Source organism: Hoplias malabaricus, chromosome 11 (genome assembly GCF_029633855.1).
Source record: "Hoplias malabaricus isolate fHopMal1 chromosome 11, fHopMal1.hap1, whole genome shotgun sequence".
Lineage (NCBI taxonomy): Eukaryota > Metazoa > Chordata > Actinopteri > Characiformes > Erythrinidae > Hoplias > Hoplias malabaricus.
Genome location: NC_089810.1, coordinates 37,341,073 through 37,413,161, shown reverse-complemented (window position 1 = coordinate 37,413,161; position 72,089 = coordinate 37,341,073). Strand labels below are relative to the sequence as shown.

Below are 72,089 nucleotides of genomic sequence, written 5' to 3'. Positions count from 1 at the left end.
CACACACACACACACACACAGAGTAATTTTCTCTTTCCTGGAAAATACTGAGCATGCACACTTGTTTCCTCACGGCTCTTCCAGACTAAACAACAGAAGACGCTGACCACCGTACACACAGCTGCCCAATGCAGACGACACAGTCCCACTTAATAGAAACTATAAAATAACAGTGTACATTTACATTCACAACAGATTAAATACTGACGACGTACTCAGAGTTACAGACAGATTACACAACTATCTGTACGATTATGATACACTTGTGTAATTACATAAATATTTTATGATTTCATACAGGTGTAGAAGCTTGAACTCATCTGTCTTTAACAGTAAATATCTTACCTAAAGCAACCCTGAAATAGTTGTGCCTAGACAGATCATTTTGTTAGATTTCACATAAATACTGGCTAAGCATCAGAAAGGCTGGTGCAGGGCTCCATAAACAGAGCACATTAAAATCAGACAGTCACCCGGAGGAAACCCACACAGACACAGGGAGAACACACCACACTCCTCACAGACAGTCACCCGGAGCGGGAATCGAACCCACAACCTCCAGGCCCCTGGAGCTGTGTGACTGCGACACTACCTGCTGCGCCACCGTGCCGCCCTGAACAGACAGCAACAACTACTAATCAAGTTCAGCATCAGAGAAGAGAGGACACATGGAAATTCCAGATATGAACAGCTTTGGACAACTGGTATCATCCACATGTTAGAAATTCCACCTCTAAGCAGGATTTCTCTATGAATAAGCTTTCTGAAAAAAAAAAATGTGATAAATGTGTCCAACAGTGCTACAGCTACACACTTGCTATCAGACAAGTGTGGCAAAGTCCCTCTGGCCAATCAGCACTCTGCAAGTTTCCATGTCACCTTTTAGTCCCCACTTGGCTCATCGGGAGCCACGAGAGAGCAGGTACTGAAAAAGAACCCGGTACAAAATTTGCCTAATGGAAAAGCAAGAGTTGAGTGGAGTAGAGTAGGTACTGATACTTAAAAAAACCAAGAGGACCCCTTGTATTTGCTGTGTGTTCTTACGAACACTGTGTTTGATCATCAGTTGTCCATTTTTAAATAAGAAAAGCTCCTCATGGAACAGGTCTGGTCACTAGTTCAGAAGGCTGTGTATATCATGATTCTTCCATCTTCTGATGATGGATGATTAGTTCTGGATTCATCCCAAAGGGACTGGACTGGGCTCCATCGCTCCACTGCTCCACAGCCCAAATCTATATGAACCTCGAGCCTTCACATGTGCAGCTGCTTCAGAATATCCCACTCTACTGGTCAATGCTTTCCTATGGCGATAATACAAACTGAGTATGTACAAAATGGGTGCAAATTAGAATATACGTATCTTCTCCTCAGAAGGAGCATCGCGTTTACATCGTCCGGCCCTACACTTATTTTGGACTGTAATAATGTCTCGGCTGAGATGAGGTAAGAGGGATATAAGGCTAATGAAATGTTTTTTTGCAAAACTACCACTTTATTATCCACAATACAATACAAAAGATGATCCTACACCAGCTGGGGTGAATCTGCTGTTCGTAGAGCTCAGACTGGGCAGATCAGAAAAGAGACAGAAGAGAGGCTTCCTGAATTATTCAGATTCTTCTCTTGGGAATGAAATCAAATAATTTAATGTACACGACTGAAACTGAGAACCGCAAACCGCTTTGGAGCAAAATGGACACCGAAGCATGGCTGGTACTGAGAACCTTCCAAAGACTATTTTCCCATTCCCTTTATTGCGGTGTCAAATTATAATTTAATTTACAGTAACAAAGTTACATATAAACACATAATTAATAATTGTGAACACAAGTGATTATTTGTTTGCACACATCTTGTATAATTCCTGCATTTCAACTCAGCTGAGAAGCCCAGGAGAAACCCCAGCAGTACTTGAGATGTTAAAACACACTGGTGCACCCTGCTGTATCAGTCTGTGTCTGAGAAGGTTGCAGCGCTCTGTGGTGATTGGATGCTGGAGTTTGCACAATAGTGTTCTGAGTATTGGTGAGTAATAGTGTTTAATGCTGAGTGTGCTGGGCAGTTCCTGTAATAACATCAAAAGAATTCTGAACCGTGACAGAGTTACGGTTACTATCCACTGTTTACAGCAGGATCAGATGATAGCGATATATGAAACGTGTAAATGCTGACCTCTAAGACATTCAAGACATATGTTTTGCACTTAACACAGCCTCAGAAAACACACAAACGGGGCATGTTTCTGTTTTATTTCCTTGTATTTATTTATATAACATGCTGAAAATGGCTGAGTACAACTCCACTCTGCGGTAACATTCTATTTGAGGCTCTGTGCTCTTTCTGGAGCTTCTTTAGCTCGACACGCCCACAGATGCTAGTCATGGTTAGCGCTAAAGTACGTTCTCTTCTTTGATTCAAACCAATCTATGTTTGTGGAAACTGGTTCCTCATTGGTGGAATATGGCTGAGTGGTCTCTGGGCGTCAGCAATGACGTAGCGCTTGGAAAGTTATATTTGGTGTAGTGTTTATTGGATGGACCCTCTGAGTGCAGTGGTCTAATGGGCGTCTACAATGATGAGTGGTGTTTGCGGAAGTGTGGTGTGATGATGTGTACTGGATGGACCCTCTCAGTGCAGTGGTCTCATGGGGGTCTACAGTGATGAGTGGTGTTTAAATGGTGGTGTTTGGATGATATTGTTTAGCGTAATGGTCTATGAGGGTACGTTGATGGTATGTGATGGTACACTGGGCCAAACCTCTCAGTGCGGTGGTCTCGGGGGGTCTTCAGTGATGAGTCTGGGCAGGAGGATATTACCTGGAGACGGACTGTTAATTACAGAGGAAGCGCTCCACTTGGCAGCAGAGGATTCACTTTAATTGGTTCTGTAACCATTCCCTAAAGGTTAGAGCAGGAACAGGCAGAACACTGTTAAAGAGCAAAGCCCTCTCTACGACCCACCTCTGCAGAAGATCAGGGGAGCACATCAGAGAGGTCACTCAAAGCAGTGTAGATTTCAAACCTCAACTCACAGGCTACAATACCAAAATTAACCCTTTAATCCCAAGCCAAAAACAGCAGTTCTGCTCCTTTATCGGATCTTCTGATTACGTTATATATATCTTCTCACATGGGAACAACTTAATTTAAAAAAGCTTATCGATTTTTCGGTCTTTCATGTGTGTCATGTACCACAACTATTATATAATACACTATAATTACATAAAAATACACTGATCAGCCATAACATTAAGACCACCTCCTGGTTTCTACACTCTCTGTCAATTCTCTAAGTTCCACTGACCGTACAGGAGTGCTTTGTAGTTTAATAATTACAGACTAAAGTCCACTGTAGCTCTGTATACTTCATACCTTTCATCTAGTTCTACAAATGGTCAGAGCAGGTATGAAATGGGAGGTGGATCATCATCTGTGTTGTGCTGGTGCGTGTGGATCAGACACAGCAGTGCTGCTGGAGTTTTTAAACACTGTGTCCACATTTGTCTACCATTTAAATGTAAAGTCACAGACAGTAGCTCATCTGCCGCTGTACAGTGTGTGTTGTTCATCCTCTAGTCTTTCATCAGTGACACAGGATGCTGTCGGCTGGATGTTTTTGGTCGGTGGACAATCCTCGGGCCAGCAGTGACAGTGAGGTGTTTAAAAGCTCCAGCAGCACTGCTGTGTCTGATCCACTCTACACCAGCACAACACACACTAACACACCACCACCACGTCGGTATCACTGCAGCACCGAGAACGATCCACCACCCAAATCATACCTGCTCTGTGGGGGTCGTGTGGGGATCCTGAGCACTGAAGAACAGAGCAACAGATGGATTCCAGTCTGTAAGTGTAGAACTACAAAGTGCTCTTGTGGTCAGTGGAGCGGAGAGAATGGACTGTGAGAGTAGCAACAAGGAGGTAGTCATAATGTTGTGGTCGATGAAAGAATACCGTGTATAATAAAAAGCACTATAAGAATAACTCCACACTTCAGTGTACCTGATAAAACAGCTCAATTATAGTCATTTTATAGCAATGTGAATTGTGTTTTGAATGTTTTCATTCCAGATATTAGGACATCCTCTTTGATTACAAACACCAACCATGACTGCACTCAAAGCCAACGCACCAAACACATGCCACCGGAAACCATCGACAACTTATTAATCTACAATTTGTGCTGTAGACTACTACTTCACTGAAAAACAATTTTTCTGAGAACATTCCAGTGACCTGTGGTGTACCCCATGGTTCAATTCTTGGCCCACTCCTATTTAACCTATACATGAATCCTCTTGGCCAGCTACTACAAAACTATTGGGCTGTCCTACCACAGCTATGCTGATGATACTCAGATTTAATTGGCCCTGTCCCCAAATTACTCTGCTCCAATTGACTCACTGTGTGAATGCCTTGAGCACAACACTAACTGGATGGCACACAATGATCTGGAGTTGAATAAAGATAAAACAGAGATTATTCTCTCTGGGAACACCAATGATAGGCACTGATTGGCTGCGTACTAATCGACTCAGGTCTCGTTTTTAGTCATCATGTTAAAGAAGTTCATTCTTATTCTTTATCAGCTGCTTTTTACTGTTTCTTCTGATTCTGTAAAGCACTTTGAATTTCCATTGTGTATGAAAGGTGCTCTATAAATAAACTTGCCTTGCCTATGGATTTGCTAAACAATTACTGACAGGCCTCTCCACCAGTGACAACAGAAGTGCCACTTTCTCTGTCAATCAAAGAAATAACGCTACATCATCTGGAGAAGGTGTTGTTTGTTTTTAGGTTTATTTCCGTCCTGAAGCGTCAAAAAAAAAAAGAAAGAAAAAAATCACCATCACTGTGGACAAAGTTTCTTTAGAACAAAGGAGCTATTTTGCAATAAACCAGTCTTAATCACTGATGTTTGCAGCTTAACTGATTATTTTTGTAGATAATAAATAAGTAGTAAATAAATGTGCATGTGGCCTAAGCTAAAATTGCTAAACAATCAACACACAGAAAACATAAAGGTTATGATCCAATTTTACTTCTGTATCAAATACATATTGCATTGTAGTCCATATCTTAATTTATGTATTGTTACATTCACTCCAATCAATACCAAAGCCATTCTATAGCCTACAACTCGACTGCATCGTTCTGTAGGCGTATAGTCTCATGCAGTAACTGAGACAAAGTAGGTCTGACTTCCTCTCTTTATGCTAATGTCTCGCAGGTGTTATGAGCCAATGGTGGGTGACAGCTTCCAAAGACATGATTAAATCTCAGCAATGAGCTTACAAAGTAAACTAACCTCGTGTGTATCCTTTAAACAACACCCTTAACCATCTACAAACCTCGGTCAAATCTACAGCAAGCGGAGAACTGGCCTGGAAATGTCAATGTCAGTGACACGTTTGCCCTGTCAAAATATTTCACAAACTGAAATATTTTACTGTTTGAGCCAAATCCAAACCTCTCTCCATTTCAGCTTCTCTTCCATCTGATAAAGTGTTGACAAAAGGTCAGAAGACAATTTAGTTTAAACTGACACTCAGTAGCTGCACTACAAGTTCAATCTCAGTGTCCATTCCTCTTGGAAAAAGACAGATGTACAGCCTGCGTGCAATTATAGGGCATTATTTGGTATAGTTACTACTCTACAATACAAGACCTTTACTGCGCCGTTAGATTGTTCACCTCAGGCAGACTCCAAAACCAATCAACTGGCTTTTTATTAGGAAAAAATACACCTTTTCCTGCATATCTTCCACTTTGGTGAAAGACCATTATAAGACTGGCAGATTATATTATAAGACAAAAAGAAAATGGCTGAAAACATATTAATAAGCTTTTACTGTGCAGCAGAACCCATGCGTAATGAAAAAAGAAATAAGGAAAGACAATAACGTACGTGAAGACTGATGTACATTAAAGGCCACAGTTACGATTGTTTTCCAAAAAAAATAATTTTTATAAAATGTAAACAATGTTTCGTCACCATTTGCTAGCTTTCAGGTCTCTTTGCGAGTTTGAAACCATCCCCAAAGTCGGCAATGGCTTAAAAAAAAAAAAACATAGCGTCTCGGTCCAATGTGCTAGGCCTTCTCTCTCTCTGCTCACGGCAGTGAAAAGCCGTCTAAAGAACTCCAAACATTGGAAAGCATGAACCAAGATGGGTATAATTCTCTGTTCCTGCTCCATATGTGGTTAATATTGAATTATTTTTGGTTGTCGGATTACTTAAGGTGGAAATATCACCCAATTTATGAGATGGTTAACTGAATGAAAGTAAACAGTCCAAATTGCTACAAAACTAAACAACTCGAGTCACAAATGAGTTTCAGTGGTAGTTTCTATGGAAGTTTCCCTTTAAGTTCATAGCAAAAAACAAAGGTAAAAGTGCAGTAAAAGAAAGCCAAAAATAATCAATAGTACATTGAGCACAATTAACACTAACCCTTAATTGAATCCCAGTGGACAGGAAGCCAAACGAGCTGTGCACCCAGTAGAAACCGTTAAACAACAAAAGAAACCTCCAATTTACAGTAGAACCAATAGGCGACAAACCCAGTGAACGTACAGGGCAATTATGTCAAAATCACACTAAATCTACACAGACCTCGTTCCGATTTACAATGAAGGCAACTAATAGACAGACGTCCCTTAGACAGTAATGGCAAAAGCGCAGTAATGAAAAAAAGAGTAATGGACAGCTAGCCTTTAAAAACAATTACCCCAATGGGCCATGAGCCTAACAGACAGCTACCCCAGTAGTCAGCAAAAACCCTATGTATATTACAACCAATAGACACCCAGCTCAATGGGAAAATACGGAATAACAGTAACATACAGTGAAGACGTTAACATAAAATTAGCCCAATTTTTAGACATTGCCACAGACAAAGCCTAGTGAAATCAAACAGACTGGATAACAAGAGCATAAGCACAATAGAACCAATATGTTTTACAGTAATACATATGGACAACAAGCTAAATTTACAATAAACAATACAGTCAGAGCACTAAAACAGTAAAAGCCTGTACAGTAACACCATTGGACTGTCAACGGCACTGTAAAAGCACAAAAAACCCTATCCACACTAAAACCGTATGTACAGACAACCCAATAGGATACTAAGGCTTAAATATAGCAAGTCCATATGCACTGCAAACCCAAAGGACAGTGAAAATAAATGTAAAAAAACATACAACAGGCAGCAAGCTCAATAGATAATTAACCCAGAGGCACAACAAAAACCTATATACAACCAGCTAGACGTACAATGAAAATAAATAGAAAGTGAGCCCAGTGTACAAGACCAAAAACACAGTTAAACGATATGTACAGTACAAGGAAAGGACAACTGAGGCAAAAGCATAGCAAAAACCCATGAACAGTCAAATCAATGGACAGACAGTGAGCCCAATGGACAACACACCACAAACAAAACACCATGAAGCCATACGTACAGTAAAATCATTCAACAGTTGAAACAAGGGCTCAGCAAAGCTAATATGTACATTAAAAACCGCTAACAAGATAAAGCCTATTGAATATAACGGTTTCTGTATTGACAGGGAGAGCAAAACAAAAACAGCGCCAAAAAAATCTGAATACAAGCATGGCAATGTGACTACGTCTGTACTAGAGCCTAAAGTTAATGCTGAGTCCACAAAAGGCTGTACAGTGACAGCTGGAAAGCCGTTATTTCTTCTCTTCAGTCAGTCTAGATGCCTTCACACTCACAGTGAACAGCCATCAGAGTAACGAAGGACCATTATTATCACACTGTCTATAATTACAGCAGTTAGTGAAGCTACACTCATGAATTAGCCAACAAAACCCTTTTATAAGTCCACTGCTAAGAGGTTCTTCTAGAGGAGAAAAAGGAAAGTCGCAGTCCTTTTATTCGCCCGCTTCTTATTACAGTTTTCCGTTCCACCTTAAACAGCGCAAGCCGTTAATTTTGACGCCTCGGACGAAGAAGGAGCGGGCGCCAGAACCTGACCGCTGCAACCATTTAAGGTGGACCGGAAAAATTATCTTTTTTAGAGAACAGTTTTTAAGCAACACAGAAAAGAAACGGGTACACATACCTTTCTCGGCGGAGGCTGCATGTTTCAACATCGACATGAATGTAAAAAGAAGAAATAAATCCCAAAAAAACCCTCCAAAACACGAAGAGAGGAAGAGACGGATGAGAGGACCAGGATCACAGCAAAGCAAACACTGCGGCTGGGAAATAAAACACAGAGAGAGAGAGAGAGATGCGAGGTTTACCTCAAATACGAGGCACAATAGCGACACATGGAGGGAATTCAGACGTTATTATTCCTGTTTCAGATGTTATCACTGTTGAGAAACAGCACAGCTCTGTGGACAACTGCTCTAACTGAACCTGTGTTTCGCCACCTATATTACGATAACGCTCAGGATTCTATTAATATTAGAAAGCTTTCTTGAGTGAATATTTGTTTTATTATTACTGTTATCCCATAAAATATTTAGATACTGTTTGCGTCTGTTCTTATTCTTGAATTGGTGTATATTTTAAAGTGTACTAATATGTAGCTTCTGCTTGTAGATGCAGAGTTAGAAATATCTTGAGATGGTTAAGTAATATTAGAATGCTTTTGAATAGAAAAAACGTAAGCTACTAACAATGTATTTTAATCATATTTGAGTAATGTATGTTCAAATGTATTCATTTTTGTCTTTAGAAAATAATAATTAAAAAAACATTGTTTTCCACAGCTGTAACATAAATGGGGTCGGTCCTACAGTTACTATAGTAACAAGAATGACATCTCCATGGACCAATCGGTGGACAGCAAATAAGCCTAGACCAGAAGACTAGAGTGAAGTAGCCAATCACAATGCTGGAAAGGCGGGTCTTGACAGAAAACGGGCGGGAAAGAAAATGAATAATGATGCGGCCTTTCTGGAGCGGTATAGAAACAAGCAACCGTCGAGCGAGGCAAAACTCGACCCACACACAATTTTCTAGCACAATAATCGATAGTAGAAATATTAACGCCCCCTCTCAAAATACCAGAACAGTTCTAGAGACCCACTGTTCACTTTATTTCCATTTTATTTTTATGCCTTTGACCAAATGCTAGACAATGACCTTTCTGACCTTTTTGTTTTTATTCCTGTAGCACTTGCTGGAACAGTTTAGCCCATGAGCTCCACTCCTCTATACATTTGTTACGTAGTGTATTGGTGTGTGTGTGTGTGTGTATTTTACAAATTATTGGCATTATTAAAACAATAATTAAATAAGGACAAAAGTACTCTAAGGATTTATATATTAATTGGACATTTTGAAATGATCGCAACTAAAATCTCGTTAGTTGCGTAAGTTATAAAGCTGTCAATCATTTTTATAAAGATCTAGACACAACTAACATACCTTTTTTATAGTTTGCAGCTTTCAAAAGTAATTTTTATATTGATGTGAAATATATAATTCAATATTTTATATTGAAGTTTATACCGTTAAAAATACTGGTTTAAAACAATTGAACAGTGAGATATGAACCGCAAGACCATAAAGTGTGCTGCGATATGACACAACCTCACAACCTCAATCCAGAATGACACATACATGTTTTAAAATCAGTAGTGCTTTTGTGTGTTTTTTAAAATGGTATCAACATTATATTAAATAATAAGAGTTTATAAAACAGTAACCCCAGTAAACATTTAGCCGTTGATTCAACGTTGAAATAATGTAATGACTGCCGTCTAATCAACGTTCTCTTGAGGTTGAAAATGAAAGTTGAAAAGACGTCCAAACACAGACATTGAAAAGACGACTATTAGACGTATTTTGGACGTCCACTGACGTTATCGATTGGTCACCACTTAACTAACTTATTAAGATGGCTTTTGGACGTCCATTGCCCTTTAAAATATGTCCTTGACGGACAGACTACTTTTAGACCTATGTTGAACGTCCAGGGACCGTCCTTGTTTACTGGGACAACATTAATATTAATAACTCATAGGACATATATGCTTTTAAAAGGGTCATTCGTTCAGCCAACTATTTCAAGACAACTATTTCAGTGGAAGGCATAGATTGTGTATGTGCTGACTGCTCCTCTCTTTTGGTGCGACATGATTGGTGCGTCTTGTTGGAAGCCAAATAATCTCTGTATACATTACTAGAAGACAACACTTGTTTTCTTGGGAGTGCTGGAGAAATGCAAAAAAAATGGCAGGGGGGCAAATTACTGGTACTTACACATATGTACACACTGTAATGAAAAGATTCATTTTCATTTTGAAAAACGAATTAAACAAGTAATTTGACCAGGGTCTGCACAGACATTTGTGTGCAGTTGTGAAAGCTATGGACTATACTTTAATATTAATAATACGTTACCTACGGGGTATATTCATGAGCATATTTCATAAAAAGTCAATAAAACACACTTTAATTGTGATTTTGTGTGACGTTGGACAGGCTAAACCTGTTTCACACACACACACACACACACACCCCTACAGGTTGACAGTTAGTTGAGTGCTGCAGGCTGAGGTGGAGCTCTACAGGGATGCAGAGTAAGAAGAGTGAGACAGAGAAAAAGTGTGTGTGTGTAAAGAGAGAGAAAAGTGAAAGAGAAAAAAAAATGAAAGAGACGTAGAGAAAAAGTGTGTGTGTGTGTGTGTGAGAGAGAGTACCTGCATTACTTCAGTCATTCCCGTGAGTAGCCGTGTTATTGTGTTTTACTGTGAGTGACAAATATGAACTTTGTGATTTTCTGTTAGAAATATTGTTATTGAAAGCGACAAATGTTGACCGTAACCTTTTCTTCACAATTAGACCCTGTAAACTCACATTTAAAGATGTGTACCTAGTTCCAGACGTCAGCTCTTTACTCTCAAACTGAAATACAAATGCTATTGCAAACGGAATATATTCACTGACAGACCCTGAGCTAAATCTAAGCAGCTTTACAGTGGAATTAACAAACTCTTAAATTCCAGTGGAAGGTGCTCTAAAGAGTCATTCTGACGCATCTCTGTTTGTCCATTCACTGGGAAATGTTCACACGATGGAAAAGGCAAACAGCGATTTCAAATTCCATCAGAAAAAAGAAAAATGGAGATAGAATGGAGATAAATGGTTTGTTCCAAAAGCAAGTAAGAAATATCTGGATGTTTAACAGCGTGAGTTAGAACACACCGAGTAAATTAGAGAAATAAATGATGACTACTATGAATATTGTCTATTTGCTTTGTATTATATCTGTTTGTCTGTTGGCCTTGAACCAACATGTGCTCGCAAGTGTGTGTGTGTGTGTGTGAGTGAGAATCAATTTTGCCATTTACTTTAAGGATCAGATTAAACCACTTATTTCTAGTGACACAGACTTAATAACGAAATATTTTTGGGCATTGTACAGTGTAGTGGGTTATAATTTATTAATCACAATAAAGCAATGTGTCAGGGTGGTGTGCTGAGTAGATTTAGGGAGGCGGACACACTCGCTACAACACAGAATTTAATAAAGAAATAACAAAACAAACGAACTAGAGGAGAAACACGAAATAACAAGACTTAGAGACATAGGGAAAAAGCAGGAAACAATACTATAGGACTGGGGCATGAAACAGGCAGGAGACAGAACGAGAAACGAGCGAGAGAAACAAATACTACGATAACTATTGGGCAAGAGAAATGAGCAAGACAACAATACGTGAACAGCGCGAAACTACAAATGACAAACAACAACGAAACAAACAAAGAAACAAACCAAGCAACGCGAACAAACAAACTCAGACTCAAAACTCAAACCAACAAAATGACCGATACCAGGAAGTGAGGGAAGAGGGCTTAAATAAACGAACTTAACTAGACACACCTGACACAGATAACGAGGGAAAAGAAGGCGGAACATAGGCGGGACAAAGGCGGAGAATGAACATAAACAAAGCCATGTGCAGAGACAGGAAAACAGCGAAGAGAGAGCCACATAGAAAGGAGGAAAACAACCAGAAAGTGCCAGGATGTGACAGACGCCCCCCCCAAGACACGCAACTCCCGGAGCGTGAAAAACGAGACTCTCCAGGAGCTGGCGCAGGAGGGGGCCAGAAGAACCAAAAACAGGAAACCAAAAGATTCAAGACAAGATAGGAAATGGAGATGGGAACAAGGGACTAGACTTAAACGGACACTTGACAGAACTAGAGAGAAGAGACGGAGATAAGGCAGGAGAAAACACACGTGACTGGACCTTGGGCTGAACACTGAACGGGGACTGAGACAAAACAGGAGCAGATACACGTGACTGGACAGAGGATTGAAGAGGACTAACAGGGACTTTGACATGAGACGGGACAAAGGGTTTAACTGGGAACTGGACATGAGGCAAGGGAACAGGTACCATGACATTAACAGGAACTGAGACGAACACGGTGACAGGGACCGGAACAGAAACTAAAACAGACAAAGGCACAGGGACAAGGACAGAGACAGGAACCAGAACAGGAACAGAAACAAGAACAAAAACAACTGGGTGGTACCCAGGACTGGCATGTGTCTGTGGGACTGTCCAAGGTGCCAGCCTGGGTACAGTTCTGGGGATTGGCCTCGAAGTCCTTGGGGCCGGAGCCACAGTCACAGGTTCAGAAGTGGCCGGAGCCACAGTCACTGGCTTAGAAACGGCCGGAGCCACAGTCTCAGGGGCAGAAACGGCCGGAGCCACAGTCTCAGGGGCAGAAACGGCCGGAGCCACAGTCTCAGGGGCAGAAACGGCCGGAGCCACAGTCTCAGGGGCAGAAACGGCCGTAGCCACAGTCTCAGGAGCCGAAACGGCCGAAGCCAAAGTCACAGATATAGGAGCGGCTGGGGGAGCCGTACTCACGGAGACTGGAGACCCTGCGACGACGTCCAAGGAGACAGGGGAACCTGCAGTGCCGTCCACGGAGGCAGACGGAACTGCGACGACGTCCACGGAGGCAGGCGGAACTGCGACGACGTCCACGGAGGCAGGCGGAACTGCGACGACGTCCACGGAGGCAGGCGGAACTGCGACGACGTCATCCACGGAGGCAGACGGAACTGCGACGTCATCCAAGGAGTCAGGAGGATGTGCGACGACGTCCACGAAGGCAGAGGAATCTGCGACGTCGTCCACAAAGACTGGAGAACGTGCGACGACGTCCACGGAGGCAGAGGAATCTGCGACGTCGTCTACGGAAACAGAAGAGGCGGGCGTCGCTCCTTCGAAGACAGGAGAAGCGGACGCCACCTTCAAGGAGAGCTCCAGGCGTGCCATGAGGCCTGTAAGCTTCTCCTGGAGGTCAGGAGTGAGCGCAGAGCTGTGTTTAGGAACTGGGGTCCTAGCGACGACGTCCACAGAGGCAGAAGAATCTGCGACGTCGTCCATGGAGACAGGCGCGGCCGGAGGCGCCGCGCTGAGGAAGACAGGCGCGGCCGTAGGCACCGCGCTCAGGGAGACAGGCGCGGCCGTAGGTGCCGCGCTCACGAAGACAGTTGCGGCCGAAGGTGCCGCGGGCACGAAGAGAGGCGCGGCCGGAGGTGCCGCTCTTCCAGGAACCGGAGCGGCTGGAGGAGTCGCGCTTAGGGAAACTGGAGCAGCCGTTGGCGCCGTGCTCTCGGAAACTGGAGCTGAGGCGTCCAACGAGGCAGGTGCTCGTGCTGCTCGCCGAGCACGAGTTGAGTATTTAGCGGGTTTGGGCGCACTCTCGAGGGACTTCTCTGACCGTAGTTCCCCCGGAGATGCGCCTCTGTTAGCCTCATTTCCCATGTCCTGTGATCTGAGGCTAACAGCCCTTGTATATAACGCCCCCCCAAAAATCTCCCCGGACCTGAGGGGGTAATTATCTGGAGCTGGGTCTTCAGCCTGTTTTCTCCTCCGGCTCCGTCGATTCCCGCTGGAGGAATCACTCGATTCCTGAATCGAGTCTTCTGTTCGGGGAAAAGGAACCATACCGGACATGTGCTGAAGCCGTTGACTCCACTCTGAAGCCGCTCTCAACGCCTCCTCCACGGGATCTTTGCGGAAAGGAGTCCGGCGAATTACACCTCTCCTAAAGGGGTAGTCCGTGTTAGCTGTGTCCATTTTTTGATCGGTCATTCTGTCAGGGTGGTGTGCTGAGTAGATTTAGGGAGGCGGACACACTCGCTACAACACAGAATTTAATAAAGAGATAACAAAACAAACGAACTAGAGGAGAAACACGAAATAACAAGACTTAGAGACATAGGGAAAAAGCAGGAAACAATACTATAGGACTGGGGCATGAAACAGGCAGGAGACAGAACGAGAAACGAGCGAGAGAAACAAATACTACGATAACTATTGGGCAAGAGAAATGAGCAAGACAACAATACGTGAACAGCGCGAAACTACAAATGACAAACAACAACGAAACAAACAAAGAAACAAACCAAGCAACGCGAACAAACAAACTCAGACTCAAAACTCAAACCAACAAAATGACCGATACCAGGAAGTGAGGGAAGAGGGCTTAAATAAACGAACTTAACTAGACACACCTGACACAGATAACGAGGGAAAAGAAGGCGGAACATAGGCGGGACAAAGGCGGAGAATGAACATAAACAAAGCCATGTGCAGAGACAGGAAAACAGCGAAGAGAGAGCCACATAGAAAGGAGGAAAACAACCAGAAAGTGCCAGGATGTGACGCAATGAATTATAACTATCAGTTTGATTCTATATAAGACAAACATCTGTTTGTCTGCTGGCCTTCAGCCCATGTGATCAGGTGTGTTTGTATCTGTGTGTGTGTGTGTGTGTGTGTACATGCGTGCGTTTGTGTTTCTCTCCAGCTGAATCAGCAGTGTTAAACTAACACTTATGATATTACACAGGATTGTTGAGTACACATTGGAATGACGCCTGCCTCCAGCCATTTATTTAACACGAGCCGCTTCACTGAACGTGTGTTTTAGTGCTTTATTCACAGAGAAGGTCAGGATCCACAGTAAAAAGGCATCACATGTCCCGTCTCACCACAGTGACACTTAATCACATGGTTTGTAGAAGCCTATTTGATCTCCTTAAGTACACGTTTATTCAGAATATGAATTCCTTTGTTATATCATTGTTCTGGACTGGCACTCCTGTGAATGGAGGGCTACATTTCAAAGTTTAGTGTTTAAACTGCTCTTTCATCTCCACATCCAGTCCCATGTATTGAGAAACACCCAACACGTACTGGCTGACTGACAAACTGTGAAACAACTGTGAAAGATTTACGGTTAAATAAATGTGATACATCATAAGCTCAAAGAGTGAATGAACTATTAAGTCTGTCAGTGTATTATTAAAACAATTACCTCAAATTTTTGAGAGGCTTCTGAGTGCTGCAGTGGTCTAAGCATTGGCTCTATCCTCTGGAAATGACTGGTTTTACCTCACGGTGAGGCTTTAGTCATCTGAGACCAGGAGCCCCCGAAAAAATGTATTTGCCTCATTCCTTCAACATGGAACCGGTTCGGATTCTGTTCCCGCACATAGTTTGGAACAGAACCATGAAACTGAAACAAAATCCAAACAATAGTAGGTTCTTCAGCACAGGCTGTGATGGTGTCTTTACGCATGTCGAGCTAGTGCCAGGGGTCCTTTTATATATATATATATATAAATAAAAACAGGAAAGTTCTTCTTTTAGGGTGGCACGGTGGCGCAGCAGGTAGTGTCGCAGTCACACAGCTCCAGAGACCTGTAGATTGTGGGTTAGATTCCTGCTCCGGGTGACTGTCTGTGAGGAGTGTGGTGTGTTCTCTCTGTGTCTGCGTGGGTTCCCTCCGGGTGACTGTCTGTGAGGAGTGTGGTGTGTTCTCCCTGTGTCTATGTGGGTTTCCTCCGGGTGACTGTCTGTGAGGAGTGTGGTGTGTTCTCCCTGTGTCTGCGTGGGTTCCCTCCGGGTGACTGTCTGTGAGGAGTGTGGTGTGTTCTCCCTGTGTCTATGTGGGTTTCCTCCGGGTGACTGTCTGTGAGGAGTGTGGTGTGTTCTCCCTGTGTCTGCGTGGGTTCCCTCCGGGTGACTGTCTGTGAGGAGTGTGGTGTGTTCTCCCTGTGTCTATGTGGGTTTCCTCCTGGTGCTCCAGTTTCCTCCCACAGTCCAAAAACACAGGTTGGTAGGTGGATTGGCGACTCAGAAGTGTCCGTAGGTGTAAGTGTGTGAGTGAATGCATGAGTGTGTGTGTTGCCCTGTGAAGGACTGGCGCCCCCTCCAGGGTGTATTCCTGCCTTGCACCCAATGATTCCAGGTAGGCTCTGGACCCACCGCGACCCTGAACTGGATAAGGGTTACAGATAATGAATGATGAAAAGTTCTTCTTTGATTTGCATGAATTTAGCAAAACAGTGCTTACAGTGGATGGGAAAATAAATATTTATTCCAACAAAACCTAATATATTAATATTATAAATAACTGTGTTGCTCCTTTTCATTGTATACATACTAGTTTTTGGAGGTCTTGTTGTTGTGTTCAGCCGTTCTAAAGAAGGTTTCACATGTCTTGGAAGAAGCATGGGCTTGCCTTCACGCTATGTTGATGGCATTGTGCGTGACTGGGGGAGTATTAGCTATCAGGGTGGAAACAGAGATGAATAACGATAAGAGAGAAAACTGGGATAAATATTCAAAAAGCCAACACTTCATATTGTTTACAGTGTAAACTCAGCAATGTAATTTCCTTTAGAGTTGTCTCACAGATCTCACATCCTCTCCCCCAGATGTCCACAAACGAGGATGTACTCCCTGAACGTGTCCGGCTTCTCTAACAGTAGCGCCCAGTACCGCTGCAAGTTAAATGAGGACTTTAAGTATGTGCTGCTGCCCGTTGGCTATGGGCTTGTGTTTGTGGTGGGTTTGGTGTTGAACATCACTGCGATGTATGCCATTCTGTTCCGTATCAAAGACTGGAGCCCCAACACCATCTACATGATCAACCTGACTGTGTGTGACACACTGTATATTCTGACCCTGCCCTTCCTGGTCTACTACTACGCTGACCGGGACGTGTGGCCCTTCAGTGAAGCCTTCTGTAAAGTCATTCGCTTCCTCTTCTACACCAACCTCTACGGCAGCATCCTCTTTCTCTGCTGCATCAGCTTTCATCGCTTCCTGGGCGTGTGCCACCCAGTCCGGTCCATGTGCTGGGTCACTGTCCACCGTGCTCGGATCACCTCCATCGCCGTTTGGGTCATTGTACTCATCATCCAGGTAAAACAAAACAAAAGACCACCATTTCACTTCATTAGTGATTCTTTGTCTGGTTTAAAGCATTGTTTCCAGTTCATGCTCTATACAGAAACGTGAATGCTCAGTCAACCATTTTAACAAATAAATATCAAACTAAGGCGGCACGGTGGCGCAGCAGGTAGTGTCTCAGTCACACAGCTCCAGGGACCTGGAGGTTGTGGGTTCGATTCCCGCTTTGGGTGACTGTCTGTGAGGAGTTGGTGTGTTCTCCCTGTGTCTGCGTGGGTTTCCTCCGGGTGACTGTCTGTGAGGAGTTGGTGTGTTCTCTCTGTGTCTGTTTCCTCCGGGTGACTGTCTGTGAGGAGTGTGGTGTGTTCTCTCTGTGTCCGTGTGGGTTTCCTCCGGGTGACTGTCTGTGAGGAGTGTGGTGTGTTCTCTCTGTGTCTGCGTGGGTTTCCTCCGGGTGACTGTCTGTGAGGAGTTGGTGTGTTCTCTCTGTGTCTGTTTCCTCCGGGTGACTGTCTGTGAGGAGTGTGGTGTGTTCTCTCTGTGTCCGTGTGGGTTTCCTCCGGGTGACTGTCTGTGAGGAGTGTGGTGTGTTCTCCCTGTGTCTGTGTGGGTTTCCTCCGGGTGACTGTCTGTGAGGAGTGTGGTGTGTTCTCCTTGTGTCTGTGTGGGTTTCCTCCGGGTGACTGTCTGTGAGGAGTGTGGTGTGTTCTCCTTGTGCCTGTGTGGGTTTCCTCCGGCTGCTCCGGTTTCCTCCCACAGTCCAAAAACACACGTTGGTAGGTGGATTGGCGACTCAAAAAAGTGTCCATAGGTGTGAATGTGTGTGTGTTGCCCTGTGAAGGACTGGCGCCCCCTCCAGGGTGTATTCCCGCCTTGCGCCCAATGATTCCAGGTAGGCTCTGGACCCACCGCGACCCTGAACTGGATAAGGGCTTACAGATAATGGATGGATGGAATATATAACTAAATCTCTGCTTGTGTGAGTGGTTTTCTCCGTAAAAGTCATAATCTAAAGAGCTAAATATAAAAATTGGTATGCTATTAACACTTGGCAATAGTTGCTATACAATTATTGGACGACTAGGAAAATAAGTAAGGGATGCAGGTTAGTAGTTAGTCATTTCCATCATCGGAGTTCTCTATAGGAAGCTCATAACCATCTGATTCATTTGCATGTCAAATGGGCTGTAGCACAACCATCTTAACGTAACAATATTCCACAAATTGTAATTACCAATGAGGTAAAGAAGATGCCATTTTGTCTAATTCTCTTTCACCTAAACCTGTTTGAAACATGGCTGCTCCCATGTGAGTGACCCTCTCTGTGGAGCCTAAAGTAATGACTGCATTGAATGTACACATTGCAGGAAATGACTGATACCTCTGAAAGTATGGACAGTGTATATAGCCAAATATATCTGAGCCTCTGGACTGAGCGCTGTTGTGTTTATTTCCAGGCCCCGGTGCTGTACTTCTCCAGGACGAGGAATGCCGGGAACGAGCTGGTGTGCCATGACACCACGTCTGACGAGCTGTTCGTCTACTTCCTGGTGTACAGCTCTGTCGTGACCCTGCTGTTCTTTTTGCTGCCGTTTCTGCTGGTCCTGGTTTGTAACGGCTTGATGGTCCGCAAACTGCTGAAGCCCGGCACTGTGGGTGGAGCCAAGTCCCAGCGGTCCAAGAAAAAGTCTGTCAAGATGATTGTCATAGTGCTGCTCACATTTGTGCTGTGTTTCTTGCCCTTTCACCTGACCCGCAGCCTCTACTATTGCTGCCGTCATCTGGAAGTCCGCTGCTCCCTGCTGGAGGCCTCCAGCATCGCCTACAAGATCACAAGGCCACTGGCCAGTACCAACAGCTGCATTGACCCAATCCTCTACTTCATGGCAGGTCAGGGTTTCCGCAGGAGCATGGCCAAAGGGGTCAAGAAAGGCCAGAGGATGGAGGAAGCAAAATCTCTCTCGACTTCTTTATGAGAGAGGGATTAGCCAAATATTTGGATGGTGAAGAAAGGAAACCCACACGGACACGACACACAAACTCCTCACAGACAGTCACCCGGAGCAGGAATCGAACCCACAACCTCCAGGCCCCTGGAGCTGTGTGACTGCGACACTAACCTGCTGCACCACCGTGCCACCCCACTTTTTAATCATGTAATTTTTAATCATGTTACAGGTTAATGAGCTAATTTTTGTCCTCTTTTTTAAATTAATACATTAGGTCTCAAGGTTGATCAAGGCATGATAAGGAAACCACATGGATAGGACATTCTATTTCTGAACTTGTGCTTACATTAAACAGCCCTTCATCCACCATGTGTGCAGCCAGTGCAGCATTCTTTAGCTTCCATGGGATATGGGAGAAGGACACCCACCAGAGTGCCTGGGAGTCCGTGACTTAATGGGGGGTCTAATCCACATACGAACCCTACTATCAGCCCAAAAGAACTGGTACCATGACTCATCTTGCCTGTCCTCTAAGGTCCAGTGATAGCCCATGTCCACCAAAAGATCCCTGGTTCTTGAACCGGTTCTGTTCCTAATTATTGGAACCTTGGTGCCCTCCGTCGGTTTAGATGGGAACCAAGGATACGTCATCAATGGGGGATGTTGTGCAGTTGCTCAGTTCCATGGTCACTTTGCCAATGCACCTCAAAACACCGCTCCAGAAACACACACACAGCATGGAGCACAATCCTGTATTACGTCCTGATACAGGCATGTGCTCTGTGTCCGGTGCTTCTTAAGCATGACACGTGAGGTGGAGCCCTGTGTCCGGGTTTGTGGTTTTAACAGTGGCACTTTAATAGATCTTCTGCATCTGAGGCCTCCTACACTGCTCGTCATAGCTGTGTGTAAGTGACTAAGTAGTGGTTTTATCTCAGGGGGTGGCTTGTGTACACCCACACTTGTGTAAACCTCCTCCGCACTGGTCTGTGGAGCAATGGAACTGTGTTCTATGGAGTGACCAAGCTTCATTAATCATCCTACATCTGTACCCGCTAATATGCTAACTCGCTAATACGTATGTGGTTGAATGCCATCAGATCCGCAATGTGTAAACCTTCCTTGTAAGGAGATGCAGCAATGGGTAAACTACATACTGATAGCCATTATTTACAGCAACACTAAGTAAGATTTGTTAATTTTGCTCCTGAGCTCCCCCTACAGTTGCAGAATTGAATACACTGTTTTGAAATCAAGGAGGAAAGGGGCTTGTTTCCTAACATGTATAACAAGTTATTTAATTTTGTGGTTATTATTAAGCTACAACGGTCATGTTTTTGGAAATGTCCTGCAGTGCTCTGACGGACGTTTTCTGGGAGTATTCCCGGGAATTTCTGCAGTAATGAGAAGGAGTGCTGTTTTTTGGTTTCGGAGCTGTGTGTACTGTACCTGCAGCTAAGGTGTGTCTGAGCTGTCATTAACACTCCAAAGGAATACCAACTGTTTCATGAGCAGAAATAATTACCCAGCCCCAATGTTTACAAACAAGCGAAGGCTGAGACACGCTTTAGTACAACTCTACGAAGTTAGTTTGTGCAAGTTAATAACAATTTTATGTCAAGAAATGGAACATAAAGGAAGCTGTGGTTTTTGGTAATTTCCTAATTATGCTGCTAGTTCATCGGAAGAGTTAGGCCTTGGGTTCAGCTCCTGAAGGACTAACCAATGGGAGAACTCTATCCCCTGCATCTGCTTCACCCAGGAAAAAAACAATCTAACTGGATAATTGCAAGTCCTGAAGGACTGTCAGAGGTACATTAACCAGTAATTATTATTATATAATTATAATATTTTTGGGCGGCACGGTGGCGCAGCAGGTAGTGTCGCAGTCACACAGCTCCAGGGGCCTGGAGGATGTGGGTTCGATTCCCGCTCTGGATGAGTGTCTGTGAGGAGTGTGGTGTGTTCTCCCTGTGTCTGTGTGGGTTTCCTCTGGGTGACTGTCTGTGAGGAGTGTGGTGTGTTCTCCCTGTGTCTGCGTGGGTTTCCTCCGGGTGACTGTCTGTGAGGAGTTGGTGTGTTCTCCCTGTGTCTGCGTGGGTTTCCTCCAGGTACACAATTCTGCATGAGTACATTCAGAGTATTGATACATTGAGTTTATTTGCCAAAGCCTCTTCTCTGTTGGTGAGCTTTTATTTTCTAGTATCTCTCAAACTTTACTCTGTAAATCAAAATATGATTCACACAAATGCAATAAACTTACTCTTTATTTGAGGAGTACAAATAAGAAAAAAGCTAAACATAATAATAATAATAAATGCAACAATGCAGAGATGAATTGCTTCTCTTCTTTCCTTGTCACATCAATCTAGTATTAACATTTTAATAAATGTGGTACAACCCAGTGAGGATGAAACCTATAAATATAATGAAATACTGGCTGTTTGGGGGAAAAAAGGAATAAAAGAGTGGTTAAAAGTGGATTCTACTTTATAAAATGTGCATCTAGAAGCAGGCAATAGTGAGTGTTGTTTGTGATTTTGCCTGCCACTGTTTGTCGTTTCAATTCAGTTCAATCAAGGAATACATAAAAAAAATAAAAATAATAAAGGAAAAATACTACAAACACTGGAAGACTGAGATGATCTTGATTTGTTCAATATCTGAATGCTCCTGTAACTGTTTGATAACCACATTAAAAGAATACCTTTGAACTATTCGCCAACTGCAAACTGACCCACTACCAAAAAAAAAAACATGCTGGGACAGGAAGCAGTGATTTTAAATCCAATTTGACTAATGGTAAATATAGTTAAAGTGTTTGCAGGAATTTTAGTGAGAGTCTTTCCCCCTCTACAGTACATGACATCATCAGAAGATTCAGTTTTACCGGCTTTAAAACTAGTTTTATCAGAATTAGAATTAGCATCACTTTATTAGCCACTGTGCTCGCACACGGAGGAATTTGTGTTCCCCATTTAGACCAATCCGGGCAGTGAAACACACATTTACACACACAAACACCAGGGGGCAGTGAGCACACAGGCCCAGAGAGGTGGGCAGCCAAGAGCATCAAAAGACATCAAATTCCCACAGCAATGTTTCTTCATCTATTATGAAGCCTAGTATGGAGCTTATTCAGCAAAGTGAGACAAACAACCTCTTAGTACCCTTTCATTTCTGAAGAAACACTGGATGAGAAAGTGTCCAAAAACTTTTGGCCGTAGAGTGTTGAGTAACTTTGGAGTACCTGGAGTAGATAGATATCTCAGAGATGCCCCGGTATGTGGTGGCTTTTTTCAGAAGCCCCCACAAGCCCCACAACAAGTGCAGGTCCACCTTGTTTGGCTTCGGATTTCAGTGTAAACTCCTATATACCCCCCACACACACACACACAGAGCATCCAGAGATGATTTTATACTGACACCTAGTGGCCTGGATGTGTCAGATATTCTGTGCTAAACCCATTTTAAACAGGACCTGCTCTTTGGAGCATAAATTGACTCTTTATCTCATGTAAACTGTGCTTTAGAGACAAAGATGTAAGATTAATCATTTTTAAAGATATTCTTTGCTATTTCCGATGGTAAAAACGACTGATTGCACCTTTAACGTGGGAGGTAGCTTTGATGACGCACGGTGGATAATCGCAGTGTTTCGTCAAGCTGCTAATGAATGCCCTCAACAACAAAAAAAAACAGCTGACAGGGGATGAATGAACAGCTCAGTCTTAATCTCCAGACTCCAGGCCTCGTAGTGTTAAGTCTCAAAGACGTTATGTGACGTTTGCTATAATGAAGGCTCCAAGGCTGTGAATGCAGCCGAAACACTAATGAGAGCCAGAGATCAGGAAAATCACTGATTAGAAATGTTCAGCTCTAGAGAAAGGGTCTGATTTTTTCACAGTGGTAGTGAAGGTAACCAGACGTCTGTAAGCTTTTGTTTTGTTTACCACAATTTTCTAATCCATCGTTCCATGTACAGCTCCGTAGACTGAGTTCACTGCTGGTTGTGGTTGTATTCAGCACCACTGACTCCCTACAATCGAGCATTTCACATCAGAATCTGCTCATTCCTCCCCAGTCAAACGCTGCATATTCCTCTGCAAAAGATTATCAATGGGCATTAAAAAAGATCAGGGCTCAATATACAACGAATAACAATATATGGATATGTGGGGAGTTCAGGTTTGAGAAGTCCCCAATCAGACGGATATTCCCCACAGCAGCATCTCCAGAGTTTAAAGGCCTACTGAGAACATCCTGAGGATTATGTTGATGACAGTCGTCATTGGAGTCCCCTGGATCTTATACTGAGAGCTTACTGAGAGGATTCGTTCCACCAAATGAGACATTTAGAGTCCAAATAAAAGTTGTAACCATGTTCTAAAATCATAATAATACAACTAAAAGGCAAGCATTGAAATGTGCACTGCCACACCATTAAAGCCAGCGCTCGTATCTGTACAGTAATACAGCTTAATACACATGATTAGAAAATACCAGCTTCTTTACATCCTACGCTGTACATATTTACAGGATTGAGTTTTTCCTTAGCGTCAGAACAAGCTAGACTTTGTTGAGGCTGGATAGTGAGGAAGCTAAATACGGAGAGCCATGCCAGAATAGAAAATAGCAGGTGTGTGCCTGTCAGGACTAATTCAAATATAAATATATTACGATTTAGTCTTTGTCCTAGCTTTTGAAGATTACATTCAGTTCATTCAGAGTATCGCTGGTCTTACATTTGCTTTATAAGCAATGATTAATTACAGTACAGTTGTTTTAATGCATTTACTGTGGATATAACACATTAACTGCAATGAAATTCAAACATAATAACTGCATATGATGTAGTACTGACCTGAATGTTATAAAAATGTGCCCTATGCTTAATCTGAATGCTTGTTTTTTTTTGTCCTATTTTGAATTTTACTTTAAATAATTCCTATCTAACGGTGTATATATCATGACAGGTTCTCATGCTAGGATACTTGAAAACAAGTATTTTCTCACTACAGTCCTCATTCCCATCTCTTTCCAAACTCTTCCATAGTGTTTCCAGAAGCACAAAAAAAAATAAAAAAATCAGTGGTAAACACCTGCTCTCTCTCTTTCTCTCTCTCTCTCTCTCTCTCTCTCTCTCTCAAGGCAAATAGTTTTCCTAAAATAAAATAGTAGCATTACGTCCGTAATAAATATGATTCCTCTTCTGTGGAATTTGAGGTTAACTCCCCATGGGGGTGAATAATTTTAGCTCTCTGCTTCAGCCCTGGACTTCCCTCTGCTGCCCTCAGATGAGGTCATCCTCAAAATGGTTGTGCTGGTTCAATGGAGAGTTCTCTTCTTGTTCATTCACTCTGTTATCTGAGGGAGATAAATAACAAAGAAAGAGAAAAAAGAAAATTTTATAGTTGTTACTTCATGAGTGTGTGTTTTGAAGTGTTGGGATGTAGCATAAACACATCTCTACTCCATGGGTTTCTTGTTTAATGCTAAATAAAGCCTCATCTCTCCTGGAAATGTAGCCTCCTTTTCTGAGGAGATTCTAGAACTTTCTTGGACAACTACACAGCTGTGTCCAAAGTAGGAACGTATTAACGGAACTGAATCAACTCAGTAGAAGGCAAATCCACTCTTACAGTGGTAAAGTTTATATAAAATGTATAGAGAACCGTCTTTTTGATACGGGGATTAAAGTATTAGTGTTAAATTTCACCGATGTGTATTTACTCCCCTCTCACACTAGAGGGCGCCAGACGGCTGTGGCGATGTGGCTGCGGCTGACTCAGCATTTCCACTCAGAAGAAGAGCCGCTTCATGCAGAAAACAGCAGAAAATAGGAGGACAATAAACACGCTCACAAAACAGAGGTGTTCAACCTCCACTCCGTCGCACAATCACACACACAGAAGCATTCCTCTCAGCTTCCACTGTGGCCTCCACTCTGCTCTAAACACGTCTCATCTGTTACCAACACACGGCTCTGGTTTAGCTGCTGCTTGTCTACAGAGATGTTATTGATAAGGGGAGTTACAGACAGCGGATGTGTGGTTTATAAAAGCCTGCGGATTGGTTTAACTCTAAAAGAGCCCTCCATCTACCCCCACCTCATCCTAAACCCAGGTTATATAACAGAGTCATATGTTCCTTCAAGCGACACAATAACAAAAAAGAGCGAACAAAGTGTCAACACCTTTCCACAGCTCTGCACAGCATCCACATACATTCAACACCTGCAGTGGAGCAGTTCAGATGGAGAGGCAAGAAAACTAATGCTGTTAGTGTGAATAGCCCTAAGCTGGTGTGCTGTAACATGATAAAATATAAAACTACACTACATTACTATTCAGCTGATTTAAAGAGCAGAGTCTTTGGACACAATGTAACGTAAAAAAAGAACTAAAACCTGGTGTTCGTTGGCTTTCCCAGCGGAACTGAGTTTTCTGAGGTAATGGTGGATCTAGGACTCATCATCTAACATCAGTACCTAACCTTATTAATGTTTTCACAGCTGAATGCCATCAGATCCTCACAGCCATGTTCCAACATGTAGTCTAGTAGAAAAAAGAGGCAAACTCCCTTTTAGAAGAAATGTTGAAAGCAGGCGTCTGCAAACTTTAGGCTTTATAATTACTACACTCACAGCAGGAGGACTGATCGGGAGATTCTGAACTAATGCTGAGGTCATAGCCTACAGGAAAGACCTCAGCACTGCGGACCGTAATAACTGTTATAACAAAGTCACCTTGCTGAAGAGTTCCTGTGAAACAATATGTACAGAGGATACGGATGTTATAAACAACACTCCAGTTTGTTTCGGATATGATGAATATCTTCTGTGTGTAAACAGACAATACACTTCCTCCTGATAGTGAGAAAAGGAGGAGATTCCAAGAGAGAACTAAGACTCAGAGTGGGAAACTGCGTAAAGCGGGACAGGGTCAAAAAAGGAGGGAAGGAAGGAAGGAAGGAAGAAATACTCATCCATTGAGAGACAGAACGAGAGAGAGAGACAGAGAGAGAGAGAGAGACAGAGAAAGAATAAAAGAATGCTCTACCAAAAGCAGGATATGAGAATTAAATGTGTGGGAGACAGAAGCAGAGAATAGTAGAGTCCTGTTTTGTAGCTGTTGTTGGTGATTTTTATTCTCCATGACTCACCTCCTGTCTGGTCTTTGAGGAGCTGGAGTGAAAGGAAGTGGACACAGACAACAGTGACCTCTGATCTGCGGGCTCAGTGTGTCCAGAATTCACAGAGTCAGAGTCACTCGACTCCGCTGGGGTTGTCGCCACAGAAACAGGGTTAGCCTCAGGGATCTGAGCCACCTGGAACCTGCCAGAAACACATCAAAGGTTCATCAGACTACCATCAGAAACTGCTCTGAAGTGTCAGTGTTTACAAAGTAAAGATTGTTGGCATTCACTACAAAATGATAGTGTCTGATTCAGGATGATGGTCTTTGTTGGTGTGTGTGTTGTGGTGTAATTATTGTGTTTGTTGTGGTGTAATGATGGTGTTTGTTCTGGTGTATTGCTGATGTGTGTTGCGGTGCAATGATAGTGTTTGTTGTGGAGTAATGATGGTGTTTGTTGTGATGTAATGATGGTGTTTGTTGTGGCATAATAATGAGGTTTGTTGTGGCATAATAATGAGGTTTGTTGTGGAGTTAGGATGGTGTTTTATTGTGGTGTAATTATAGTGATTGTTGTGCAGTAAAGATGGTGTTTGTTGTGATGTAATGATGATGTTTGTTGTGGAGTAAAGATGATGTTTGTTGTGGAGTAAAGATGATGTTTGTTCCGATGAAATAATGGTGTTTGTTGTGGTGTAATGATGTTGTTTGTTGTGGTGTAATGATGATGTTTTTTGTGGTGTAATGATGATTTTTGTTGTGCAGTAATGATGGTGTGTGTTGTGGAGTAATGATGGTGTGTATTGTGGAGTAATGGTGGTGTTTATTGTGGAGTAATGCTGGTGTTTATTGTGAAGTAATGCTGGTGTTTATTGTGAAGTAATGATGGTGTTTATTGTGGTGTAATGATGGTGTTTATTGTGAAGTAATGGTGGTGTTTATTGTGAAGTAACGGTGGTGTTTATTGTGGAGTAATGATGGTGTTTATTGTAAAGTAATGCTGGTGTTTACTGTGGATTAATGATGGTGTTTATTGTAAAGTAATTATGGTGTTTGTTGTGGTGTAATGATGGTGTTTGTTGTGGAGTAATGATAGTGTTTGGTGGAGAAGAATGCTATTTGTTGTGTTATGATGTTGTTTGTTAGAGATACCATGCTGAATAGCTTTACAGAGTTGGATTATCAGTTGTAGGTGACTGTTTCATAAAGAAGCGATTGTTCTCACCTCCCCACAGACAGTACATTGCCTTCTGTGGGCTGTGGGTTCGAGGGGCTGCAGGGAGTTTTCTGAGGGTCACTGCCGAGTGTCAGTGTGGGCAGCAGCAGTTCGGGCCATTTCTTCTGGCTGCAGCGAGAGCAGCAGAGGCCAGAGCGAGGTACCAGGCCATTTATAGTGTGGAGGTGATGTTGATGAGTACACAGCCTCGGTAAAGAGCGGAACTGAGCCAAACGCGGGAGTACAGGGAACCTGAGAGAGAGAGAGAGAGAGAGAGAGAGAGAGAGAGAGAGAGAGAGATGACAATATAGCCATATATATATTTAGACTAGATGAGTTGTCTACTGAATTGGAGACGGTATGTTTGAATAAGCATGTTTCAGAAGCAGTGAACCCTCCCCCCACCCCTGGGCAGGCCCTCTGTCTTTGTTCTTTTTTGTGTGTGTGTGTGTGAGGGTGAAAAGCATCTGAGCTCATGGCAGCTGCGAAAGAGTGCATATTAGTGCAGATCCAGTTTAAAGGTTTCTAGAAGCTAGGTGCAGCAGGGTCCAGTGGAGAGGCTGTTACACTCAGGCACGGACACAGCTTGTAAAACTAACCTGTACTTTTTCTCAGACCCCAAAGGAGTCCTGACATCAAAAACCACAAAGATCCCTCTTCTATCCCAAAATGTAGCCTGATATGTAACAAAACCTATTCATTTTTAGACAGGAGACAGCAATTAGTATATGAGAAGCTTTAGCCATGTTGTGCCGCCATTTTGTTTTACAGTAGACCCGAATAAACAAACCAACCACTGGCTTTTGAGATTACCTGTTATATTTTACGATGGAGAATATCACTAAGGCATGACTCTAGCATTAAAACACTGAGTAACAGAGTAGCAGCTTCCCCGAGACAATGACCTTCAAGTCGGTTTGGAGTCGTATAAGCTTTCGCAGACTATTCATTAAAGATGAAGTCATTATTAGTTGGCCTGGGTTTCATCAGTGTTTGCCAAGGAGATGCACTCTAACACTCTGGCTTCTGATCATACACTTAGAGGTAGCCTACATGGCATTTTGAAAGGTTTGTAGATACCCGTTACAACTGTGATGTTATCCATCCATTGTAAAGTCACATACAAGAAGATGTATAATCTCCATAGAAAAATATAACACACACTCCACAGCAGACTGACATCACTGCGCTCAAACAAAGACCCCCAGACTGCCTTCTCTGGAGTGATGAGGCTTTATCCAATACCTTTGGGATGAGTTGGAGTGGTGTTAATGATCCTGAACTGATCTAACGTCAGTTTCTTTCAGTACGTTTGTGTAACCTTGCATTTTTTTTGTATAATTCGTAGGATGTATTTAATACAGAAAACCTATTAACTCAATAAATAAAACTAATTCAAATTGAAATCATATGAATATTTACTTACTTGATGGCTGTGGCTTTGTTGACAGCCATCTGCTTCTTCTCATACTCCAGCAACAGCTCCTCCAAAGCAGCAGCATTTTCTGAAACACATACGGAAAATCTCATCAACCCTCAGACACCAAAACATGAAGGTCAAAGTGGCTCAAGTCTTCAGACATGAACACTTCTTCCTAAAGGTCATTTGACCTTTCTGTGTGTGTGGCCCTGTTACTTTGGTTGTACAAGTGAGTGGCGTCCAACAGGACAGCTTTAAACCACATCACTTCACTGTGAAAACCACATGTAATCAGAAGAACTAAATACCTTTCTTTTCAGTGATGAGTCGTACCAACACGCTGATAGTGTCTTCATTAGGATCCTCTATGATGTAAGGGCAAGGGTTACCTACAGAAACACACAAATACAGGATGTAGTACCTCTTCAAAATGGATTTAAAGAACTAATAATCATGTTAGTGCTCACTAATTTGATCTGAACCTGAGATTTATGACTCCACACTGATATACTTTATATATAGCTGCTATTCTAGGTCGTATACATTCATTATCTGTAACTGCTTATCCAGTTCAAGGTCGCGGTGGGTCCAGAGCCTACCTGGAATCATTGGGCGCAAGGTGGGAATACACCCTGGAGGGCGCCAGTCCTTCACAGGGCAACACACACTCACACATTCACTCACACCTACAGACACTGTTGAGTCACCAATCCACCTACCAACGTGTGTTTTTGGACTGTGGGAGGAAACCGGAGCACCCAGAGGAAACCCACGCAGACACACAGAGAACACACCACACTCCTCACAGACCGTCACCCGGAGGAAACCCACACAGACACAGGGAGAACACACCACACTCCTCACAGACAGTCACCCGGAGGAAACCCACGCAGACACAGGGAGAACACACCACACTCCTCACAGACAGTCACCCGGAGGAAACCCAAACAGACACAGGGAGAACACACCACACTCCTCACAGACAGTCACCCGGAGGAAACCCACGCAGACACAGAGAGAACACACCACACTCCTCACAGACAGTCACCCGGAACGGGAACCAAACCCACAACCTCCAGGACCCTGGAGCTGTGTGACTCTGACACTACCTGCTGCACCACCCCAGGTCGTTTACAGAAGAAGTAAAAAATAAAGCCCTTCAAAACCTTAAATTGAAATAAATGTAAAAATATTTTATTCCAAGATTATTGGGGCATTTTGTCTGGAATGGGCACGAAAAGCTCAACACATCAGAGCCTCAACATCAAATCATTTGTGAGTATTATCCCCCCCTCATTTTCCCCAAGAAAAAGTCATGATTTGTCACTCAATTTGTCATTATTAGTCACAACAATGCAGCATTTTGTCACATGAAAAACCCCAGACAGTTCACCTCACTCACAGGGCACACACACATGGTCGTCTCTATAGTAACTGGGTGTTTCCCCCCATTCCAGAGTGGGCTGGGGTGTGTGCGTGTGACTGAGAATAGCTCGCTCAGCTTTCTCTTGTATTAATTCGCCAGTAAACCACTGGCACTCACAACTGCCATTGTTATTCTAATCATCCAGAGCTATTGTCTCCATGAGGGATCTACGACACACACAGACACACACACACACACACACACACAATATGGTGGAAAATACATACATGAGTCTACATGAGGCGCTTTTAAAAATGGCCTTGTTCACTGTAAACTCTCTTGTGTTCAAACTGAAATAGTGCAAACACCATCAAAGGTCAGGTTTCAAATTTAAATATTCATGTTTCAACTCTTATTTTCTCCCGAGGTCAGGTCACGGTCATGTTGTGACTTCATAATAACTCAAACATTATAAAAATATTCTAAATGCCATTTTTCAGCTGCATTACCTCTTTAAAGTAAAGTCTGTTCCAAATAATTCATTCATCACTAAAATTATACAAACACTTTTTTTAAACTCTTAAAGTATCCTGGATACAGCCTTGATTCAACTATAAATACTAAAAAGACCACATTTATTCATTCATTCATTGTCCATAATGCTTATCCAGTTCAGGGTCGCGGTGGGTCCGGAGGCTACCTGGAATCACTGGGCGCAAGGCGGGAATACATCCTGGAGGGGGCGCCAGTCTTTCACAGGGCAACACACACACTCACACATTCACTCACACCTAGGGACACTTTCGAGTCGCCAATCCACCTACCAACGTGTGTTTCTGGACTGTGGGAGGAAACCGGAGCACCCAGAGGAAACCCACTCGGACACAGGGAGAACACACCACACTCCTCACAGACAGTCACCCGGAGGAAACCCACGCAGACACAGAGAGAACACACCAACTCCTCACAGACAGTCACCCCAAGGAAACCCACACAGACACAGGGAGAACACACCACACTCCTCACAGACAGTCACCCCAAGGAAACCCACACAGACACAGGGAGAACACACCACACTCCTCACAGACAGTCACCCGGAGGAAACCCACGCAGACACAGGGAGAACACACCACACTCCTCACAGACAGTCACCCGGAGGAAAACCACGCAGACACAGGGAGAACACACCACACTCCTCACAGACAGTCACCCGGAGGAAACCCACACAGACACAGGGAGAACACACCACACTCCTCACAGACAGTCACCCGGAGGAAACCCACGCAGACACAGGGAGAACACACCACACTCCTCACAGACAGTCACCCGGAGGAAAACCACGCAGACACAGGGAGAACACACCACACTCCTCACAGACAGTCACCCGGAGGAAAACCACGCAGACACAGGGAGAACACACCACACTCCTCACAGACAGTCACCCGGAGGAAACCCACGCAGACACAGGGAGAACACACCACACTCCTCACAGACAGTCACCCGGAGGAAAACCACGCAGACACAGGGAGAACACACCACACTCCTCACAGACAGTCACCCTGAGGAAACCCACACAGACACAGGGAGAACACACCACACTCCTCACAGACAGTCACCCGGAGGAAACCCACGCAGACACAGGGAGAACACACCACACTCCTCACAGACAACCACCAGGTCCCTGAAGCTCTGTGAATACCTGCTTTAATCCCTCAATAAAGAGCACTGGATGTAAACAATCAAAGAACCTAAGACTTAACTCTTTTTTGTGACGCTCAAAATACATTATAAATACAGAATTTGTTCTTCCATTTCTGAAATAAATAAATAAAATATTCTATGCTTCTGGTAGGGCATAACACTAGATATCTGAACACTGCTGTGAGGTTTTGATAGCATTCCCAAGTGGGCGTGGCCTTTGGCATTAATCTCAAAGCAGTACTCTTAATAATATTTACATGTCTGGTATTAGCTTATGGGATTAAGTGTTTTCTTCTACTTCTTCCTTGTGTTCCAAAAAAAAGTGCTTTCTCACCAAGAAGTCTCCTCACTCCTCTGGCTTTTATTATTGAGTTAAAACATACCATAAAACTCGTGTTACCACCTTCTGGAACAATATGTTCCAGAAGATGTCAGAGGCAAAATGAGAGGAGACAGCGGAAGGTTTAAAACGTAAAGTAGGATCCATCAAATAATAGCAGAGAAAAGTAAAGTAGCAAAATACAGTCCAGAGCCTTGAGATGTTCGGCTGCAAAAGATCTTTTTTTTTCTTTTGAACCCAGAGACTTCACTCTCCTCTAAATGCCCTTTTCCCCTCAACACAAACACACACACTTATGCCACAGAGTGCTGGAATGGACCCAAACCCACACACACACACACACACACACAATTACAGCTCAGATACGTAACTCACTACAAACTCCACAGTCTGTCATTAGAACCCCTGCATTGAACAAGACACTCTATACCTCAAAAATCACACTGTAATCAAAAAGAAATAACCTCCTTCCCACTCCCCCTTCCATTTCCTACCCCCACCCCACCTCTCAGCCTTAAAGAAACAGCACAGAAAAAAATCATTTACACTAGTAACGAAAGCCTTAACCCCTGTATCTTATAAGATTTAGGAATGCAGTTTAATGTTAAATGGTGGGATATAGGCTTCAATAACTTGTTAGCTACATTAGCCGCTACTTTGCAGCTCCAGGGCACAACGAAAGAAGCAAACTTCAGGCAAAATATGTTTCTTGGCTGAAGAACTACATTCTGGATTGTAATTTGATACTTTGCCAAACAAAAGTCTCATAAAAGGGACTTCATCCAAGCTTTAACACAGTAGAACAGCCCACAGTCCTCCACACACAACCAAGAAGACGGAAACTGAATTATTGATCAGTAAACAGAGTGAAGCTCACAGTGAACGAGGTGCTCGGTGTACTTCTCACTTCTCTGTTTTCGGTTAGAGGAAAAAAATAACCAAATATAATATTTTTCTAAGTGCAGCAGGTAGTGTCTGGTCACACAGCTCCAGGGACCTGGAGGTTGTGGGTTTGAGTCCCGCTCCGGGTGACTGTCTGTGAAGAGTGTGGTGTGTTCTCCCAGTGTCTGTGTGGGTTTCCTCCGGGTGACTGTGAGGAGTGTGGTGTGTTCTCCCTGTGTCTGTGTGGGTTTCCTCCGGGTGACTGTCTGTGAGGAGTGTGGTGTGTTCTCCCTGTGTCTGCATGTGTTTCCTCCGGGTGCTCCGCTTTCCTCCCACAGTCCAAAAACACACATTGGTAGATGGATTGGCGACTCAAAAGTGTGTGTGTGTTGCCCTGTGAAGGACTGGCGCCCCCTCCAGGGTGTATTCCCGCCTTCCGCCCAATGATTCCAGGTAGGCTCTGGACCCACCGTGACCCTGAACTGAATAAAGGTTACAAATAATGAATGAATGAATATATTTCTAATGATATTTGTAATTTGGATAATTTAATACAAAACTAACTTGGACACTCACCGAAACCCAGCAGTCAATTTAAATAAAATAATAATTATTACTCACAAACATCAATACTCATAGCTCTCAAGGTCCTTAAAGATTTAGGGTCTAAAGACTTGTATGTTATCTCTCTTTAAGGTGCACCTATTACTGACAGCTTTTCAACTGTTTACACAATTTCTCCAAAGAAGAGCCTAGAAAAAGGGACAAAATGGAGCAGTTATAGTTGAGCCTGAGGTCACCATGGTGTTTGAAGGCCCCCCACTCCTCCCAGGATCGAGGTGTTTAGCAGTGGAACTAGTAGGAGTTGGATTGGGAGTAGTTTTTGTGACATAGAACCAATCATTCAACATTTCTATCTCACTGCACTAATGTTAAAGTGGCTGAATACAATCAAATCCACCCCAGAAGACTAGAGGCACTCACTGTGGTTAATGTTTCATACAATATATTTATTATTTAGTGTATGTAGTGAACATGATGCCTATGTACGAAGGCACAGTGGACTCTGTGACCCCTGATAAAGTAGAAAATACAGAAATGGCCTCTCTCCCATCAACTGACCACGTCATATTTCACGTCACTGGCCTCTGACCACCGTAACCTCAAGTTCTTGCTCCATCTAAAGTGGTTTAGTGGGTCACAAGTGAAACTAGAGGAAGGGATCATAATGGATTCGCCACTTCTTCAAACTAAAGACTAGAAAACTCTTACATGCTTTAAAAATATTTCACTGCAGTTACGTTTTGAAAATAATTCCAGAGTTAAATGTACTATCAAAAAAGGAACCGAGAGTCTTGGTTTAGCTGCTCTGTTAAAATCTCTATCATGATTATATACAGGTCAGTGGACTGTAGCTGACAGATAATAGATATCAGAAAACTACAAAAGTACAACCTCATATATTCTTCATTCATTCATTCATTATCTGTAAGCGTTTATCCAGTTCAGGGTCGCGGTGGGTCCAGAGTCTACCTGGAATCATTGGGTGCAAGGCAGGAATACACTCTGGAGGGGGCGCCAGTCCTTCACAGGGCAACACACACACTCACACCTACGGACACTTTTGAGTCACCAATCCACCTACCAACGGGGAGACACAGGGAGAACTCACCACACTCCTCACAGACAGTCACCCAGAGGAAACCCACGCAGACACAGGGAGAACACACCACACTCCTCACAGACAGTCACCTGGAGGGGGAATCGAACTCACAACCTCCAGATCCCTGGAGCTGTGACTGTGACACCTACCTGCTGCGCCACCTTCATATATTCTTCTAATCAGTAAAACAATATCCCAAACTTACACCAACAAATAAATCAGAGTATCACTTTAAGAGCTGAAATAAGGCCAAAAGGGATGAAAGCCCCCTTTTCAGTCCCTAGTTTCTGACATCATCAGTGTGTGTGCGCTTTAGCTACAGCTGTGGGAGGAATGTCCCTCACACTCATCTCTTAATCGTACCATTACTCCCACACACACACACACACACACACACACACACACACACACACACACACACACACACACACACACACACACAGGGCCTAGACATAGTGACACATAAACACAACTCAGTTCCTCATCCACAATGAAAAAGCAGTATTTCATGCCCTGAGTAGCTTATTACCAACAGAACTGAGCTGTTCCCCTCTGTACGTCCTGTATCCCTCCCTTGGAGCAGTGCTGGTGTCTCTCTCCATAGAGACAATAAATAGAGAAATAACTATGTTTCAGAAGTCTGTGATAAATACATTTTTTCAGTAAAAAAATGTTGATCTGTTAAAATAAATAAATAAATAAAAATTTCACATACTATAAAGGCCACAGGACTGAAAAAACCCTGTCTAACATTTCACTGAGAAAGAACACAATGATCGGACAGACCTTCTGCCCGTCTGCACAGTCACTCTCCCCCCCCACACACACGCTCTGCACCTGGAGGCAGGGAGGGATGCAAACACTCCAGATAAACCAAGAAAAGAAGGAGGGAAGGAGAAGGCTTCCAATGAAAAGAGGCTGGATGAAGCCAGAGGCCAAAGCGTAGTGAACAGTGGTGATGTGGTTGGCTTTTCTTTCATGTGAAGCCAACATGTTGAGCATGTATCTCTGTGTGATTTATAAAACCGGGGTGTTCCTGTGTTTAAGGGGAGTGGCTTTGGAATGACGAATGTAGGGGGTGGGATTTTTGAAAACCAGCTCAAACACTATTTTCTACAGTAAACTTGACACATAAAATTGAGTTGTAATTCTTTTTTGTTTTAGGGCATATCACAGTATCCAGAACATGACGTATATATCAGTGTGTGCCTTGCTATGTGTGTGTGTGTGTGTACCTTCTTTCTGCGGTGTGGCAGCCTCCTCATCCCCTGCTTCTTTCTCCGCAGTGCAGTGGTATCCCTTCTTCTTCAGCAGGTTACAGATGAGGATTCCCAGCAGCCCCATGACGCAGAAGATTGGCACCAGTGCAAAAACAGCATACTCCGTGCTCTTCTCCTCTGGGCTGCGCACGTTTGTGGCGTTTGCAACCACTCCTGACCCGTGGGGGGCGCTCTTTCCTGAGTTCCTCTTCAGACGATTCAGAGACGCTAAGGGAAAAAACACTAGTGTTAAAGATAATAAACATCATTCAGTTCAGATTGGACAGTTTCAACATAAAAAATATCTTTCATTCATTCATTCATTCATTGTCTGTAACCCTTGTCCAGTTCAGGGTCGTGGTGGGTCCAAAGTCTACCTGGAATCATTGGGCGCAAGGTGGGAACACACCCTGGAGGGGGCGCCAGTCCTTCCCAGGGCAACACTCACACACTCACACCTACGGACACTTTTGAGTTGCCAATCTACTAACGTGTTTTTGGACCGTGAGAGGAAACCGGAGCACCCGGAGGAAACCCATGCAGACACAGGGAGAACACACCACACTCCTCACAGACAGTCACCCGGAGGAAACCCACACAGACACAGGGAGAACACACCACACTCCTCACAGACAGTCACCCGGAGGAAACCCATGCAGACACAGGGAGAACACACCACACTCCTCACAGACAGTCACCCGGAGGAAACCCATGCAGACACAGGGAGAACACACCACACTCCTCACAGACAGTCACCCGGAGGAAACCCAAACAGACACAGGGAGAACACACCACACTCCTCACAGACAGTCACCCGGAGGAAACCCATGCAGACACAGGGAGAACACACCACACTCCTCACAGACAGTCACCCGGAGGAAACCCATGCAGACACAGGGAGAACACACCACACTCCTCACAGACAGTCACCCGGAGGAAATCCACGCAGACACAGGGAGAACACTGATAATAATCAGTGTTTGTAAATAGAGTATGTGTGTAAAATCTGCTGAAATGATACAGTGAAAACACACAAAAAAACATTCTTAAAGTGAGTGAGTGTGAAGAGAGAGTCTGGAATGACACCGATGATAAAAACATGTTAATACTCACTCTTGATGCAGGCACTCGGGGTGGAGGACTTCTGCGGAGCTGCATCATGAAACCTGCCCATTAAAAAAGCCCATTAAAATCACATTAAAACCAACTATACCTGAATAACACATGAAAAGACAGAGTGGAACAAAAATAACGGAGTCTGCTGCGAATGAAATAGTAACAATGTCTAACTGTTTACAGCTTAAAGAGACAGCACTTCCAAAAATGACACATCTGCATAATGTAGTCAATCAACCAAGACTCACATCTGCGTTTTGAGTTTTGTACAATGTCAGCTAATAAATGCTTGTCATCAGGGACATGCATTAAACCTTACATGTCTATTTATCTCACTGTGAATAACTAATGCCAAGCCTTTACCCGGGCAGACAGGCTCCACACACTGAGTCGGAGTGTGAAGTGGGTGGAGCTACAGTCCAGCGGTTCAGGCTTCTGCAGACCGTCTGTGTCTGGCACTGCTCTGGGCCAAAAACATCTGAAAACATCCCTGAGGGGCAGAGGCTGCAGACCACCAGCTCATCAGGACCCTCCACATTACTGCAAGCCTGGAATCACACATTCCAACACACACACAATGAGAAGAGAGAGAGAGGGAGGGAGGGAGAGAGTGAGAGAGAGAGAGAGAATGTGTGTGTGTGTGTCTGTGTGTGTTACTCAGTTACTCACTGTAGAAGGCTCCTGTCCTGCGGGACACTGCAGACACACACAGTCTTCTCCCCACTGACATGGTCCTCCCAGAGCCCCCCATGGACTTAGGAGCTAGACACACGTACACACACACACACACACCAACACACATTTAGTTTGGACTAAGAGAAAGACACAGTGTTATCTGTGGGTGAACTATCACTTTAAGAATGTTGCTTGTCTGCAGTAAAAAAAAGCTACAATGCAGTGAATTAGAGCCAATGCAGCACTGAGAGAATGAATGAAGCTCAGAATACAACTGCGCTGGAGAGAGAGAGAGAGAGAGAGAGAGAAAGAGTGAGAGAGTGAGTGAGAGAAAGAGTGAGAGAGGAAGAGAGAGATAGTGAGAAAGAGAGAGAATGAGAGAGAGTGAGAGTGAGAGAGAGAGAGGAAGAGAGAAAGAGTGAGAGAGAGAGAGAAAGAGTGAGAGAGTGAGTGAGAGAGGAAGAGAGAGAGTGAGAAAGAGAGAGAATGAGAGTGAGAGAGAGAGAGGAAGAGAGAGAGAGAAAGAGAGAGAGCGTGAGAGTGAGAATGAGAGAGAGTGTGTGTGTGTGTGAGAGAGAGAGACAGAGTCTGTGTGAGAGAGTGAGAGAGAGAGAGAGAGAAAGAGTGAGAGAGAGAGTGAGAATGAGAGAGTGTGTGTGTGTGAGAGAGAGAGAGAGAGAGAGAGAGAGAAAGAGTGAGAGAGAGAGTGAGAGTGAGAATGAGAGAGTGTGTGTGTGTGAGAGAGAGAGAGAGAGAGAGAGAGAGAGAGAGAGAGAGAGAGAAAGAGTGAGAGAGAGAGTGAGAGTGAGAATGAGAGAGTGTGTGTGTGTGTGAGAGAGAGAGAGAGAGAGAGAGAGAGAGAGTGCATGCACCAGGGCTCTCACAAAAACTTATAAATAAAAAACTTGCATCGACAAAACTAACTTATTAAAGGAATTCAATATTTGTATTTGATCAATAGAATTCATATAACATTTAACAGCATTCAACAAATCTTTATACCCAGAGTGTGCTCAAATACCACACACACACACACACACACAGGGAAACTCACCATCAGGAAGACAGGAGCAGAGCAGCAGAGGTGGTTCCTCGTCATCTTCAATAAATTCTTCTATGAACATATGATCTGGAAAAGATGACACACACACACACCAATGATTTTTAGGAACAACAGTGATGTCACAAGTCCACTCTGCAGGAAAACAGCACTTAGAGCAAAGCCTCATATGAATGGACCTCTAAATAAGACACAACCAAAAAGCATTACATAAACGCACTGGTAAACACAGCTCTACAGCAGCACAGGGATTTCTTCAGCCGGCTTTTTTTAGATGAGGCTAATGCTGCTGCACGGAAATAACATACCATCAGTTACTAAAAATAACAGAAGACAAAAAGAAAGAGTGTTGGGGTGAGGGGGGGCAGGAGGAGAGATAAGAGATGAGAAGAAAAGAGAAGTAAGAGGACAGAGAGATAGAGGAGTAGAAAGAAAAGAAGAAAAGAAGATAAGAGAGGATAAGAGCAGGAGAAAAGAGAAGAGGATGAGAAGAGAATGGAGGACAAGAGAAGAGAAAATGAGAAGAAAAAAAGAGCAGGGAGGAGAAGAAATGAAAAGTATAGAGAAGAGAAGATAGAAGAGAAAAAGAGAAGAAAAAAGAAAAGGGAGGAGAAGAGAAGAGCAGAAGATAAGAGAAGAGAATATAAGAAGTGAAGAGAGGAGAAGAGAAAAGGAGAAAAAAAGATAAGAGAGGAGAAGAGAATGGAGGAGAAGAGAAGAGAAAAAGAGAAGAGAAAAAGAAAAGAAGAGAAGAGGGAGGAGAAAAAGAGAGGAGCAGAAGAGAAGAGGGTAAAAGGGAAGTGAAGTGAAGAGAAAGAAGGGAGGAGAAGAGCAGAAGATAAGAGAAAAGGACAAAAAAAGAGCAGAGAAGAGAAGGGAAGAGAAGAGCAGAAAAAAGGAAGAGAATATAAGAAGTGAAGAGAGAAAAGAAAGGAGAAGAGAAGAGAATAACTCAACACTGAGCAGAAACAGGTGACAATAGAACAGAAGACGTCACACACAGACATCACTGTACTGTATCCCACCAGAGTAGCATTTCCCATGATCCTTTTTCAAACCCCTATCCCACCCCCAGCTTCACACACACACACACACACACACACACAAACACACATTTATCCAAACACAAATAACAGTGCATGTGAAGACAGCCATAAAAAGTTCACACTCCACATTACCCCCACCCCAAACACACACACATTTATCCAAACACAAATAACAGTGCATGTGAGGACAGCCATAAACTGTTGACACTTTACATTACCCCCACGCCAAACACACACACACACACACACACAGAGAGAATATTAATCCAGACAGTGCTTGTGTGTTGATCTAATTCTCTCTAAGGTTAAACTAAGGTTGCCAGATTCACACTGGAAATAAACAAATACTTGATTTAACACTGTAAGCTGTTTTGACAGACACTTATTTTTTTTTTATAAAGTATCAAATTATGTTCAGATTTCAACTGCACCAGTCATTTTAAGTTGGAAAAGAAATAAGCCACAGAAACAAACTCCCCACTCACCAGCTGAGGCAGCCTGGCCGTCTATGAGTGTAAAAGTTATAACACCGTATTAAATGTACATTTCAATGGCCCTCCACATCAGACCCCGCAATAGCCCTTAGCGTGTTTTTCAGTGACATCAACTGGTTTCAGAAACAGACACCAGACTCCCTGAACGATTCTGACTCTGTGTTTCTCTAGAACCGAGCACCAACTCTTTCTGAACGGCTTCTTTCACACAGGAGATGCTTAATTCTGGGGGAAAAGGTCTTTTTAATGGGGTCGTATCCCAGTGAAGTTTTTTAAGAGTGAACACTTTGAGGGTCAGCGCTGATGCACATCCCAGTCCACAGCAGAAAAAGAGAAACGTATGTACAGTATAAAGTGACAGACTGGACGCTAGGGTTTCTCTCATCTCTAATTGACTGTGAGCTTAGGACAGAACAGGAGAAGACAGCTGACGCCGATGGAAAACAGAGGAGAGGCTGCTGAAGTGACCAGCACTGGGGTTTAGGAATAGAGTTTTAACTCTCTGTGTAGTTACATATTAACATCTAAAATACACGTAACATCAGCATAATCACAGATGATGTGCTCGTTATTACAGATGGGTTATAGATTATATTTAGCCTTCACTCACCAATCGAATGGGCATTAGTGATTGCCTCAAAGTTACAGGAGTCAAAGTCGAGGTTGAGTAAAAGCAAGAGATTGTACATAATCATTTTGCCTGAATGCCCCACTGCCTTTGTGCGACCTGCAGAAAATATAATCAAATAAATCATCTCCCCATTAGCCTCAGACTTACCCCAACTTGCTGCTTGAAACCTGTTGCCCTGGCAACGCTCTGAGGATGCTGCAGGCACTACGGCAACTGCCCGTCTCCAGTCAGCAGGTTGTGTGAGGACAGTGTCAGAATGGCACACTGTACCTACACAAGACAAGCTGTCATCCCTTATAGCCCCACTTAAAACCACAGCCCCACCCACCTCCAACGTAAGCCCCTCCCACTCCCCCATAATCTCCCCTTCACTTCCACGCAACATTGACTACAGAGGAGGAGGAGGAGGACCTGTTGGACTCCGGTCCGTTGAAGACGAGGTTGCGAAGACAATTGAAGACGTCTAATTTCCAGCAGGGTTTATGTCATAAAGGGTGAAGACTCACAAACACACGCACACACAAAAGCGCCGGAGAAGAGAATATCATTTTAAATTGTACGCACAAACTCCCTGAAGTGTTTGCGGCATGTCTGAGTCCAGTGAAATCCTGTCATTCTGTTCAGGCCTCAACTAATCCCGGAGGATCACGGTGTCTAGAGCAGCGTGAGTGAGATCATCTCCTCTGCCGAAGACCTACTGCTTTAGCACTAATCTAATAAATCTACCTTAAACAATAGATAATCAACCTGCGCAATATGCACTAATTCCACAAGTTTGCAAACTTCTAATGAGTGATTTCAGCTTCTTAAGGTGCATTATAGAACCATGGGTATAATCTCCACAGAAAACCGATCCAATAGACTGGGACGCTGCATAGATAAGCCCGAGACCACCATGCACTATGTGGGTTAGAGGGTTATGCAATGTTCTACTGTTCAGCCAACAAGGTGAAAAACTATTAACGCTATTGACACAGTTATCGGAACACTTTAAAATCATTGAGATGCTTCACTGACCTGTAATGGGAAGCCTCTGTCATAGCCACTCTGGGCTCAGCACTGCAGAAACTGCACTATGTACCATGTTGAGGAGGGTATTTATCCTAAAATACACACCTCCGCTTAGTCTCTCAACCACAAACCGGTCCAGAGAGACTCAGACAGAGACCTCTGGGTCACTCCACTTCGGTTTGGAAATGCTCAGGAGTCACAGAGAGTGTCCAGCCAGTTCAGAACAGAGTGCAAGGCCAGGCCAGCTGGAGAAATCACAATTCCTTTGGGTTGCACTGTACAAATACGCCAGCGAACGCAACAAATGAGCTTCTGGTTTTGGCAAAAGTCAAGGAATCTGCCCTCCACGACAAATGACAGGGATACTGTTAGCATGCTGTAATTTCAGGGCATTTGGAACGCGCCCCTTACCCCTCCCTCCGTGCTCATTCTCCTCGTTTAACCGCCACTCCAAAGCGCTGAGGAGTGACTGACTTGCAGATTTCTGAAAGATGAGTGCTCATTCAGCTTCGTGCCTGCTGCCGGACCAGCGTACGGATATATTTAGCCCCTTCATTAAAAAGCTATAAAGGTTCAAAAAACTGTAATTACACTGTAAGTTTTCTCGCAGCTCTATCTCGGTGCGGTCCAGCTTCCAACCCTGTGGCTTTGGGAGCAACATGAAAAACGGCGTAAAATAAATAAACTACAACAAACATAACACAATCACCTAGAATTATCCCCTTTCGGAGACGGTGGGGTTATGGAAGTAGGAGTCGCCCTGGACGCAGTTTTGAGATTGAACCACTTCTGGAGTTTAATAACCAATGCCATGCCAACACCCAGCACCCCCCTGAACCACCCATCACTCAAAAAGAATGGACTTATTTTAGTTTAGAGATGACTGACCAGGGACCATGAGTCGCCTGAAAAGCTCCTCCAGATGTGATTACGTAATACGAAATACGCTGAACGATCACTGGATTAGGAACACCTACCTTGTATCTACTCGCTGTCCTTTTTATCAGCTCCACTGACCATACAGTTCTACAATTACAAACTGTTGTCCCCCTGTTCTTTAGCGCTCAGCACCCCCACTGCAGTGATGGTGATGTGTTAATACGTGTCGCATTGGTAGGAGTGGATCAGATACAGCAGTGATGCTTGAGTTTGGCACTCAAGCGCTCGTAAACATCTAATTAAGGTTTCTAAAGTTGCATTTACAGTGTAAGCTTATTGTTAGAGTAAGAATGCACAGACGCAAGAATTCAAGCCTGATGCTGATATCCAAAACTGTTTATGTACTTAATTTTAAGCCGATACTTTACAATTATTATATATAGAGCATTGGAATAATCTACAAATACATTGACTTAACCAAATACATATATTTTTAGGACAGCCCATGGGTGTTCTGCTGATCTTAGCATGAAAACATAGCACTGGCCTCAACAAAGGGTCCTCCAAACACAACCTTATCCATATGACAAAAGGATTCAACTTTAACAAACAAGGAAAAGGCACAAATCAACCCTCTGCCCACCCAGCACAAGTGCGTCATAGCTCCCTGCCACAGACCCACCACTTCCTTTACCAAACCAAATCCACTACACGTGGAGCTGTTTTCCCTTGTGATTCCGCTGTAATTCCACTCCTCCAGCTCTGTCTCTGCCAGTCTGACAATGTTTCAACACAAATAGCCCCACGGTTTAATGCCCAGACACTTTAAACTGTTTTTATTGCCCCCTCCATTCCTTCCTGCCCTTTCTTCTGAACCGATCCTGTCGTGATTTGAGTTTACCGCATCATATGTAACACACGCTCTGAGTTTCATACTTGGTGCCAACCACGTGCCAGAGGAGACCACCACGGGTTCTAGACCTTATGCGAAACGAACACCTCCCAAAGCCGACGGCGAAATGAAACAAGGGTCAACAGAGCTGCATCCACAAATGAATTCCTGTGTCTTGTAGAAATTTAAAGCAGCAAAAACAGAATAAGGACCCAAACTAGAAAAACAGAGCAGGGTGATGTTTACGACCACTCTCTCAGTCAAACTCCTCCGGACAGGCTACGAAAATGACCAGCGGGAGGAAAATAGAGTGTGATGTCGATTGTTTGTAAGCAGCTCACGTTCCTGTTTGCGAGTTAAAGACCAGGAAGGAGACGCAAAAACAGGATTAGGGCCGAAGCCTCACTCTGCTGTTATTTCAGTCACTTGGAGAAAACAGATGAAAAACCAACTATTGTCTCAGCTGGAAAAGGCCAGGGCTCAAAATAAGACTCCTGATGTAATACCTCGGGCTTCAGGAAAGTTAATGCCACTTCTGTACACTGCTAATTTACTACACTTTTTGAACAAACACTTCTGGATCACTGCTATTAGATGGACATAAACATCAGTCACGCCACTTTCGCATTACGCAACCATGGAGACTTTGACACAAGTTTTCCTTAAATCGAGATCACAGTGCTTTCAAAACAGCTCAACCAAACATATTTATAAGAACACAAACTGTTATCGCCCCCAAACACTGCTGTGATCCAAAGCACCACTCAGTATCTTACTATTTCTGCACTGATTTAAACCCACACCACAAACCCATAGCAGGTGATAAGCTGCTTAAAAAATTCACACGGAAAAAACAAGCCAATCTAGTCTCCTTAAATAGTTCCTAGAATAATTTCATCATATCGTACGTCCCCACATAACTTTTAGCTTGTCAACAAATGTGTTACATTCACTAAACGATGTTTCAAATGTGAAATTCTGTTTAATTCATTCATTCATTGTCTGTAACCCTTATCCAATTCAGGGTCGCGGTGGGTCCAGAGCCTACCTGGAATCATTGGGCGCAAGGCGGGAATACACCCTGGAGGGGGCGCCAGTCCTTCACAGGGCAACACAGACACACACACACTTTTGAGTCGCCAATCCACCTACCAACATGTGCTTTTTGGACTGTGGGAGGAAACTGGAGCACTCGGAGGAAACCCACGCGGACACAGGGAGAACACACCAACTCCTCACAGACAGTCACCCGGAGGAAACCCACGCAGACACAGAGAGAACACACCACACTCCTCACAGACAGTCACCCGGAGCGGGAATCGAACCCACAACCTCCAGGCCCCTGGAGCTGTGTGACTGCGACACTACCTGCTGCGCCACCGTGCCGCCCCTGTTTAATTTAATGAAAGAAATTAGAAAGTAGGGGTGGGCGATACGAACCTAAAATAATATCGTGATAATGATACTTTTGGCGATATGAAAAAACACAGAAAAATAAATATATTAAATTCACGAACACAATGTTGCAACAAATGATATGTTATATTAATATTAATTCTATACAATTCTATTAATATTTTTAATTTTATTTAAATACAAATGTAACATTTTCAATCAAGGAACAATCAAAAGGAACAACGAACCTAACTTTCGTAACCAAGATTCTGACATTATATAAAATGTCAGATTTTTATACAAAATAAATAAAATGTAGTGTGCGAATAAACAACAAACAGTTACAAAAAAAAACCCTTAAAGCTTCACAGTTAATTACAAAACAAACACAAAGTAGTCACTATGCTGAGTCAGTGTAGTGTCAGCTTGGCTTAGAGCTCGTTGTCTGCTGAACTCCCCTCACGACATTTTTAAATATCCTCATTCTAATCTGGGTGCTTCTGCTTGAGATGGTGAAACAGATTAGTTGCATTTCCTTGTTTTGTTTTTACGGGCTTCTTTCATAGCTCACAGTTAAAGTGACAGGATGTACATCTGATATACTGTAACCAAACCAACTCCACACGACTGAAATCACACTGCTTTTGGAGCGCACTCTTCCACTTCAGAGCCACTTGAGCCTAAATGACTCACGCAAAGAACGTATGCCATACGTAACTGAATGACGTAGTTACGCAAACAAGTCAGAATATCACTATTATCGTGACACTGATTTTTTAAAAATACTTTTAAAATGTATGTTGATATTATCCTGAATGATATGATATGTCACAGCCCTACTACAATGACTACTGCAGTCGCCTAAATGTTACTGCACAACACACCAGTTTCTCGTCCAGTACGTGTTAGACCGATTTTAAACCAGACGCACATGAAGCGTCAGAAACATTCCACAAAGCTTGCTATTTCACACCGGACGCCACATACACACCTCACAAGGCGAAAAAGGGCTTCTGTCTGCCCTGCATTCTCCCGTCATAATACCATCTACCAAAGTGTTTATTATTTTGTATATTCTTCAATATATTTAAATTTAAGCACAACTTTTGTTTGAAAAATATCCAACAATATAAACCTGACGTACTGACCAAAGTGTACAAGGTCAGGGTTGGTACTACAATTTAAAATATATCTATTTGTTGACACGTTAATTGGCCTAGATTTGTTCATCGATTCGGTTTTAGGTTTTAGATGGCTGCAGTAGTCTTTCTATGTCTTTCTCTTTCAGAGCTTCCCTCTGCTGAAGTAGAGTTCAAACCTCTTATTGTTTTTAAATATGAGACTGACTCATATTTAATTATTCATACTGATACCGTGACTATGTGGAATCTTGGCTCCTGATGTCAGCATGAGTCTTAACGTGCTACGTACTATACAGTGGTGATCTTCACCAACAGACCAACTACCCAAGTGTATGGGGCCCCAGAGATCAGGGGCCACCCTTCTGGCGGCTGTACTGAAAATGTGAGGCTGTTGTCAGTGTTTTTCCAGATTCCCATTTTATTTCCTGGAGATATGTTAGATTATATTTACAAGGAAAATCTCTTGCTGCTTCAAGAAAATTAAACCATTGCTAAATCTTGACAAGCACTGAATCTCGGCATTGTCTGTTGTTTCAATAGAAAGAAACTTCTCCTCTTTAGAAGCTGAAACACTGAATTACTCAATCTCCATTGAGTAGACAGTCCTCAGATTACAGAACTTGGAGGACACTGACAAGGCTTTTGCTGAAACCAAAACTAGGATATAGTTCAGAAATCTGACAAGGCAACAAATATAAAGACAGTACAATGGTGGGTAATATTACATTTTACTGTGAAATAGAAATACCCTTATCTCCAGAACACAACAGTGCATAGGGCCCCAGAAACTCCAGATCGGTCCCTGATGCTATATGCCCACTTTGAACTTGTGTAGAACGTCACTTAATACTTGTGTCCTCTTGAGTTTACTACCTCAGGGTTAATATAGAGGGTGCCTCATGTCTGACACTAAGCATATACTTGGGGGGAGGTAAGCTGACACAGGAAGAACTGTGCTATGGTAAAATTCCACACTACCACATGCGGTGCTGACATCATCACTCAGTGAAAGAGCACAGGAACATACAGTGGGTCAGGACTACCACCTGCTGTAGTTGACATTGGGGTTCAATGCCTTTTTAAAAACCTTGATACTTGCAGATTCTCTATGAATTCTTGGCGAATTTGGCTTCCGTTTTTTTTTATCCATTTCCTCTATCTAAGAGTGTCCTCTAAACAAATACAGGTCAATGTAACTCTAGGTAAATGGGATCCCAAAATAACGGCACGGTCTAAATCTAAACGGGCTCAATGACGAGTTCTTTAAAAGCTGTGTACAAGGCATGAATGGAATGCCTTGAAGGCCTCCAATTTTCCGGGGATCATTGTGGTACATAAACGCTGGGGACTTTTCTGTACAACCCCCACTACTTCTAACTGTAAAGCAACACCAACCCATTCTTGCAGCGGAAAGATTTCTGGGAAATGAATGGAAATCCAGGTGGGAGTATGACCCCGTTACAAAAGGCTGGAATATAAACTGCAGTAAAACATTTCCTTAATGGAAGTGTGGAACAAACCGTATTCCCAAGTGGGGAAATCCACCTCAAAAAGGTAAAGCGGAGCCATGTAATCACAGGAACGTTAAAACGTACCCACAGGCGAAGCAGGACAAGGCAACCATGCCATCTGAGGCCGGGAGGAATCGGGTCGTAAGGGATCTAGATTTAGCAGCGTGTGCCGAGGTTTATTTTCAGCCATCTTGGTCAGGTTTGTAATTAGTGCTGACAAAGAGTCTCATTTGTGAAGTTATCAAATGCTTCTGACTGAGCCAGAAGGAGGCTCCCGCGTCTGGACAGCCACCCGGCTCCTCTGGCTGACTTTCCCCTCTAGCCTTGCTTCTGTAATTACCCTCTCCTACAGGAATGTCTCGCTGCCCACACTGCTGTGTTAATTGCTGGATGCCGGACCGTTTGGACGGGAGATCACACAGCTCCAGCACGTTTAAGAATCGATGGGTTTCAAAAACGCAGCATGTCACATGTAGACCCACAGTCCATCACCAGGGGAAACCTCAACAAAGCACAAACGTGGCTATAAATGTCCCTCGACGACTTGCTGTCTCATTCTTTTTCTTAATAATATCTTAAATAGTAGCACTTTCCTTTATGATAGCCTCAGAAACCATTTCTGGACTTTCCAGACACAAGGAACTGACACTTACGCTCTGAAAGTAGGGAGTGCACTGCCTTTAAATATTACATTTCCTATGACAGCACACTTAAAAGCCCATCCATCTTCCTCAACACCCCGGTTAAACACACTGCCTGTCAAAAGCCAGTGAGTGCCTTCTTCTGGAATGTGTATGTATGGAAGGAAATATACATTTAAAGCTTTAGGTATAACAGCCTCTTATAATAACCCCTGGGAAGGTTGTACACTTCATACTGAAACAATTCTCCAAGGATTTAATGGCAGTCAGCCACAAAAACCCTAGTTAGCTCAGGTGCTGATGCTGGAGGATTGATCCTGGATCACAAACCCCACTCCAACTGATCCAAAACGTTTTGGATGGAGCTCCAGCACTCCAGAGAACACAGATCAACCGCTCCACAGTTCAAGACTGCGGGCCTCATAGCCCTCTAGCTGACGCCTGGTCTTGAGCATGGAGAACTTAGGCTCATGTGCAGCTGCTATGGAGTGTCTCATTTCATTTTCAATGCTTTTATGTAGAGATTATATAAACTCGGTGCGTGGCTTAACGTCTGCTTTGAGGGTTGCTGCACTTTAAAGAAGCTGAATTTATTTCAGTTGTCCCTTAATGTTTTTTTTGGGAGTCCCCACAATCTATATTACATATTTATTTTCTAAAAAATTTATGAAATTAAAATCTGGGGCCCACTGAATTTTAAAACACATTCTAAAAGTTATTATACAAACTTCAGAGCAAAAGCGTTACGTATCACTTTAAGCCTAGGGTAACAACTGCACTGAATCCAATTATTTATCAGTACAGGCCTGTTTGGAAGATTAATAGGCTGCCAGGGGGCTAGAATAGGACTGAAAGTGTGTGTGTGGTGGGGGGTGCTCTGATGCTGCAGTAAGAGATCTGCAGAGTCAGGGAACAGGATGTACATAGCCAAAATATACTGCTGTATAGTGAGATTATACTGTCACATATAAAACATAGTGGGAAAATACTGTGACACTGAGATTATTCTGTTGCATTGTGAGATTATACTGTTTCATATAAAACATGGTGAGGATACACTGCTACATACTGAGATTACTGTTACAAATAACATATAATGAGGTTTTTATACTACTTAGTGAAATTTTACTGCTACCTTGTGAGAATATACTGCCGTGTCATGAGATTATATTGCTACATATATAGAAAATACTGCGACATAGTGATATTATGGTGCTATATCATGAGATTATTCTGCTAAATAGTGAGACCATGGTGCTATATCATAAGATTATACTGCTAAATAGTGAGATTGTTGTGCTATATATTGAGACTATGGTGCTATATTGTGAGACTATGGTGCTATATTGTGAGATTATGGTGCTATATCGTGAGATTATACTGCTAAATAGTGAGAATATGGTGCTATATTGTGAGACTATGGTGCTATATCGTGAGATTAACCTGCTAAATATTGAGAATATGGTGCTTTATAGTGAGACTATGGCACTATATCATGAGATTATACTGCTAAATAGTGAGAATATGGTGCTTTATAGTGAGACTATGGTGCTATATCGTGAGCCTATGGTGCTATATCATAAGATTATATTGCTAAATAGTGAGATTATTGTGCTATATTGTGAGATTAACCTGCTAAATAGTGAAAATATGGTGCTTTATAGTGAGACTATGGCGCTATATCGTGAGATTATACTGCTAAATAGTGAGAATATGGTGCTTTATAGTGAGACTATGGCGCTATATCGTGAGATTATACTGCTAAATAGTGAGAATATGGTGCTTTATAGTGAGACTATGGCGCTATATTGTGAGATTATACTGCTAAATAGTGAGAATATGGTGCTTTATAGTGAGACTATGGTGCTATATCATAAGATTATATTGCTAAATAGTGAGATTATTATGCTATATACTGAGACTATGGCGCTATATAGTGACTCTACAGTGCTATATCGTGAGATTATACTGCTATATAGTGACTCTATGGTGCTATATTGGGAGATTATACTGCTAAATAGTGAGATTATTGTGCTATATAGTGAGACTATGGTGCTATATAGTGACTCTATGGTGCTATATTGTGAAATTATACTGCTAAATAGTGAGATTATGGTGCTATATCGTGAGATTATACTGCTAAATAGTGAGATTATTGTGCTATATAGTGAGACTATGGTGCTATATAGTGACTCTATGGTGCTATATTGTGAGACTCTACTCCTAACAGTGAGATTATGGTGCTATATCGTGAGACTATGGTGCTATATCGTGAGATTATACTGCTAAATAGTGAGATTATTGTGCTATATAGTGAGACTGTGGTGCTATATCGTGAGATTATACTGCTAAATAGTGAGATTATTATGCTATATAGTGAATTATACAGTTACATTGTGAGATTATACTGTTATATAGTGAAATTCTGGTGCTATATAGTGAGATTATGCTCTATGGTGAGATTCGACTACTAAATAGTGAGATTATGCTGTTATATAGTGAATTATACTGCTACATAATGACATTATACTTACAATATAGTCTGCAAGATATTACAAATAGCTTGTAATTAGCCTAATAAGGATGAAAACAAGGTGAAATGCTTATGAATTGCTTTCTTAGTCTAATATTCTTGATGGTGCAAGTAGACTCAACAAGTCTCTGGTGTCTAATCGTTTTTTTTACCCCATCCATTTTCCCAGCACATTCATTCCTCCCTTCCACCTTCCCATATAGATCCTAAAACAGCAATATTTTATACCGGGTACATGTACCTCTGGCCTCCCTAACATATCTTCCCTCTTTAAAAGTGGTTCTTTGACCATCTTTCGCTCGCTATTTCACTCCCCAGGTCTCTGACCCCTCACCTCAATTGCAATCCTTTGAAACAAATGATTTGATGTTCCTCTGGGAAAAACTCTTTACCTCTTCTAGATATGTCTCCATAATTTCTTTACATCCACATCCAGCGCTACGCTTGTTAATTCCATGTGGTTTGCTTTGGGAGTGATGCCTATAGCATGATTCATGGAACCCACAGCGAGTGTAATTTACAGGGAGGCAGAAGGGCCTCGGGGCTGGACTGTCCATCAGTGTCCAACCGTCTCAGGAGAGCAATAAGCCGAGGTTCTAATTAAGCCATTGATTGCAGTTTGTAGCCACAGTGGTTTTGTGACCAGAGTCAGATTCAGCTCCATGACCACAGAGAAAACCTTTGGCTAAGGAAATTCCCACTTCAAAACTCTCTCTCTCTCTCTCTCTCTCTGTCAGCATTGAGTCACATTTAGTGAGTGGAACAGTCTATTTTTTCCCCCCTGAGTCAGTTTTCCACTGGACAGCAGGAGAGTGACCCTCACACAACCTCAGCATGAGGCATTAGATCTTCGGAACGACCTTCATGGCCCTTTTATGATCACCTCAAGTATTGACCTATGTATCACTACAGCACATGAAGGCCCACAGGGAAACAGGGAGAATTACTTTGTGTTCAATTTTCAGTAAAGAAACTGCATTGGGTTTGTTTTTATAGCGTTTACCACCCAAACCCATTTAAATCAAGGGCCTAACACAAACGGTTTATTCCCTCTTCAGTAAAGGCCAAAAGACCACCAGGGTGTGATTTACAGACCACTAATTGTCCACAGGCCAGTGGCTGAGAAACCCTGCCTAGCAACACAAGGCCAATGGCAGCTCATATGTCAGCGAAGCATCCAATCAGTTTCTGCTAAACCTGACACTTGTTTTAATGATAAATAGTGAAAACAAAATCCAACGACGACAATGCCATTGTCTTCCAGCACCTAAACAGCCAGTTTTACCAGTTTGCCAATAAGATCACGTGTTCCCAAATCTAGACTGAACTATATTCAATTCTGTAAAAAAGTCATTGAGGCCTTGATTAATCTACTGCTGTTATTAAACACATATATTTCTTCAGCATCTCCTTTCCTTTTATTATGTCAAGGGCCAGTGTGGTTACAGGTTTTCACTGTTTGAAGCCACACAATCCATTTGTGAATATCACTGCACTCCCCTTTTCAAACATTTAAAGTCAAACATATTTGAATAAACAGTTACATACCTCATAATTACACTGAAAGTCATTCATTCATTCATTATCTGTAACCCTTATCCAAGGGTCGCGGTGGGTCCAGAGCCTACCTGGAATCAATGGGCGCAAGGTGGGAATACACCCTGGAGGGGGCGCCAGTCCTTCACAGGGCAACACACACACTCACACATTCACTCACACACTCACACACCTACAGACACTTTTGAGTCAATCCACCTACCAATCCACCTACCAACGTGTGTTTTTGGACTGTGGGAGGAAACCCGCACCGACACAGGGAGAACACACCACACTCCTCACAGACAGTCACCCGGAGGAAACCCACGCAGACACAGGGAGAACACACCACACTCCTCACAGACAGTCACCCGGAGGAAACCCACGCGGACACAGGGAGAACACACCACACTCCTCACAGACAGTCACCCGGAGGAAACCCACGCGGACACAGGGAGAACACACCACGCTCCTCACAGACAGTCACCCAGAGGAAACCCACGCAGACACAGGGAGAACACACCACACTCCTCACAGACAGTCACCCGGAGGAAACCCACGCAGACACAAGGAGAACACACCACACTCCTCGCAGGCCGTCACCCGGAGGAAACCCACGCAGACACAGGGAGAACACACCACACTCCTCGCAGACAGTCACCCAGAGGAAACCCACGCAGACACAGGGAGAACACACCACACTCCTCGCAGACAGTCACCCAGAGGAAACCCACGCAGACACAGGGAGAACACACCACACTCCTCGCAGACAGTCACCCAGAGGAAACCCATGCAGAAACAGGGAGAACACACCACACGCCTCACAGACAGTCACCCGGAGGGAACCCACGCAGACACAGGGAGAACACACCACACTCCTCACAGACAGTCACCCGGAGGAAACCCACGCAGACACAGGGAGAACACACCACACTCCTCGCAGACAGTCACCCAGAGGAAACCCATGCAGACACAGGGAGAACACACCACACTCCTCACAGACAGTCACCCAGAGGAAACCCATGCAGACACAGGGAGAACACACCACACTCCTCACAGACAGTCACCCGGAGGAAACCCATGCAGACACAGGGAGAACACACCACACTCCTCGCAGACAGTCACCCAGAGGAAACCCACGCAGACACAGGGAGAACACACCACACTCCTCACAGACAGTCACTCAGAGGAAATCCACACAGACACAGGGAGAACACACCACACTCCTCACAGACAGTCACCTGGAGGAAACCCACGCAGACACAGGGAGAACACACCACACTCCTCACAGACAGTCACCCGGAGGAAACCCACACAGACACAGGGAGAACACACCACACTCCTCACAGACAGTCACCCGGAGGAAACCCACGCAGACACAGGGAGAACACACCACACTCCTCACAGACAGTCACCCGGAGGAAACCCACACAGACACAGGGAGAACACACCACACTCCTCGCAGACAGTCACCCAGAGGAAACCCACGCAGACACAGGGAGAACACACCACACTCCTCGCAGACAGTCACCCAGAGGAAACCCATGCAGAAACAGGGAGAACACACCACACGCCTCACAGACAGTCACCCGGAGGGAACCCACGCAGACACAGGGAGAACACACCACACTCCTCACAGACAGTCACCCGGAGGAAACCCACGCAGACACAGGGAGAACACACCACACTCCTCGCAGACAGTCACCCAGAGGAAACCCATGCAGACACAGGGAGAACACACCACACTCCTCACAGACAGTCACCCAGAGGAAACCCATGCAGACACAGGGAGAACACACCACACTCCTCACAGACAGTCACCCGGAGGAAACCCATGCAGACACAGGGAGAACACACCACACTCCTCGCAGACAGTCACCCAGAGGAAACCCACGCAGACACAGGGAGAACACACCACACTCCTCACAGACAGTCACTCAGAGGAAATCCACACAGACACAGGGAGAACACACCACACTCCTCACAGACAGTCACCTGGAGGAAACCCACGCAGACACAGGGAGAACACACCACACTCCTCACAGACAGTCACCCGGAGGAAACCCACACAGACACAGGGAGAACACACCACACTCCTCACAGACAGTCACCCGGAGGAAACCCACGCAGACACAGGGAGAACACACCACACTCCTCACAGACAGTCACCCGGAGGAAACCCACACAGACACAGGGAGAACACACCACACTCCTCGCAGACAGTCACCCAGAGGAAACCCACGCAGACACAGGGAGAACACACCACACTCCTCACAGACAGTCACTCAGAGGAAACCCACGCAGACACAGGGAGAACACACCACACTCCTCACAGACAGTCACCTGGAAGAAACCCACGCAGACACAGGGAGAACACACCACACTCCTCACAGACAGTCACCCGGAGGAAACCCATGCAGACACAGAGAGAACACACCACACTCCTCGCAGACAGTCACCCAGAGGAAACCCACGCAGACACAGGGAGAACACACCACACTCCTCACAGACAGTCACTCAGAGGAAACCCACGCAGACACAGGGAGAACACACCACACTCCTCACAGACAGTCACCTGGAGGAAACCCACACAGACACAGGGAGAACACACCACACTCCTCACAGACAGTCATCCGGAGTGGAAATCGAACCCACAACCTCCAGGTCCCTGGAGCTGTGTGAATGCGACACTAACCTGCTGCGCCACCGTGAAAATCAAACTAATCTAATCTCCAGCCTCAATACACAGCTACCATTGTTTCCCTTCATTTAATTATTTCTACCGCTCCTGTTCTGAGGCTGGTCTTGAAAGGAGACGAGTAATTGAATTGTTCAGAAATAGATCAAAGGTCTATTTGAGAGCGTTTGGTTTTGGTGGTTTCGGTGGTTTCAGCGAGAACGTGGCCTACCAATTCCATTAAAGTCCTAAATCAATGTCCTGAATGGAAGCCAACGATGTTGCGGTCCAAAATAAAATGTAGCTACTCTGTAAATACCTGATATATTCCATCCACTCAGCTGTGACTGAGCTCTGGAATGGAACGGAGGGCTGTTTTAAACACTCAGACACTGAACACAGCCAACGTGTTTTATTTGGAATCGTTGACCGATCTGCATCAAAACTGACAAAAGTCGAAAGATTATAGTAAAAGTGAAAAGCTTCCGGTTTCTAAGTGGTTCATTTCTAAGCACTTTATCACCTCTCAAACACAGATTCATGCAGAAATGTTAACATCTGGTGGAATTTCACTTTAAACACCAGAAGTAATCTTGTTTTTTAACTCCTTTTCAATTCTGCATTACAATAATATACAGCTAATTAAACTTTAGTGTCGTCTATGCACTTGTCTTTACAGTCAATGTAGTTGAAGTCACATTTACAGTCAATGAACTGAACTTTCTATTAACTAAACTTAAATTTAACACTGGTGAATTTACTGTGCATGATTTGCAAAAGCTGAAAACGAAACTCCCACATGTCTGCTCAGAAAACTGGTCTGATGTTGTTTACAGCATCTCAGCAACTGCTTTTCAGCTCTAATAACCACAGCTGTCACTGCTCCCCAATGGACAGGCAAAGGTGTGTACACACCATTTATTAATGAGTTAATTCAGCTACATTAAGTTGCACTCATTGCTGATACAGAGGTTCAGTCACGGGCAAACAGCTTGTATCATCTCCATAAAAATGTATTTCTATTTTGATAGAATGGAAAGCCACCCACACAGACACAGGGAGAACACACCACACTCCTCACAGACAGTCACCCGGAGGAAACCCACGCAGACACAGGGAGAACACACCACACTCCTCACAGACAGTCACCCGGAGGAAACCCACGCAGACACAGGGAGAACACACCACCTTGCTCACAGACAGTCACCCGGAGGAAACCCACGCAGACACAGGGAGAACACACCACATTCCTCACAGACTGTCACCCAGAGGAAACCCACGCAGACACAGGGAGAACACACCACCTTGCTCACAGACAGTCACCCGGAGGAAACCCACGCAGACACAGGGAGAACACACCACATTCCTCACAGACTGTCACCCAGAGGAAACCCACGCAGACACAGGGACAACACACCACACTCCTCACAGACAGTCACCCGGAGGAAACCCATACGAAGAGCAGCTGCACATGAGTGGAACGTCACCATGTCCAATGCGTATAAAGCACCACAGCAGGCAAATTCTGTGAATTTTATATTTTCATTGTAAATTTAAACTATCATTATTATAATAAAGGCTTGTGCTCTTGTTCAGAGCTTTTCCTGTTGTACGCCGTCCTCTGCCACTGGGTGTGTTTGACTGTTTGAGACTGAGTGCGAGTAGAACCGGCTCAGTGGGCAGGATCTCTGCAGAGATGTATTTAAACGTGAGCACTACTTCTCCGCTCATTTACACAGAGGACAAAAAGAGGTTTGTGCATGCATTGTTTAATGAATCTTTAATGCCACGTCATTGCACAAACATGCGAGTGTATTCAGAGTGTGTGTCCTTCTTCTTCATTCCTCACTTTCTGCATGTTTTCATTTATTCTGCTTCATTCCATGTATTTCTCTCTCTCTCAAGCTCTGAGAGCTTTCAGGGTCTTCTCATTCTCCTGTAAGCTTTTGAAACTCTGTAGTCCTTGTGTGTTTTTTGATTAATCCCAGCTCTGATGCTCTAACGAGGGTCTTCACAGGAATCTGGAGGGTATTAATGGAAGCCTGGCACTGTGCCTCTCTGTTGAGCGCAGATCTTACGACAGCTGTGCACCTGGACGACTCTGCAGATGAACGTGACGTGTTTGGGGCTTTACCAACAACGCCATGGGCTTTAAGTCTCTGTGTCTGTTGCTAATAAAGGCTTTATAACTGCAAAGGGTAATGACAGGGAAAGCAGGGAGATAGCACAGCATCGGATGGGCTCACGGCCCAGGAGTGATCTACGACGTAGTGTTGGATTTTGTGGGATTTTGTGGGAATAACAGGAATGTAAACAATGTTTTAATGGAGTTACTGATTATGTAATGGATTGTCGCTAACAAATAAGTAAAAAAATACTTGAACACAGAACAGACGTAGTCAAATTGATCCATACGTCTGTTAAAACAGGAGAGCAATAGGTATCTCTCATGCAGAACACAACAGGAAACTAGAAATGCATGATTACATCAGCATCATATTTGTTTGTGGAAGATAATTGATATATAAAGCTGTATGTAAGCTCTGGAAAGATGTTTACATATTAATAAATAACAGCTATGTTTAGTTATTTCTTTTCCAGAATAAATTTAATAGGAGCACAACAGTTCTCATACTTCTTATGGAAAGTATATTTACAATTATCCAAAGGCATAAAAAGGACATAAACATATCTATATGCATACGCACATTAATAAATAAGGCTCATTGTACAAATATATAAACTTACAGTGTCCTTTCGAATTAAAAAGCATCATAAGAGATGTACTAATTATTTTGGAAGTCTTGTATTACTTGTGTACTCTATGTGGATATCTGGCAACCCTAAAGAGATTGAGACTGTTATATATAGAGCATGGTGTAAACAAAATAGCCTTAATAACCCCTATCTGAATCTGTTTAAAAACCTTCATAACAAATAACATATTTATAAAACGTTTATATCACGTAGATACGTCTCTGAAGCATTAAATCATGAAAATAACCCAATATGTGTTTCAAAGTAGTGCACTAGTAATATGTATTTATTATTGAGGAAATGAATTTTAAAAGTTACTGAAGTGTCCCTCCTGGCTCTGTACAGTGAAGAAGCCCAGCACGATGCTCTGAGCGGTACGGGTGAGTTCAGAGGGAACACAAAACACATTAAAAGCCAAATAAAGTGTGACTCTCACCTGGTGAGTGTGCTTTATCGTCAGGTACCGGTAGGCTATGATCATCTCTCTGTGGGGAGAAATGGAGAGAGGAGGAAAAACAGAGGAAAAGGAAAAAGAGAAAAGCCGGCGGCCGGAGAGAAGCTCTGTCTCTTTGTCATCCAAAATTTAAACAGAGGAAACTCTATGGTGAGCTCACCGCAGCTACGTCACACGGTAAACTCAACTCTGATTGGCTGAGGAACTCCAACCAATCACGCGTGAGAGCGGGGTTTCGGGAGACTTGGGCGCGAAAGTCAGTGTCGCACATTAAAAGAAAATAATAATAAACGTTACTGAGTAGTTAGGCACATTATAAAAAGGTTTGTAGACGCCTTTTTATAACTTATGAATTAAGTTACCCCTCCTGTACCTTTGGGATGAGTTAGAATGGTGATTATGACCTTAAACTCGCCCAGCTTTACCGGTCTTTGCCATTGCTTATGTGGCCGAATCCATTCAAATTCATACAGCGATTTTCCTAGTGTCTAAATCCTTGCCACAAGAGAATATCGTACAGCAGCAAATGTGGGACCATCTTCTGCTTCTATTTAATTTCAGAAGAAGCCTTGTGTGAACGTGACTACACATTTCTACCTCAATTTTGTGGCTTCACAATTAAATCTCAAATACCCATAGTCATAGTTTACTGTTAATCAGTTATTTAGATTCTGTCATTACTGTGGCAACAAAACTTTGATATTTTCCATTTTTATTAAGAAACACCAGCCACCCTTTAATTGAATGAATAATAATAAGAATAATAATAATTGAGATGAAAAGCTTTGTTCAAATTTTGTCATTGATAGAGCAGCTTACACTCATCAGAATTTATTTCCCGTAGTTACTAGGGATGATGCAATACCGCTCTTTTCTTTCCAAAACTGAAACCTCACTGTACTACTCAGACCACAGAATTCAAAAGAGCTCAGGGTTCATGACAGTCCGCTGCAGCTGAGGAAGTCAGATCAAAGTATTAAATAAAAATGTAATAAGTATATATGGTACATTAGTCTGTAAAATAAAAAAAATAATAATTAAAAGCCCTTATAACATCAAAGACATGTAAGTATATAGATACTATGGCACATGAGTCATGAATTATTTAATGTCACTTTTGTTTAAATTTTATATTTATTTGTTTAAATGTTCTCAGAAGAAATAAACAAAACTATCATTATAAATCTGACCCATATTTTATTCAAAAACAGAATGTTGGACACATATCAGTTGTTGACAGTGAGACCTTTTTACCATTCATTCATTCATTCATTCATTCATTATCTGTAACCCTTATCCAGTTCAGGGTCGCGGTGGGTCCAGAGCCTACCTGGAATCATTGGGCACAAGGCAGAAACACACCCTGGAGGGGGCGCCAGTCCTTCACAGGGCAACACAGACACACACATTCACTCACACCTACGGACACTTTTGAGTCGCCAATCCACCTACCAACGTGTGTTTTTGGACTGTGGGAGGAAACCGGAGCACCCGGAGGAAACCCACGCAGACACAGGGAGAACACACCACACTCCTCACAGACAGTCACCCGGAGGAAACCCACCCAGACACAGAGAGAACACACCACACTCCTCACAGACAGTCACCCGGAGGAAACCCACGCAGATACAGGGAGAACACACCACACTCCTCACAGACAGTCACCCGGAGGAAACCCACACAGACACAGAGAGAACACACCACACTCCTCACAGTCAGTCACCCGGAGGAAACCCACCCAGACACAGAGAGAACACACCACACTCCTCACAGACAGTCACCCGGAGGAAACCCACGCAGACACAGGGAGAACACACCACTCTCCTCACAGACAGTCACCCGGAGGAAACCCACGCAGACACAGGGAGAACACACCACGCTCCTCACAGACGAATGTCTTCTCTTGGTGAAAGGTCTGGACTGTGGATAGAGGTCAGCACCTGGGCTCTTCTTCTGTGAAGCCATGATGTTGTGATGGATGCAGTATGTGGTTTAGCTTTGTCCTGCTGCTTGCTAAAATATACAAAGTCTTATAGTTTGAGCGTTGATAGAGCCTTTCCAGATGTTTTCTGAAATTATTTCACAATTTATACACAGTTTTTTAACAGACTGAACCTCTGTTCATCTTTGGCATCTGGCAACATGAATATAGAGATTATACAACTGTGTGTACACAACTGAACACGTATTGAAGGGCTGTGCCTTTAAGTAGTTGAGTTCACTCACTATAAAGAATGTTCAGTGAACTGTATCTGTACAAAGTAAAATGAAACAACTTTCCCCCAGGACAAAGGTGCAACACAGAACACCAACGTCTACAAACTTTTGGACATATGGCATTGGCTGCTCTGCTGTGTCCTCTTTCTCTTTGCCTAGGCTCTGTGTCTTAAGTGGAGCTGGCACAGGATATTTACAGCAGGTGTTCTGTGGCTGTGACGATGGTGTTTAAGCTGAAGCTCATTGGAGGCCAAGCTGTTTCCTTCCAGAACACACAGGCCAGTGTTTTTTGTTTTTATTTAAATATTTCAATTAAAGACATTTCCCAGTCCTCTTTCCAGATTAAGTCTGTGCTTTACACGTTTCAGAGTTTTACTGAGCTATACCTGGCCATTTAAAGCGTACAAAGTGTGTGAGGGTGAGCTGCTGGAGTCTTGTTGTCAAAGAGGATGAAAATAATTAAATGAAAGAGATTAGCTTGGGGCCTCTGCTCCTTTTGCTGCAGTAACAGTTTCTACAGGTTTGGAGCTCCACTGTTTATAACTTGTTAGGCCATGCTTGGTCATGGAGAACTTAAGCTTATGTGCGTCTGCTCCAGAGAAAGCATCGGCCTGTGCTTTTCTATAGAGATTATACTAACTGTTGTCTAGGTGCTTTTAGTAATAAATGATATCAAACTTTATAAGGGACACCTACAAACATTTAAAAATATAGTGTATCAGTTCATATTAACGTGAAAAAAGACACGTTAAATAATCCATAATCAGTATTTATTATATAATCTCATCTCGGTTAGACCTTTTCAATGTTTGGAGGTCTAGCCATCGAAACACTCCTGATGCCTCTTCTCTGCCATGAGCAGAGCGTGAGAAACCACGCTAATCTGTTTCAGGGTCGCGTTGGGTCTGGAAACACACCCTGTAGTGGGCACCAATCCTTCACACACACATTCACTCACACGCTCACACTTTTGAGTCACCAATCCACCACCTACCAATGTGTGTTTTTGGACCGTGGGAGGACACCAGAGCACCCGGAGGAAACCCACGCAGACACAGGGAGAACACACCACACTCCTCACAGACAGTCACTCGGAGGAAACCCGCGCAGACACAGGGAGAACACCCCAAACCCTGAGCGGGACTTGAACCCACGACCTCCAGGTCCCTGGAGCTGTGTGACTGCGACGCTACCTGCTGCATCAGTCGGAGATTAGATAGGACTCTTTTAAAATCTGACATACGTCTCAGGAATGTAGTTAGACATCACTACACTTCCACTGACGTTCAATACATCCAGGCCACTAGGTGTCAGTGTGGAGGTAACAAATAACTAGAGAATGACTGATTGCCCCTGTAACAGCTGTTTGTTTAAGACGGAACGACACTTGAACAGAACTGCAGTATATTTATCAGTATTTTGTCTGATATAAGAGTAAAGCAACCCCACCCCAGCTCTGTCTATTTTAATATATATACACTGCTCATACAGAGTCCGTCATCCCCCTCCCCCATCACACTGACAGCGCTGAGCATATGAAAGCCTCATATATGAGCCACAACAAGGCCTCTATTTGTCTGCACCACAACATTCTCTCTGTTCAGCCGAGTGAACTGGCCTTGTGCTCCATTCAGAGTGAATGAATGGTAGAGTGGGTGAGAAGCATGTGTCTGTGACTCCAGAGTCTTTGGCTCCTCAAAGATTCTCATCTCTCATCCACCTTTAACCCCTTATATTCCTAAACTTCACTAAAATACTTGGTACATATCATTTTGTCTTGTCTGATGGAGTTATTCTAAAGTTATAGGCGTGAAGACTGGAAGCCTGGGCACTCTGGCGCCTCCTGGAGAGTTCTTGGAGATCTGCTATGTAATATGCTATAATCAAAGCAAGGGTAATTCTCAGGTAAAATAAATCAGAATTTGGTAGCGTGGACATGCTGTCAACTCTGGGCTATTTAATGGTTTGAAATGACCCTATATTTAGACAGTTTTAGTAAATTACTCATGAAAAAGCCATTACACACTGCTATTCAGTACAGTCTAGTCTTCTTACACAATCTTTTCTCTATAGATTAATTCATTCATTATCTGTAACCCTTATCCAGTTCAGGGTCGCGCTGGGTCCAGAGCCTACCTGGAATCATTGGGCGCAAGGCGGGAATACACCCTGGAGGGGGCGCCAGTCCTTCACAAGGTAACACACACACACACATTCACTCACACACACACACCTACGGACACTTTTGAGTCTCCAATCCACCTACCAACGTGTGTTTTTGGATCGTGGGAGGAAACTGGAGCACCGATATGTGGAGATACGTGGAGAAAACACCACACTCCTCACAGACAGTCACCCGGAGGAAACCCACGCAGACACAGGGAGAACACACCACACTCCTCACAGACAGTCACCTGGAGGAAACCCACGCAGACACGTGGAGAAATCTGTGTCTCCAGACCACAGAGAGGAGACCACCGAGACCAACTGAATAAAGGGGGTGCACTGAGTGCATTGTGAAAGGTGAAAAATATGCAAAAGAGAGTTAAACAAATGGTAAAATGGCTCGGAGTCATACTGAGAGCAGGGTGCATTAGAATGCGATTGAGGGGCAAAGAAAGCAAACAGAATGGTAACTTGATCCGTAGCCATATAAGATAAAGAAATGAGAGCTGTGGTAATCAGAGGTAGAGAGCCACAGGTATAAAGATGCAGTTTGTTAAGCGGGTCAGGGAGAGAGGAATTATCTCCATTAAATAAATTGTTGTTTTACTTGATGCCGAGACTCAGCTTTCTTATTTCTGTCATAATTTTCCACCACACTCCTGACAGACAGTCACCCGGAGGAAACCCACGCAGACACAGAGAGAACACACCACACTCCTCACAGACAGTCACCCGGAGCGGGAATCGAACCCACAACCTCCAGGCCCCTGGAGCTGTGTGACTGCGACACTAACCTGCTGCACCACCGTGCCGCCATGATTCATAATCAATAGAGCTATTTTTAATCAGCAATGACAGCATATCGACACCTTCCAATCAACTCCTTCTGTCTCCAGACCACAGAGAGGAGACCACCGAGACCAGCTGAATAGAGGGGGTGCACTGAGTGCGTTGTGAAAGGTGAAAGATATGCAAAAGAGAGTTAAACAAATGGTAAAATGGCTCGGAGTCATACTGAGAGCAGGACGCATTAGAATGAGATTGAGGTGCAATCTAAATCCGGACCCACCACCACTCGTTTATACTCAAATGTGTCATTTTCTCTTTCTAATGTAAAGTCTTTTACGTTTCTCATATTATATAATGCTTATAGATGTAATAGAATATACAAAGACATATTATCAAAGCTAATAAACTTTTATAATGTACCTGAAGACATTACAGCACTAAGGACCTGTCAAGACTGAAAAACCCATTATAGATGTGTGCAGCTTAAAAAGGAAGGAAAACGTTTGATGAGAAACATCTCAATCGTTGTTCGTGAATAAAAATGTGTGCAGCTCAAACAGTAAAATGGATCACAGCGCTGCCCTTCGTACAGCTGACAGGGGTCTGATACCTCACACTGGACCAGTGGTTCTCAATCCCGGCCCTGCTGGGCCTCTGTCCTGCATGTTGTAGCTTTCTCCTCGCTCCATCACTCCCACTACAACTAAAAATGTTTGTTAATGAGCTCATTAATTGCTTTAAAATCCTCTACAAATAAGAGGTTTTTGGGTAAAACTCATAATTCTGTAATAACCTAAATATGTCATTTTCTGGGGGGGCACGGTGGTGCAGCAGGTAGTGTCGCAGTCACACAGCTCCAGGGACCTGGAGGTTGTGGGTTCGATTCTTGCTCCGGGTGACTGTCTGTGAGGAGTGTGGTGTGTTCTCCCTGTGTCTGCGTGGGTTTCCTCCGGGTGACTGTCTGTGAGGAGTGTGGTGTGTTCTCCGTGTCCGCGTGGGTTTCCTCCGGGTGACTTTGTGTGAGGAGTTTGGTGTGTTCTCCCTGTGTCCGCGTGGGTTTCCTCAGGGTGACTGTCTGTGAGGAGTGTGGTGTGTTCTCCTTGTGTCTGCGTGGGTTTCCTCTGGGTGCTCCAGTTTCCGGTGGATTGGCAACTCAAAAGTGACCGGAGGTGTGAGTGTGTGTGTGTGTGTGTTGCTCTGTGAAGGACTGGCGCCCCCTCCAGGGTGTATTCCCGCCTTGCGCCCAATGATTCCAGGTAGGCTCTGGACCCACCGCGACCCTGAACTGGATAAGGGTTACAGATAATGGGTTGTTGATTGGATGGATATCATTTTCCGTGTCTGTATTTCATGAGTAAATAATTAACAAACAACAACCAGAAAACCAGTGAATTTTTTTTAATTGCAAAGAAAACCCACAGAACCATAAACAGGAAAAGTTTGTGAAGAAACCTTGAGGACTGTAACATGATCTGCAGAGGCAATACTCTTCATCTAAAATACTACAGAGTTATAATTTAAATGTGGCTGCACAGAGGACATGCCCAAGGCAAACAAAAACCATAGGCAAAAACTTAAACAAGTATATAAAAATATGCCATCAGATTCATATCAACAATTGTGGACAGTGGAGCACTATGTACAGAAAAAGGCAATATATACCAATATTTACAATAAACAATGATGACTTCTTTCACAAAGAAAAAAAAAAAAGGCTGGAAGGCTACTTACAGAGACACTCGAGTCAGTGGTAGCAGAACTGATCTGATGTATGATGATATAAAAAGTCTATTTTTCTGTCTGTTAATGCATTTCCTTAATATTTATGCCATCATATGAAAAATATTCACTTTTCTAAACATAAGCTCTGTCTGTAAAGTTGAAGTCTGACCCTATTTCAACACCTTTACTCCTACAGTGTTTTTTTTCCCATCTGGAGATACAGTACTAAACCCATAAAACCTTGCACTAACATCCATTAAAAAGCCGTGGATGTTCAAATCTGTCAGTCGTGGGGTATATTAATGCATAATCTATGTTTCTTCAGAAATCAGTGATATTAATAGCGTCTACTATTCTGAGAAGAGATCTTAGAACATTGTTGTGCGGAATTCATTGCATTCATTCACAAAAGCATTAGGGAGATCGTGTACTTGTAAATGGGGGGTATAGTTGGGATCATTCAGAAAGGCATTTGGTCCAAAATAGAATGCAATTCCCAATGCAGGGGGGCGTTACACTCCTCTAGCTGACTAATGGCATTGGACAGCTGCTGCATTCTATAGTCCTGTGGTTTACAAACTGTGCGGAAGTGAACAGATTTATCAGGAATAGCTGCATCTTAAAGTAGCTGAACCCACTCATTAAAATGGCTGCCCGGATACTTTTGGACATGTGACCACCTCAAATGTGTTTGTGCTGACCTTGGAAACTAAAGGCAGGTGCAGTAGCCACCTGCTAATGAAGTCCAGATTGCAGGCTAACAAGGCTAAAGCTTCAGCTCCGTCTGTCAGTGTGCTGCGCATAGACTGTCGTTCACTAACGCTCGTTTACGGTGGTCCCCCAAAAAGTATTAGGACATTAGCGCCATGGGAATGTATAATGGCTAATGTGTACGAAAACAAGATGTCCGACCAAGGCTTTAACACAGCTTTACAGTAGCTTTTTACAAACTAAACGTAAGTAGTTCACTACAGATTACAAATGGTTAAATTAAGCAGTGTCCAGATACTTTTGGGGCCACGGTGTAAAACTCATGCTGACCGTCACACGGCACCGTTACAAACATCAAAGACCACACTTCATTTAATGAATTTCCAGTCAAAATGGCCACAAATGATGTCAAGAATCACACAACAGCCTCACGTACTCCATATGTTTTTATATATTTATGGTGTCCAACATTTTTGCCTTTATTACAGCTTGGGCTTTAATATTGTGTCTGTTTTCTGCTTTCTGCACTTCAAGCGCGATGGGGACGGCCAGTCCATTTCTCTGAGATCATCGGCTGCCTTTTGATTAAGGTTCTTCTGCATCCATTACTCACATCCTCACTTCAGATCTGAACATATCCACTGCTGTTTGTGGCCATCAATCCGCCGGGGTCCTGGAAGGGCATAGCGAGGTCTGGGATTCCTTAGCTTAGCGGCTAATTGCGCAGCGCTAGAATAAATAAAGGGTGGTCTCTGACTTTTGCACAGCACTCTACATACATTGAAAATGACTCAAATGGCATTCAAGCATGATCAAACACTGACGTATGAAAACAAAGCCCACCATGGCTTATATACACACGAACATCCTCTCTCACAGAAGCAGCATTTGCTAAACCAACAGCCAACCACCACTTCGTTCAATCAGACCAAGTGGCTCCTGCCTTTATCTGGATGTTCACACACTCTGGAGGCAGGACAAATCCTCAGAAACCAGGCATGACTAGTTAGCACTGAACTTTTAAAACCAGCTCTTAAAGTGGAAGGTAATGAAGATAATGTAGCTAACAGCCAATATATTTGAATTGTAGTAACTCAAACACACCTCAAACTTTAGAAAGCTGAGGGTCAGCAGCCACCAATAGACCACTGAGGTTTGGGTCATGCCCAGAAATGGAATCCTAGGACAGAGCTGAAGTTTTCTTTGAAAGAAATGAACGTGCTGCTGTAGTGGCCTTCGGTAAAGAAAACGGTTCCAAAACAAGTACATTTCCTACGTTTTTGTCCAGAATGTCGCTTGATTTTGATTATGCATGACTCCAGTGGTCTTTTCATAGAGAACGACTTAATTTTACACATTCAGATATAATTATAAGGGATGCCTACAAGCGTGAGGACAGCGTACATATTCAGAAGGGGATTAGTGACCACTGCATAAATAAAAAAAAAATTCGTAAACTGTTTAACCCAATTGTAATCACCTCTGGACGTTAAAGGCATGGTTTAAACTCAAAAATACACAAGTGTTACCGTCTGTAATGGTGTGAGATGTTGTTTTGTTTTCCTTTAAATGTAGGAGTTTACACTGATTCACTCAGATGAGGGCTTTTTCCAATAAGAAATGGAAAAACCGAAAGTTTTATTTTTTAATATAAATTAAGTGCTCTAAAATGCGTAACTAAAATCAAAAAACATAAATACTGTACATAGTTTGTTTTTAACCCCTTGACAGCTGTATCCAAAGCTCTGGCTTTTCTCTAGATATCACCCACTGGACTCTGTTCTTTAATAGAAAAAGAAAAAAAAATCAGTGATTATGTATGGTCTATTACAGTTAGAATGCTAACTCTGTACTCTCACAGATGGGGTAAGATGGATTTGTATGTGCATGTGTGTGTGTGCGTGTATAGAATATATTTATAATAGTATAGTCTTAAGTATGTACCCTATCCTTATATTGCACATTTGGTTATAGGCTAACTCTCATATCACTCTCAGCTCTAAAAACAAAAAAGCCTCTTCATTCATGAACGCAGTCACAATGTGAAAGAGCAGTAGTTGACCACACCGAATAAATGAGTGTCCACTTTTCTTTAAAAGAAGCAGAGAAGGACAGAGGATGATAAAACCCCTTCTTTTTTTCCCCATCTCCTTCATTCAGCGTTAGCATACAAAAGCCCATCCGCTTAGCGCTAATTTTCCACTCTCAAAAATCTCCACATCGGCCTCTAGGCTCCTTCTCTCTTTAATTCTCTCCTTCCTTCTCTTACTCCATCCTTCTGTCCACTTCTTCTAACCTTTCTTTGCTCTGCCTTTTCATTTTTTAACCTTCCTACTTCAAAACAAGCTAATTCTGCTAATCACCATTAGCACACTTCCACTTTCCCTGTTCCCTCCATCTTGCCTCTATTAGCCATTCTTATTTCATCCCTTCATATATCTCTCCTGCCAATAATCATCACTCCACAGCTTTTTCTCGGTCGAGTTTCTCGCTACACGTAAAAGGAGCCCACAAGAAAAAACACACCACAAGCAGAGCATAGTTCACTTCTTACACCATTGGACAAAGTGACAGGAGAAAAAGAGAACGACCGCTAACACAACGAAACGGAAAAACAATAAAAACTATTTTTTGTTGGTTCAGTTTTCAGTTCGTTTGACGCGCATGCACGTAGCTAGCAGGGTTCAGGGCTTCAGCAGCCTTAGGGGCGGAGCCTCTCACAAATAGTCCAGACGTGGGTGGAGCCTAACTTTGTGCGTGAAAGTTCAAGCAGCCCCTGTTTAATAAGATGATTTGTTGATTATTTCACTGAAAACAAGTGAACACAGCTCCTAGGGAGACGTTCTACACATTCTGATGCACAACTATGGATCATTTGTTGTTTATATACTGCTATTTCTTTTGGGATCAACCATCAAGTCCATCCATCATCATACTGGTCTTAGATAAATGTTATGGCACATACTGTATTCTACATTAATTCCCCCCCCAGTATGTTAAAGAGAAACAGAAAACTGCAGTATTTAGGTCTATTTCCTGTAGCAGCTGTGTTCACTCATTCAGAAAATCAACAAAAACACACCCTTTGATCAGGGGTGCCCAAACTTCAGCTGCATTTCAGACGCGCCACAGCAGCAGGTGGTTGGTGCTGTCGTCTCGGCCCACCGTCTCGCTGCTGCTGGTCAGTCTGAAATCCTCGTACCCATCTCCGCCGCTGATCACCAGGAGGCTGGACTTGGCCTGGAGCAGTGTGGATGCTCGCCGGTGGGAGGAGTCTCTGCGCTGAAGACCAGCGTTACTGCTGCTGACCTCCAAACTGGACTGAGCCAAGTTAGCTGCGACAGAGAAAGGAAGATTAGCGACCGAGGGATGTTCACACACTGCCAAAAAGAACCGAGACACCGCATGTTGTCTTTGTCAGTTGTTAGCTTTAGCGATGATGTAAATATCTAATACGCAAACACACGAACAAAAGTTAATGAGTTGAATACAGCATGCTAGATGAGAGAAAACACTGTGTAGAGGATTGGGACACTGCCCAGGGACTGACCAGTTTCAGTGACTGTGGGGAAGTTGACATCGAAGCCCTCGGGCAGCTCTATGCAGGTGAGGAAGCGGACGTGTCCGGTGTGTCCGTGTGCGGAGCCGGTGGGCAGAAGGGTGGTCCGCACTGACCCCACTCCCACACTGGAGCACACTGGGGGGATGGATAGAGTCAAAACAACCCCAGCACTCGTCCCAATCCACAACACATCCCTACAAGCCAGAAGAGCTGTGATCCGCAAACATGCTGCTTTGTGCTGACGGATTATGGCATCAGAACCTGAGAGAGAGACAGAATTAGTCTGCAGTCATCAGGGGAAAAAAATCAATGCATTGTTTACATATTAATATAATGCTTATATGATGCATGTGTTAATTCTGAATGTAATACACTTTAGGAAAAGAGCCTATGTTCACTATATTGGGAACTGTGTTCTCTGATGAATGGACCTTTGCGGTAAGTTGGAGTGGTGTTTGTTATCCACTTATCTTCCTAAATCAGTACTTGACCTCAAAATATCTGTGGTAATTAACTGGAACTGAGCTGAATTCGTACCTGCGAGCATCTTGTGCACAGCTGGGGCCACGTCCACTTCAGTGATGCTCTCGAAGGTGGAAGAGTGATAAAGACGCACCTGAGCACTGCCCTGAAGAGCCACCCACACACCCTGACCATAACTCACCATACTGGTCACACACCTCCCACTGTCCTGACCCACCTGGAATGAGTGCTGCACACACACAATGAAATATATGCATCCGGTAATCGTTTATAGAATATAAAATCATAGGACATTAACCATTGTAATATTTCCACTGTCCACCAAGTGGCGCTGTAGAGCAGATGCTCCTCTCACTCACCTCCTGTGTTAAAGTGCTGGTGTTAATGATGAGGACCCGATTCTGACAACCACACCACAATTTACCAGCCACGGGAACCATTTTAGTGACCGGTCCACTGGGAGACCCCAAACACAACGTCTGAGAACTCTGAGGATCCCAGAAACTACCTGAGGGGGTTACGGAGAGACGTGAAGTCATTTAGTCATTACTCCCTTCCCCCCCATTATTTTCCATTTCTTATACAATCCATTGTACTCATAATATTTGAAATGCATTTGGGCCTGATTGATTAGAACTGTCCATTACTGATGATACTAATGATCCGGAATGTATTTATTTACCTGCTTCTCTCTGATAAACAATCACTTCACCATTGGCCAGAGACACAAACACTTTGTTGTCCAGATACCTTCAATAAAACAGACAAAACAAAGTGAGCAGGTCACTCTGGGTTTGGAAAGGGAGGGTTAGCAAACAGTCATTAAATGGATTCAGATCCGGTTTCTTACAGGATGCAGAGGATGGATGCCGCGTGCTGCATCTTCATGCTGTTCTTCCTGTTCCTGATGTTGTCTGAAGACTGGTAAACATGGATACTGGGAACAAAAACAGTGGGAAAATTACAAATGACACCAAAGGATAAGCATTAGAACCACTCTGTGGTTTCTGTAATAAAAGGAATAACATGTACATGAGGGAAAATGATGCCAACGTCTTTAGACAGAGTTATAAAAAGCATGTGGGATCAGGAATGCAGACGTTATGGGCTCATAATACTGAAAAACCTTATATTTACATCATTAAAATGAGACAAGGTTAGATTCAACGGAAACACAGTCCATATATTGGCCCATAGAGGGACAATAAGCTACAAGAACAACATTCATTCATTCATTTGTTATCTGTAACGCTTATCCAGTTCAGTGTCCCGGTGGGTCCAGAGCCTACCTGGAATCATTGGGCGCAAGGCGGGAATACACCCTGGAGGGGGCGCCAGTCCTTCACAGGGCAACACAGACACACACACATTCACTCACACCTACGGACACTTTTGAGTCGCCAATCCACCTGCAACGTGTGTTTTTGGACTGTGGGAGGAAACCGGAGCACCCGGAGGAAACCCACACAGACACAGGGAGAACACACCACACTCCTCACAGACAGTCACCCGGAGGAAACCCACACAGACACAGGGAGAACACACCACACTCCTCACAGACAGTCACCCGGAGCGGGAATCAAACCCACAACCTCCAGGCCCCTGGAGCTGTGTGACTGCGAAACAACCTGCTGCGCCACCGTGCCGCCCCTACAAGAACAACATGTTTTTAATAATAATTATTAATAATTATATTTAAATTATTTTGTGATGTCACAAATCTAAATTTCAGTCCAAAATCATTATTGTTTACACACACACACACACACACACACACACACACACACCTACAGCAGTTTAGTTCTGCTCATAAGAGCCAGAGGTTCCTA

The 72,089-nt window shown here is 43.5% G+C and overlaps 4 protein-coding genes across 8 annotated transcripts in view; 1 reads left to right on the top strand and 3 right to left on the bottom strand.

Annotated features, from left to right (window-relative positions):
* LOC136709609 (F-BAR and double SH3 domains protein 2) overlaps nt 1–8,775 on the bottom strand; it is a 98,737-nt gene extending 89,962 nt beyond the window's left edge. Inside the window, exons 1-2 of one of the 4 annotated variants that reach the window (XM_066684978.1) lie at nt 8,665–8,775; nt 8,100–8,238 (exon numbers count right to left, since the gene is read on the bottom strand). In XM_066684978.1, coding sequence (XP_066541075.1) covers nt 8,100–8,120 — 21 coding nt within the window. In that variant the 5' untranslated portion in view covers nt 8,121–8,238; nt 8,665–8,775. Of the gene's footprint in view, nt 1–2,760; nt 2,849–6,459; nt 6,574–8,099; nt 8,276–8,664 lie in introns of those variants that run through there. The other 3 variants (XM_066684979.1, XM_066684980.1, XM_066684981.1) reach the window with 3 other exon arrangements.
* A 7,991-nt stretch (nt 8,776–16,766) lies between these two features.
* On the top strand, nt 16,767–19,204 carry LOC136710103 (P2Y purinoceptor 2-like). Its single transcript, XM_066685742.1, has 2 exons — nt 16,767–17,240; nt 18,686–19,204. The coding sequence occupies exons 1-2, from the start codon at nt 16,767–16,769 to the stop codon at nt 19,202–19,204; spliced, it is 993 nt and encodes a 330-aa protein (XP_066541839.1).
* A 1,969-nt stretch (nt 19,205–21,173) lies between these two features.
* Nucleotides 21,174–58,731, bottom strand: relt (RELT TNF receptor). The gene is made up of 11 exons (XM_066685331.1): nt 58,593–58,731; nt 39,006–39,080; nt 37,946–38,038; nt 37,640–37,824; nt 37,274–37,326; nt 36,137–36,388; nt 29,258–29,338; nt 28,956–29,034; nt 27,539–27,781; nt 26,342–26,513; nt 21,174–24,544 (listed from the first exon to the last, which is right to left on the bottom strand). The coding sequence occupies exons 2-11, from the start codon at nt 39,048–39,050 to the stop codon at nt 24,533–24,535; spliced, it is 1,215 nt and encodes a 404-aa protein (XP_066541428.1). The 5' UTR covers nt 39,051–39,080; nt 58,593–58,731; the 3' UTR covers nt 21,174–24,532.
* A 6,441-nt stretch (nt 58,732–65,172) lies between these two features.
* LOC136709267 (rho guanine nucleotide exchange factor 17-like) overlaps nt 65,173–72,089 on the bottom strand; it is a 98,178-nt gene continuing 91,261 nt past the window's right edge. For both annotated transcript variants that reach the window (XM_066684390.1, XM_066684392.1), the window contains 6 exons: nt 71,111–71,197; nt 70,943–71,010; nt 70,620–70,768; nt 70,315–70,489; nt 69,766–70,038; nt 65,173–69,550 (listed from right to left, as the gene is read on the bottom strand). In XM_066684390.1, the coding sequence (XP_066540487.1) occupies nt 69,333–69,550; nt 69,766–70,038; nt 70,315–70,489; nt 70,620–70,768; nt 70,943–71,010; nt 71,111–71,197 (970 nt within the window). In that variant the 3' untranslated portion in view covers nt 65,173–69,332. The remainder of the gene's footprint in view (nt 69,551–69,765; nt 70,039–70,314; nt 70,490–70,619; nt 70,769–70,942; nt 71,011–71,110; nt 71,198–72,089) is intronic.

Coding starts and splice junctions, on each gene's coding strand:
- LOC136710103 (XM_066685742.1), top strand. CDS start 16,767: ATGTACTCCCTGAACGTGTCCGGCTTCTCTAACAGTAGCGCCCAGTAC. Junction 17,241..18,685: donor TCATTGTACTCATCATCCAG/GTAAAACAAAAC, acceptor GTTTATTTCCAG/GCCCCGGTGCTGTACTTCTC.
- relt (XM_066685331.1), bottom strand. CDS start 39,050: ATGACGAGGAACCACCTCTGCTGCTCTGCTCCTGTCTTCCTGATG. Junction 29,035..29,257: donor ACTCATCACTGAAAAGAAAG/GTATTTAGTTCT, acceptor TATGTGTTTCAG/AAAATGCTGCTGCTTTGGAG. Junction 26,514..27,538: donor AATGTACTGTCTGTGGGGAG/GTGAGAACAATC, acceptor TGTTTCTGGCAG/GTTCCAGGTGGCTCAGATCC.